Genomic DNA, 72,089 nt, shown 5'->3' with positions numbered 1-72,089 from the left:
TCTGAAGTTGCTGTTAATCTAGAATACTCCTTTCCCTGCCCAAATGCCCTTCTTTTTCCTCTTATTTCCTACTTTTCTCTTGTTCATCCATTCATTTATTGATCTGTTCTAATTTTTTTTTAAAAGAATTATTTGTTGAGCCACTTCTGTGTCCCTATTGCATTTAAAGCTAGGACATACAAGAGGATAACAGTGTCTCCCTATGGTATACCAAGAATTATTTTGAAGGAAACATGCTGTTTTTCTGATGAAAATAGAAGTACTGAGAATGAATGTCATAAAAAATACATGGACACACGCACCCACATACCCACATGCTGAACAGATCACAGCAAACTTTCAGAGTATAAAGTAATTTTTGTTTATTAAAACTCTTTTTTCAGAGTTTATGACACATAGCCACAACATTTCAACCACAAGGAGCAAATGATGTGGTTTTCTAAGTTTGCAACTTAAAAACAAAAACTTGTGGTTAGGCCCAAGAATGAGATTCCTCTAACTTAGGCATCTAGATTTGGAATCCAGACCAAACAAGTAATGTACAAGTAGCAAGGCTCATTCAGAAAGGAACATCATACAAACACGGTTCTGTTCCAAGTGTGGGAAAGTATCAGGAAGCTGGGAGGTTTTCTTTTGCTCTTGAAATCTTTTTTTTTTTTTTTCTCTTGAAATCTTAACTGTGCTTGAGGAGAAGAGCCAATCGACGAATCGTGGTAGAGAAGAGATGGCAGGGACGGATTCTGAGCAAGTTTATTTTTTGCCGTTAAATAACCTTGTTTTTATGTCAAAATATTTTTAAAGATGTTCAAGAGTGCTTTGGCATGTCCTGCAGCCCTTGTCGTACCTGGAGCTGTTCTACCCGTGACCCATCTGGACCTTTATGGAGCTGCCTCAGGAGTGGGCAATAGGAACCCTCCCCTGGGAAGGATTTTTAAACTGAAACTGAAAAAAGTAAACCAGCCTCTGAGTTTCTAGAATTTTTTTTTTTTTTTTTAGTTCCTAGAATTTAGGATATAAGGCTTGTGACATGCCAGCCCTGTTTCCCCACTGGGTTTCAGAAAGGAGGAAGCCACCTGGCTAAGAGAAAGAGAAGAGAGAAGCTGAATGAAGACTGAGGGAGAGAAGCCTGTGGTGTTGGACTTGTCCGCTGTTTACCGAGGGCCACCCCAATACCTCCCTGTGCTGGTGTTTCATGAGATGCAGCCCTTCCCCGAGCTCCTAAGCATACTTTCCATTTAAAAAGTCCAACTTGAGTTGGGTTTCTGTCTCCTACAAATTATTTTAGTTTCATCTAGTTCTCTCTATTTGGATGTTAAGTACAAATTAATATAAAACAAATATTGGATAATAGGAATAGCAATGACTCCTATAATGCTTACACTATGCCAGGTACTATCTTTGCACTTTACCTATATTAATTTGTTTAATCTTCAGAATGGTCTTATGTAGTAGGTGTTGGTATATTGCTATTTTACACAAGAAGCAAGATTAAGTAATTCATCCAAGTTTATATGTATATGGGTTGGTGTCAGCATTAAAACTAAATGGTCTGGCTTTGCCATGCTATAACCATTATGCTTCTCAGCCTTTGATTGGTATGCTTCCTTTCTTCCCTACTATTCTCCCCTTCCATTGTGACTGCAATGCCATCTTGCCATTTTCAAATGAGCAAATGAAATAAAAGTGGCTGGTTTGAAAGCAACAGCTCTGTTTAAAAGTTTATGTGTTTGCGATCACCATTGTACTTACCCTCCTCCTCTGCACTGCATAAGGCTGTCACTCCTCACCTAACAAAGTTCTGATACAGACTGTTCAGTCTGGAAGCTACAAGGATAAATGGGGCGCAAGAATTCACCCTGAAACAGTGCCAAGTAGCTGTGTGAGTATTCTCAGAAAGGTAAACTCATCATCTAGGAATTAAACTTTAGTAGAAGATAATGTTCTCTGACTGTCTGGAACTCATTGGTTACAGATTAGGAAATTTACTGAACTGTTTAAAGATATATTTTTAAAAGATTTTATTTATTTATTCATGAGAGACACACAGAGACAGAGGCAGAGACACAGGCAGAAGGAGAAGCAGGCTCCTCGCAGGGAGCCTGACGCGGGACTCGATCCCAGGACTCCAAGATCACGCCCTGGGCCGACGGCAGGCGCTAAACCACTGAGCCACCCAGCGATCCTTGTTTAAAGATATTTTAACTTCTCAAAAAGTTCATCAATCTCGCAGTCACATGCACGCACGCATGCGTGCACATACACACACACACACACAGAGGGATGTACACACCGTTATCGCCTCCCGTTATCCCCCAACAACTGGGAATTGTCACAATTCATGCATCACCAGAGATTTGCTATCATGCCACTAATGTCTTTCAGTAAAATCTGCATGATCTTGTCTGTATCTTGTGCCCAGATCTTTTGTTGCCTGATCAATTGTATCATTTCATGTGACACTCTCTATATAAATCATTCTTCAATTTTTATAAGGTCATTATTTTAAGGTCATTGTATTATAAAAGATTTGTTTCAAATAATTCTGTTCCTTGAATATCAAAGTGTTTAGATCCCAGGGAGATATTCTGATATTCACAATGTAATTGAAGATGTAAAGGCTGAGAAATTTTCTTTAGAAGTGATCTTCAAGGAGGCATATGTGTCGGTGAGGAGTAGTGGTGGGGATTCACACTTGTTGAATAAATGATTTTATAAACTATTGAGTAAGAGGCCTGATTTGCCTAGGAACTTCTGTTTCTTGGAAGATTTGTCAAATTACTAGTGCCTTCTTGTTCTAAAATGTCATGATCATAGTATACCAAAAGCTTATGTGTGAATACTTTTATAAAGAGTTGCTTTTTTAGGGATGCCTGGGTGGCTTAGCGGTTGCACATCAGCCTTTGGCTCAAGAGTGATCCCAGAGTCCAGGGATCGAATCCCGTATCGGGCTCCCTGCATGGAGTCTGCTGCTTCTTCTGCCTGTGTCTCTGCCTATCTCTCTCTCTGAGTCTCTCACGAATAGATAAATAAAATCTTAAAAAAATAAGCAAAAAAGAGTTGCTTTTTAAAGATTGTCTGTGAAGAAGTATCTGTTAAGACCCTTCTCTTAGTTAAGCCTCATTAGGAAGGCTTAACTGTATGGCTGTGTTGGAATCACTCCCTACAATAAGTAGAGTCAGTGATAGGATTTGTTGTGTAGAAAAGTAAAAAAATAGTAGTTTAGGGAATAAGACGATTCCTAATCAAAGCTGGAAGATATGGGCCTTGCTGAAATTTAATTGAGATAACCAAGGTAAAGCCTGAGGTAGTTAAATGTCATTTACATACAAAAAAATCTGCGATTATGTGGCAATTACATGGCAACCTAATTGAAGAAAGAATTTTTGAATAAAAAGATTGCAAGGGGGAACAAGAAAGTTTTTAGGGGTGGTGGGTATATATTTCATTATCTTGATAGGCCTGGTGGTCTTAGTTGCATGAATGTATTAAAACACACTTATAAATGCACTTAAATGTAAACTTCACACTTCAAATGTATGTAGTTTATTATATGTCAATTATATCCCAATAAATAAAGAAAAAATTATAAGGAGTTGAATCATAGTGGAGCCTTGAGTGAAGTGCTCACCAGTGAGTCCTGACCCAGCAGCCTACCGGCCTTCCCTCCACCATCAGGCCTAGGAAATGAGCCATGCTATCCATTATACAAGGGAGATTTTTATTAGTCCTACAAAGAGGAACATGTGAAATGCAATGGGAGTTCACCAAGAGGGAGATTTTTCAAAACCACTGCAGATGAAGACTTGGTGGGGAGCAGAAATGAGAGATTCTAATTCTCTGGGAGATAGATGTAATTTGTAGTGACTTGTCCGGGAGAGCACAGCTATTAAGTGGAGCAATGAAGAAAGCAACTGCTTTTGGAGAAGGGGTCGGTAAGCTGCTCTTGAAAGCTAGGTGGGTTTGAATACGTGTTGGGTGAATACATATTGGGGAAGGACCTTACAGGCAGAGGAGGTAGGTGACCAGGCATAGAAGCAAAAAGAACAAGAAATGTATGTACAACACATTTAGTGCAAATATAGAGATGGACAACAGCAATGAAGAATAGAGTCGGAAACTTTCACTTAAAGTCAAAGAATAGGGGATCCCTGGGTGGCTCGGCAGTTTGGCGCCTGCCTTTGGCCCAGGGAGCGATCCTGAAGTCCTGGGATCGAGTCCCATGTCGGGCTCCCGGCATGGAGCCTGCTTCTCCCTCCTCCTATGTCTCTGCCACTCTCTCTCTCTATGTCTATCATAAATCAATCAATCAATCAATCAATCTTTAAAAAAAAAGTCAAAGAATAATAAGTGGAGTGAACTTTCTATGACCAGGATTCTATAAAACAGATGATTCTTTGTCTGACACAGATCACTTTCTAACCAAGAGTTCTTGTTACTGAATAACATATGTACTAGGGTGTCTGTATATATGGAGGTTTTTTTTTTTTACTTGAATAAACCAAGCTGCAACACATTATGTAATATTTGCATAAATAGTGCATATAAAAACCTTAAATATATCTCCTTATGCATTCATATGACTTTAAATGTATTTTTATTTTATTTATTTATTTATTTTTTTTAAAAGGCCTAGAAGGATTTGCATCAAACTGGTTACTTCTGAGGAAGATCATGGGATTGGATGGGGCCATATGATCTGTATTCAAAATCTCTTGACACAAAGAATATCTTCATGTGTTAACTGTATATTTAAAGGTAAGTTTCAGGGCACATGGGTGGCTCAGTAGGTTAAGCCTCTGACTCTTGATTTTGGTTCAGGTCATGATCTCAAGGTTGTGTGATCGAGTTCTGAACTGGGCTCCATGCTCAATGTGAAGTCTTCTGGAGATTCTCTCTTTCCATCCCTCCCCTGCTGCCCCTCCCCCTGTGCACAGGCAGTCTCTCTCTCTCTCTCTCTCTCTCTCTCTCTCTCAAATAAATAAATACATCTTAAAAAAAAAAGAAGTTTCAAAAAGTTTCCCCCAAAAAAGTATACAGTAAGAAACCTACTAAATATTTAATGCCTTGAAGCCTAGGAAGGGAAAATTAGATGTGATTACATTAAAATCTATTATAAATTCAATTACTTAATATATTTTCATTTATTACTTTGTATAGCTATATATCATTGTTGTGTATACGTGTGTGTGTATGATACTACTTCACATGGTGGAGGTTAAGTTTACAGAACTCATTTTTCACAGGAGTAACGCAGGCAGAAAATACAAATGAGTTCATAAATAATTTAAATAAATCCATAGGTTTAAGACCTATTCTGGCTTGTAAAGGAGAATAAGAGATTTGGGGTCATCTTCCTAAATCCGAGAGGTTTTATCAAGGAAGATAACATTTTAAAGGCTTTAATACAGAGTGACAAGATATCTGAGTATTTTCCAGAATGAGTGTATCTGTATTCTTCAGGTGTTGAATATCTCAGGTTTTCCCTTGAGCACTTGGTAGTCTATCTCTGCCCTGAAAAAGTAGGAGATTCAGTTTCACCCTTTGGAAATTTTGAGTTTGGCACTTTTGCCTTCCATTCTCGAGATCTTTCCATTGCCTTCTATTATCAGATCACCTGGGAAGGAATCTGCCCTTGCTGTGATTATAGCATATTCTCATTATTCCTATAGCTTTTCAATGTCCTTATGATTTTTTAGTCATTTATATGCTTCTCCCAATTGTTCTAGGAGTTGAGTTGTCTTGCCATCACCTACGACATTTGTCATAGCATGGAAGTCTAACATACTGTGCTTAAAACCTCATTCGGATGTTGTGTGTAATTACTGATAGTGTGTCTGATGTGAAGTATTTCATTCAGTCTTTGCCTGCAACTGGGAACACAACTGTATGCCTGTGGGCTAAGTTTCCTCACAGAACATATTCTTGTGTCCAGTCTCTTCTAGGGCTGGATACATACTGTCTGCTGGGCATCTGACTTCCCTCTGTTTGCCACAGACCCCACCACACCCTGGTATATTGTACCTCACTCAATCCACAGCCTCTGTTAGCTCCCTGGATCCTGTAGTCATCAGAATTTGTGACTTTTTACCTACTATAGTCCCTGGAAAGGAGTATCCATTCTGTCTTTGTTTTAGGATCTTTGTGTAGACGATCCTGTCATCTTGGAGCTCCCAGAATGTTTAAATGATCATCATGGTCCATCTCCATAGAGACTTTCTGGTTTATGTTTTGAAGATCATTCAAAGAGTCTCTAAGAATATGTTTTTATTATTTTTATTCACCAATTCCCTTCTCTTAACCTATAAACTCTTGGTTTGAATTTAGTGCCAGGAAAATTTCTTCTTTAAAGAGTTGACATTTTTTTGAAAGATTTTATTTATTTATTCATGAAAGAGACAGAGAGAGAGGCAGAGACACAGGCAGAGGGAGAAGCCGGCTCCATGCAGGGAGCCCGACGTGGGACTCGATCCCAAGACCCCAGGATCATGCCCTAGGCTGAAGGCGGCGCTAAACCACTGGGCCACCTGGGCTGCCCAACATGTTTTTTTAAATGCAATAATGACATAATGGCAGCCACATAATTTACCATTCTATCTGACATTATTGGACCTTATTATGAAGGTATACAAAACCAAATTTGAATTTTAGTGGCATCATTGTGTTTTCTTGTAGTAAAAATATGTCTTTTTTTTTAGTCCTCTGTCTGGAAATTCTCTACTTTCCTCTGTTGTATCTTGTGTTGTAATCTATTTTTAATTCTTCTGGAAAGAGGAGGGATATAAGTCATTTGACACATAAAAGTAATTTGTGTCAAAATTTTAAAAAGTACACTTATTAATATAAATTTGAGTTTGCCTACTTAGCACATAGAGCTAGCTACAAGAATTATGCATATCTTTAAATGCTAATCAGCTGAACATTTTCTCATGGCATATTTGTTTTTTTTTTTCTTATGGCATATTTGAATATAGTATGGAATTCTACTCATATTTATGAATTATTTAAAATTCCCAAGGCAAATTTTATTCTTTTAACAAAACAAATAGAGCCAACATTTATTATCTGCTTATCTCTGAAAGTATCATTTTCCTTTTTCTTTAGAATAATCTTGGGAAATTGAAAATATCCATAAGAAAACTGAGAGAAAATTGAATAGTGTCTTAGAGTTTAGGGCACCACAGTATGTTGCATTATACTTTAAATGGAGCCAAAATTATTCACTATTTATACCTTTGTGGAGAGACAGAAATTGCTTCCTATCATCATTTGTTCAGAAACAGAAGACATCTGCTAGAAGATTGTGTTGAAATCATTTGGCTGGGGAAAAAAATGATCCATTTTAAAAGCCTGCCAGATGGTTGACAAAGAATGCCTTTACTGATTGGTGAGACAATTTTTCTTAACTATTGAGCTGTTTCTGAGAACAAAATGCTCAAATGAGCAGAGAGCTTCCGAAAAAAATATAGCCATGCCACAATGGCTCAATAGGAACCCCAAACTTTTCAGTCCTCAACAAAGTGGACTTAAGAATACAGGTTTCCTGAGTGAAAGGAGAATAGAGTACTTTAGACTTTAAACTCAAAATCTTGGTATAATACACCTACTAAATTTTAAGCATCAAATAATTACTAGTTCTCACCCTTACCTGAGAGGGAATGTGACCTGAGAATGAATAACCAAGCACATGAGTATCTTTGATCAAAGTTCCTTTCAGAATCTTTTGAGACTAATAGCCTTTCCATGTACAGCTTTGTTTGATGCTATATTTCTATCCAACCTGGATTGATTTAAAAGGGAGAACTGTTTTTACAAATAAGCTGCTGTTTTCCTTTGTCTTCGTGGGAGCTAGAAAGGGGTGTCTTACCCTTCTTTCTGAGAGTCCTGAATCTCGGCATTGTGTGCTCGCTCTCTATCCTCTTAGATTTCAGCTGCTCTGGAAGCTTCGCCAGAAAAACCCAGACCTATCCTGCTACCTTCTCTATGATCAGGACTGGGGTGGGGATTTTGCAGTCAGAGCTAGCTAGGGTCTAGTCTTTGTCCTGAGGTTACTGCTATATACTCTGGGGAAATTACCTAGTTTGTCTTAAGTTCAGTTTTGCATAGAGTTGTTTTGAGGACTAAGTGAGAAAACGTGATGTTAAATATTCAGTCAGTGGTAGCAATAGTAATAAGGATGATCATTACCTGCCTCAATGACAAACCTTCCCTATTTTACCTCCTCTATTAAAATACATAAATATTTCCAAACATTTCTGAATCTCTAAATATGGTTTCTTGCTCCTGTCTGAATGAATCTCTTTTGTGAACACACAGATTTAAGTGCCTGTCCTGTCTGGGTCTGCCTTTGCTTGTGCTGCTGTAACAAGATACTAGGTGGCTTATAAACCAGAAAGTTATTTTCTCATAGTTCTAGAGCTGGAAGTTGAAGTTCATGGTGCAAGCATTGTTGGTTTCTGGTGAGTGTTCTCTCATTGGGTTGCAGACACTTTCTCACTGTGTCCTCACATATGAGATAGAGAGAAAGAGAGAGAGAGAGAGAGAGAGGAGAATAGAAAAGAAGAGAGAGAAGAGAAAGAAGAGAAAAGAGAAGAAGAGAAGAGAAGAAGAAAAGAGAAGAGAAGAGAAAGAAGAGAAGAGAAGAGAAGAGAAGAGAAGAGAAGAGAAGAGAAGAGAAGAGAAGAGAAGAGAAGAGAAAGGGAGAAAGAGAGACTCTCGGGTATCTCTTTTCCTGAGGGCACTAATGCCATCATGAGCATGGCCCCACCCTATGACCTCATCTAAACCTAATTACTCCCAAAGGTCCCACCTCCTAATGCTATCACATTAGGGGTTAGGGCTTCCATGTGTGGATTTGGGGGGACACAAGTCAGCCCACAGCAGTACCTGAGCACAGAGACCAGTCTCGCTGTACCTGTACAAGCTCTTAGTGCTCAGTGTAATGTTTCCCAGGGAACAGGAAATTCAACTTGTACTTTTGCCGAATTAGGTGACCAGTTCACTCTTTGAACTTCTCAGAGTGACCCTGGAGCTCTGCTAGCATGAGCTACAGACACTGTAAGTCTGAAAAATCCTAAGGCCACAGAATCACCTGCAAAGGTAGGGCATAACAACACTTCCTCTGGTGAGACTTCCGGGACCCACCAGAGCAGATGCGACCCACACCTGCTGTCGTCCTGGGTGAATGTCCACTCCAGCAGGCCCTAGAGTATAGCAGTTAAAGGCACAGACCCCAGCCTGCAGATGGCTTGAGTGTAAGTGCTGGCTCTGCCATTTCCAAGCAGTGGACACTTGGGCCCTAATTTTCCCCTCTGTAAAATAAAGATAATCATAGTAGCTTCCTCAGAGGATTTTGTGAAGATTATATGACACACACTCATGGCAAATGGTATGTGTTGCATAAATGTAGCTATTTTTATTATTATGTATTTGGAGAGACAAAACTTTGAATATGTCATCAGCTTTCCTAAATACCTACCGGGGGTCCAGAACCTGGAATGCTAGTGTCGGGCTGACTCTGACTGACCAAGCACATTGCCTTCTTAAGCATCCCTCATTTCCAGTCTCTGGGCAAAATTAAAAGGAGTTAGAAGCCAACTCTAGACTGTAGGATTAAAACAAATGTATGAGGTTTTTTTTTTTTTTTTTTTTTTTTACTTGTCAGTGAATGGATTAGGATATATACACAACTGTGGTATTTATCCAGGGGATAAGCCTTTGGTTTCAATTGATTCTACTTTTATGAGCTTTGTCTTTTCTTTTTTTTCTTCTCTAAGAATCTATACAGGCAGGATTATTCTAGTTACTGGTGAAAATATGCACTGTTATCATTTTATATTGCAAGTCAAGACACGATGGACGCTTACTTCCAAATGGAAAATTTAGAGATGGAGAAAAATAGAGAAAGCTTGATCTAGACCATTACAAAAGTTTGTGTTATACCTGTAACTCTGATTTTTAAATGGATTTGTAGATGGTAAAGGAGATGACAATACATGCTGTTTGCTATCCCATGTGGTTATCCCTGTACCTGATTAAAAATATGCCCAGGAGAATCTGTACGCTGTGTGATGTTTCTAATAGCAAGAGCTACTTTTCATTAAACACGAAAGGTACCTTTCCTCAGTAAATAGTTATGTGCAAGGCATTTGATATATATCATATTTGAAATAGGACATTTTAGCTGTGCCAGGATATCTTCCCAGGATGTAGGAGTGGATTTTACTTCTCTTTTCTGACATCTGTTAACTGTGGTGTTTAGTTACTGCCAGGGGTCATTGGGAGAAACCCTCCATTATGAAATTACCTATAATCATAAGTCTACATAGAAGTAGAGGGGTTTCCTCTAAGGAAAGGGACCACAGTCCCTTCCTTTTGAAATTCAAAGGTCTTACATATTTTTAATTGACTCATGCAAACTTGATTATAGCCTGCGTGTAGGAAAGAGCATTGAGGTGCCTGAGAGTGACTTCACCTTGACCAGAGTGTATGAGGTTCAGCTTCACGGTCTGGAGATTGAAGGGAAGCACTGGTACTGATTGTGAAGTAGCTGACACTGGAGGCACCTAATTCTAGCCAAAACACTTGAACCTGGGAGCAGCGAGTGTGTATTTGTGAGTGTGTATTTTGAGAGAGAGTGCGAGCAGGGAGGCAGAGGGAGAGGGAGAAAGAGAATCAAGAGAATCTTAAGCAGGCTCCATACTCAGCTCGGAGCCTGAGGGGCTGGATCTCACAACCCTGAGGTCATGACCTGAGGTGAAGTCAAGAGTGGGTGCTTAGCCGACTGAGCTACCCTGGCACCCCAGCAGTGCCTGTGTTATTAAATCAAAGACCTTATCACATTTGGCACCCGGGTCAGTTTTGTCATGGAGCACTTTTGTTTGAACCTACCTTTTTAAAAAGGTGCATTTATCGAGCTCTGAGGAATTATAACAACTCAAAGAAGTTGCTGGGAGCTCTACCCTAGCTGTGGTGGAGGCAGTTAGGACCGCGGCTTTCCTGACTGTGGCACCGAAGATGGCAGGAGCTGTTGGTCTGATTGAGTCTATACCTCTGAGGCTTGTTTAATTTGACATATGTGGTGACATCCAGCTTCTGTTTTAGGGACAGGGGAGAGGTAGGCACTTCGAGATCATCTCTGCCAAGAATTACTATGGCAGGTGGCCACCATAGCAAAAGCTATATCATTACATGGTTCTAAGGTCATCTTGGGCCACCAATGACCTTGCTCCTAGATCACTGACCTCACCTGTTGTTCCTCTTGGCCTTCTTTTAGCTGAATGTAACCTAGAGCTATTGCCTTGTACTTTGTGGAAATAATAGTTGGAGTGGAACTGGAGACATGTTAATTCTCAGGTGGGGGGAGAATATGGTTGTCTGTGGAAACCAGATTCCAGAGGAATCAGTATTTGGGCCAGAAGTTTGGAATCCTCCTCTCTGGTGAACACATCCATTCTCTACTCCTCTTGCAACAGGCAGGGACCATCAACACCAACCCTAGACTGTGAATCAGCAATTCTGGACATGTTTAAGCTTAAAGGGAAAGGGGACGCAGAGCCTGGAGAGGTGTGGAGACTTTAAATAACTTTCCCAATGTCTCAGAGTTTGTAATTTTCTGAGCCAGGATTTACTGAAGCAGCCTGACTACAGAGGCTGTGCAACCAAACCACTCAGCTGGCTTCGTATCCAGGCCTGTGTGAGCCTGACACTTTTAACTCTGCATCTTGATTATCTCTTGGCATATGGAAAGGAAGGATGCTTTGGGCCACAGCCTGACTATGGATTCTAGGGACAGTTTCAAGGCTTGGTAATTTTGCTGGAAGCTTATTCTATGTAACTTTTTCTTGCGGAATTAAATAATCAATCTTACAAAAATAATTAAAACTTTTTCCAGCAAGAACTCTGGCCACAACTTTCTGTCATATTAATGAGAAAAGGCCATGATAGAAGTTAATACCAGCTTGAATACACTTTAGACCATTTGTTGTCAGAGTCAGAGGACTAAACTTCATTTGACTGAACTAGTCCATGCTCAGTCCCAAGAGATGGACTCAGCAGGTGGGTGTCCACCAGACATCCTTTTGTAGTAAGAATAAAAAACAGTATTGGCAAAAATTGAGGATTGTCATGATCATTGAATCTCAGAGCTGAAATGGTGCTCAAAGAATAGCTTCGCTCTCATACTATTAGATCATGGCTGATTTAGAAAAGTTAGCTGGCAGGAATTAAATCCATACAAGTTTATGATGAAATGCACATTATTGAGAGCTGACCTTTGAGGCAACTTTTGGTGAAATCCAAATTGCTCCTGTCTATCAGCCACGTGGAAGGAGTGATGGGAGCAGTATGTGAGCTGTAGATCCTATTCTGACAAGTTCTGTCTGTTTCTGGACCTTATAATGTCTGAGGCAGAAACTCTATAATATATATAATATAATGCTGGCTGACCAGGCTCTGGGAAATATTTTTACAGAGTGCTCTGTTATTTCTTATATGCTGAAGAAAGATGCCCTTTTTGAGACATGATTTTAAATGTCATAGTTATATCATTTTCCTTCAAAGATAATTAAAATTCAGTCTATTTTTAAATTGGAGTCCCATTGTAATTCATGTTCACCAATTTTGGCAAGCATTCTCCTACAGTTATGATTTTCCATTTACTTACTTGGTACTTTCCGATACGAGAAACAGAAAAAGATTTGATATTAAGTAAACGTGTTCTTGAGTCACATGTACAGCCATACACAGACACAAATTCAATGGAACATTTAGATAAGTGAAGACTTTGAAATTGGGCTTGATCTATTTATAATGGAAAATGAATGAAACAACATAAGGGCATGCAAATATCAAAAATGAGGCAGATGATTTTTGGCCCATAACAAAGAGCTTTTTGATGTTGATGACTTGAGGAGGGATCCATATGGATTCTTGCCTATTAACTTACAGGCATGATAAAAACTGAGATGATAAACCAGACATTAATTACCAGTGATACTTCCAGATATTAATCACAAGCAACTCTATTTATAGATCATTTGGGATTATTTTTCCATTATTGATTTGGAATTTAGTTAGTGATGATATTTAGTTAAACATTTTTATTTGTTATGTTACTTTACCTATTAAATGCCTCAACATTTTGGCTTAAGATATTCAAAGACTAATTATAATAAATTCCAGGAAGCTGAAATGATAACTGGTTTCCATCTTGATTATGGTCCTTAGTTTTGAATAATTGAAAGAAACTTGAGAAATTAGTTTTATAAAGAGGATGAATAAAAATATTAATCATTTTCTAAATATTTGATTGGAAATCGTAACGAATGTTAATGTTGATGCAGGATCATGGAGCACAATGGCCAAGAAAGGATTCTTGAGATGTCGTATGGTGCAACTTAGTAAGTTTATTTAAGTAGCAGGGTGATAAGACATGTGGGCAGAAAGAGCTGCACTTTTGCTGTATGAAGCTGGTGATTATATACTTAGTGCTCACGGAGGAGAGGACATGCAGAGAATCTCAAATCATAAGTGTCTCCTTTGAATTTCTACTCGTAAAAGTACTTTCACAATATTTCTCTGGTGCTTATCATTCAGTTCAAAATTAAGTATGGGTGAGATGCACAAGCAGTTCCTTCTGGGCTGAGAGTGAACAGTTTTCTGCTTCTATGCCTCATTAATATGAGTGCCTTCCATTAACTAATTAAAATTCTTGTTATTTTTGAGTTATCAGATTTTATATAAGATTAATAAAAAGTATAAGAAAATTGAGCTGTGTTGTGGTTTCAGGATATTATATACCCTAGGTCAAAATGTTCCTTTAAATTCTTAAAACAGCATCAATCTGACTCATCAAGATACAAATGCACTCTTCTGAAAAGGGCACTATTATTAGATTTTTTTTATTATTAGATTTTTAAAAGATAAGGGACTATTTAACTCTTCATCTGGCTTTTGTAATACATTAAAATAGATTTCATGTTTTGATATTCGATTTGCTTTATTTATCTCAGATTGTTAAGTGAAGGAAATAAAAGGTAAATCATGTTCTGGAAAGAATAAAAGGTGAATGAAATCAGTGAACATGGATAATATCTATGAATACAAATGTGTAAGGTATCAATTTTATATTTTATGTAGACAAATAAATGGTTATAGTTGCAAGTGAAGTCACTGCAGCAAGTTTTCTACACATTTTCTATGTTAACTATGGGTAAATAATAACTCTTTACAAAAGTCTCATTGATCTTGTTACCTTTCACATATCTGGCAAACTCAATCACCAAAATAAAGAGACACGTAAAAACAAATAAGACTTTTGGACAACTGAATACAGTAATACAAAATCCACATCGAGCAGATGAACACAGATGAACACTGAAGCTGTCACTCCCAGGCATGTTCCTTCCATTTTACACTCAGAATTACCCTTCTCTTTTTTATCCCTCCCTCAGAAGGTTAGAAATGGGAAATCAAAGCAGAGGGGAATGAGAGGTGAGAGAGGCACATAAAATGCCTTTAGTAAGAAAGCAATACCAAGAGCTAAGCAGGAAAAGAAGGACATGATAGCAATAATAATAAATAATAATAATAATAATAATTATCTACCTTGATGGCATCTCTCTCTCTCTCTCTCTCAATCATCTAATATATCTTTGATAAATTTATGTATCAATTGGCCAGGCCATGGAACTCAGATATTTAATCAAACACTGTGTAGATGTTGCTGTGAAGGTATTATTTAGAAGAGAGAAATCTCTACAATCACATGAGCCTTAAAATAAATCTCAGTCTCTCTCTGTGTATTTAGACACACATCCTATTGGTTCTGTTTTTCTGGAGAACCCTAACAAATCTATTATCTATCTATCTATCTATCTATCTATCTATCTATCTATCTATCATCTATTTCTCTATCCTCTATCTAGTATTTATAGTAGTCATAGAAACCTAAAAAGAGTTTTGGGAAGGTATTATTTTTAAAAGATTTTGTTTATTTATTTGACAGGGAATGAGAGAGAGAGAGAGAGAGCACGAGCACAAGCAGGTGGAGCAGCAGGCAGAGGGAGAGGGAGAAGCAGGTTTCCTGCTGAGCAGAGAGCCAGACTTGGGACTTGCTCCCAGGACCCCGGGATCATGACCTGAGCCAAAGGTAGATGCTTAACTGACTGAGCCACACAGGTGCCCCAAGGAAGGTGTTATTTAACATACATGCTAAAAAATAAGACATTTGAAAGCACTAATTTAAGTATAAAACATCATGCCAATTATTAGCAAATGGTTTTACCTATGTCAGAAGGACCTGATGTTATCAGTGAATTACAGCACAGTTTATTAAGCTAATTGTTATAATAAACATCAAACAAATATCAGTGTACTGTTACTATGTAAGGAACATCATTTTATGAATATGTACTTTATTAGAATTTTTGCTTTTATTAAGAGGAATTTGGCTTTGGGGGGGTGCTAAAAGTATATGAATACAAGCATTTTATTACAGATGAGTTTATTCATTCTTAATTAGTATAATGTGGTTGACTGACTGAATTCTCAGTTAAACTCTGACATTTAGTCCACAATCTGCACTTTATTCCTGGTACTGTTTGATGGAGTTTCATATGCTGAAATATATGTTCATGTGCCCACAATGACCACATCTCCTTTGTTTACGTACACAAGAGTTTGTAAATCTACTTGAGCAGTTAAAGATGAGGAGAATGCTAGTGAAATCAATGTGTTTTGATTAGGAAGCCCAAGAGCAAATTGAAGAAATAAAAGGACAATAGGCAACACTTACCTCCTGAAAAGATAACCTTTGAGCAAAAATAACTCAAAGACTCAACTTGTCAGCAAAATTCAGTGGGGACGGTGATTAAAAAGAAACAAAATGTTATTCTACTAGTCTTGTAAAATTTTTTATATATGATAAGAATTTCAGTTTCCAGTAGAATAAGGTATTGCTAAAGGATTAAGGTCACTTAGTCTTTACATGCTTAATCTTAATCTTTTTTTTTTTTTTTTAATCTTAATCTTTATGTGCTTTTGATCTTGACTTGCTCCAAAGCATATAAAAAAATGCTCAGAAAATACATGCCTCTTGAATAAGTGAAAAGCAGCAATTTAGATACCATCCTCCACCTTTTCTCCCCACCTCACATAAGACCCCACTTTCCAAGAAGCAGTTGCAAACTTTTTTAGATCGTTAACCTGGTTGAAACTTAAAAAAAAAAAGAATTTTGAAATAAGGAATGACTAAAAAGAAATATATTTGCTTTTTTCATGAGGACTTACTTCTAAATTGTCTTAATATTCAGCTGGGCATATGGTTATGGTATTATATTTTTGTGGTCCTAATTGTTGTGCTCATGGTTAGCTTCTTCTTACAGAGGTCATAGAAGGATGGTGGGATTCAATAATTAGATACTCTATTACTTACTTGCTTCATTTGTTGAGAAGATCAGTTTGTTGCAAAATGCTAAAAAATGTAGGGTAGAGGTTACAAATAGTCTTTGTCTTCTATTAGTGTGCTGAATCAAGTGGTGGCAGTTTATTTTTTTTATTTTTTTTTTTTTTAATTTTTATTTATTTATGATAGTCACAGAGAGAGAGAGAGGCAGAGACACAGGCAGAGGGAGAAGCAGGCTCCATGCACCGGGAGCCCGACGTGGGACTCGATCCCGGGTCTCCAGGATCGCGCCCTGGGCCAAAGGCAGGCGCCAAACCGCTGCGCCACCCAGGGATCCCATGTGGTGGCAGTTTAAAGTTTCAAAACTATTTAAAATATAATATTTATCTTTTGTGGAAAAAAAGTCATGCACAATTTTAAGACTATTTACAATTGCTTAAGTTCAAATCATGTTTCAGAGGTTTAATTGGTTCATGAGTCATGTTCTATTTAGATATTTGTTAGAATGGATTCTAAGAATATGTGGAAATTTTAGCATTGATGAAAGTGACAGCCTCAGGGCTCCTAGGGCATAAAAGGCCCTTGTATGTGAATTAGTCCAAGGTGATGCCCCCTGGCTTCTGGAGGCCTGTAAATTCATGGCTTGGGCAATTGGCTCAGGCTGGCTTTCAGCCACCACCCCCCCCCCCATTGGCATTGTCCCTTTGTACAAAGAACAACGGACGGAACCCTTGGAGTAGCCCCGATCAGCTTCATTTAGAGATGGAGAAATTAAAGTCCCATAAATGTTCTCACTATTAGTTGGCTGCTTCATCAGAAGGATGATCATCATTTGAACAAACTGCTTCAACCTTTACCACAATTTTACTTGCACTATTTGCATGTTTGAGATAAATTATGTGACGATTAAATCATTTGCTTTTATACAACTATTATAATAAAGGAAGTGAATGAACAGAAAATGTCAATTTAGTGGTCTAGATTTTGTTTTGCTTTCCTTTTAATAATATATTTCATCAGCTAATGAATTCTATAAAGACTGAGAATTTTGACAATGGTAAAGTTACTCATAAACATCCAACCTGGTGTCACCAGAATATGGTGCCAATGATATTTGGCTTCTTTTGAACTTCATATGAGTGGGTGGACATCATTATTTTTAACAGTCATAGACAGTAAGTACTTACGCCTAGTCAGTTTGTCCAATGAATCTTACATTATAATTCCACCACCAATTTGCTAAGTTACGTTATAATTAATTTGTTACACAAGAATTCGTTATTTTGTTTGCTGTAGATATATAAAAGTTGCTCAACATTCTTTCTATGGCATACATTATAGCATAGGTTGTGCCATAAAACAGTGGATTTTTATTTACAATTGACCCTTGAGCAATTAGAAATTAGGGGTGTCGACTACCTCTGATCTCACCCAGTCAAAAATCCATGTGTAACTTTTGCCTCCCCAGTAGCCTATAGATATATGTATATATAGAAAACCACAACATGAGAGGAAATTAAGTCCTGAATTATTGGCTTCATCACATCCACCTTCTCCACCCCAAAATGGCACAAAAGAAACAGCTATCACGCCCTGCAGACTACTTTTGGTGTAAAAGAGGTGATGGAGTGGGTGGAAACAGGTCATAAAAATCTGTCTAAAAAAAAAAATCTCTTTCAATGAGTTTGTACACACCATCAATGAGCCTCTCCTATATATATATATATATATATATATATATATATATATATATATATATATATAGAGAGAGAGAGAGAGAGAGAGAGAGAGAGGTAGTTCTTGACCTTTTTGGGAAAGAAAGACAAAGATTTACCTCATTTAAGCCTTCACAGTACCTTGTTTGTATCTTTCTTGTGATACAAAATTTGAGTGTCTAGTTGATGGTTTAGATTTTAAATTTTTGAGGAGTGATGCTGTCTGACTCATTTTATTTTTCCTAGTACTGGCCAGTACAGGAGAGACCCTCAATAGATGTGTATTTGATTGAATAAAACCTAATATAATTTAAAGTGATATGTAATAGGTACCATGGCAGAGATGCAAACAAAGAGTAATGAAGATGAGATGAGAAAGGCAACCATTCTGAAGAGGAAACTGAGAAGCATTTCAAGCTAGAGGATATTAGAGTAGCTAAGATTTAAAGATGGAAGTTAAGGACGGAAGCAATCAATGGCGATCGCTGAAAAGATGAAAAGTACTTAGGTAATAGAAAATGTGTAATTAGAGTTGGAATAATGATTAGTCATAGTAGAGACCAGAGAAAAACAGTAGGCTGGGAGCTATAACTGAAAAGTTGTGTTGGGCCACATAGAGAAAGCTCTTGAATACCCATGCCAGATATTTGAATCTTATTTTTTGGATGGTCAGAGACGTGCAAAATTTGGGACGAGTCACGAAAGGGCCAGATCTAAATTTTGGGAAGGTAACTGTGACTCTGTGAGGGATAAAGGGATGGAGAAGATGCCTGGGTTCCTGGTGGGATGAATAGTAGAAAACTTGGTGAAACCAGGCAGGAAGTATTGAGAACTAGGCTAGGAAAGGGAGGGTGGGGACACTGAGGAAATTAATGAAGGTGGCACTGAGGAACCCAAAGCAATGATTAGAAGACACTGATTGGACTGATTCATATTGCCATGGTCCCCCCAAAAACTGGGTATGTGGGCTTGGAGTTAAGGAGAATACACAAAATGAGAGATATAGATTTAGAATTTGACCATGAATGTGGATAATTGGAGATGAAATTGTTCAGAGAGTTAAAGAGAAAAGCATTGAACTTTTAAAATATTTAAAATAGTTAAGTCAGGCAATTGATCAAACTGTGCTGTGTGCATGTGCATGTGTTTATGTGTGTGCATGCATTTGGTGGGTAGTAGTACACATCAGGTAATTAATACAGAAAAGGTTAAAAAGGAGCAATCAATGTATACTTTCAAAGTACTAATTTGTAGCCTAGTCAAACCCATAGTTGAATGTGTGAAAGACAATAGGTCCATCAGATCCATTTTCAGCGTAAAGTGACTAGTCAGCTGTGCTGCATTCTACTGCAATGATAGATAGTTGGTACTAACTAAAATGTACATTTTTAGGTCCAGGAAGCTCTGGAAATCTCTGTGTAAGGCCTAAATTCCATTATGTCGGGTTCATAAAATAAAAATGCAGGTAAAATCCTGTTTCAATCTTATCGATGGATTCAGATTTAAGTTATCATTATTGCTAAAATATACCTAGTGATGGGGGAAGTAGAATTGCTTACAAATGAAAAAACATTGCACATATTTTAAAAAAACATATTAACTAAGAAACTTAAGTCATATCCTTTTGGTTTCTTCCTTGGGCAATGACTATTGCTCTGCAGTTAAAAACTTCCAAATATGAGGGTAACTTCTTTACTATTGAGATAGAAGTTTAAGAGGAGTGTGTGATTTAATAAAGTTCATTATAATCAGACAAACTAAGCTTTTTGTTACTAAAATACTAGCTTATGAAAGACTGTGGAAATGGTCTTGTTTGATGGAACCCACAGAAAAGTCATTATACATAGTATAACAGGTGGGTTTCCCAAAGTGCAATATGACCCTAATCCTCACTCTTCTTTAATGAGGCTCCCTAAACCTCATTAAAAGGGCTTGCCCACCTTAGAAAACACAGATCTAGTCTGATGAGTTTAATTCCCAGGAAACACATCAGCTTTCTGAGTGATTGTTTACTCATTTATAAAATAGAGATTATAATAATGACAGTTTCCTCAAGGAATGACTATAAGGATCATTTTTGTGTATGAGAAAGATGATGTAATGTTACAGAGGATCATGGAGTGTTAGAATTAATGCTATATGACACTAGAATTTAGTGTTTTGAAACTTAAATGAAAATATTTACTATTTTCTTTTTCACTAGAATATCCTGATTTTTTTTTTTTTAAACCCTGTTTTGTGTGTACTCCATGATTACCCCTTTTAGCTAGGGAATCAGTTTTTCTGAGCTTTCTCAATTTGTGTAAAGAGCAATAATTTGGGGACCTGTCGAATGGTTGAAAAGGGATACAATGATTACAAAAGCATATGATGAGACAACTGGAATTACAGAATTTTGAAAATGTAACCATTTACTGGTTTGTAGTGGAATGTTGCTATGACTGCAGGTGTTTATACAGGTCTGATTTAATCTCCCAAATAAGATGGATTTTCTCAATCTATGTTTAGTGTTTCTCTTCGTCCTGGCAAGGATTTCAGAAGATTGTCACTCACTCACTCAATTAAAAAAAGAAAGATATTAGCACTTCATGTTTTAAAATGCCGCAGGACAGAAATCTCTCCAGGTAGAGGAAGTATTTAACTAAAAATAGTATATGTACTCATCCCATGCCAAGTATGCGGATTTTGGCTAAAATCCACTCTCTTGTCTATTAAAAGTTGTATTGTAGTAAATCTGATATGTGACCTCTAGGACACTGCTTTATAAATATTTAGGAAAAAAAAAAACTTGATTAAGTATCCAGTAGGTAAATTTCCACTGCAAAATAAATTTCTCAGTATAAACTTTAGAACAACATTTAATTAGGCTTTACAACAACAACAAAAAGAAAAACCCTGAGGGGCACCTGGTTTGGTTGTTTAAGTCAGTTAAGCCTCCAAGTCGTGATTTTTAGCTCAGGTCATGATCTCAGAGTCATGGGATCGAGCCCCATGTTCAGCTCAGCAATCAGCTCAGAGTCTACTTGTCCCTCTCCCTCTACTTGTGCTCTTTCTCTCAAGTGAATAAATAAAATCTTTAAAAAAAAAAAACCTTGAAAAATTACTACGTAATGATTCCTCTAGGCCTTAGACTAGCAGAATAAACTTTTCTTGGGTAAAAAAAACAGATAGTACAGTTGGTTTTAGCAAAGCATACCGAAAAGATGTCATAGGTTTCATCTGTACGTGAGAAGGCATGTTTCAGTATGTGAATTATAACATTCCCGTTAGAAGTTCAGTTTTCCACTTGAAGCATTTTTAAGGACCTTTAATATCCTTGAATCTATGAAAAGTTAGACTTAAGGTGAATCAAGTTCTATGTAATTTAATTAATATATTTTATATAGCTAAAATCATTTTACATTATTCATTTAAAGTGATACTAACTAACTAAATTGTAGAACTTAATTAGACACGTAAATTGCATATAATGTTAAAATTGATAAAATTGATAAATTTTTTTTTTTTGATAAAATTGATAAATTTTTTTTTTTTGATAAAATTGATAAATTGATTAAAATGTAACCTCCATTTAGATAGAATAACCAACAACATCCCCTGAACACTGTAACGGAAAACATTTAATGCCTAGGAAATGTTTGCCCAATGATAATTTGTTTTCATGTTGATCATTAATCTGGAAGTTATATTTTTCTCCACAGAAAAACATCAGCTCTCCTTCCTTTATAGGGAACTGACTAAATCACTCTTTCCTTTGGCACAGAGTGGTTGCCTCACGCAGAACCCAGAACACCATATAAACAGAGGAAGGGAATAAGTCTTGGTTAGCATGTGAAGCATGCAGCTGGCATTTTGCAAAGCTTCTTTGCAGAGAAACATTCCCTCCTCAGCTGTACCACAAGGTGGTTGAGTGTACAGCTTGGAATTACACAGTTCCACATCTGCATTCCAGTCTACCATTTCCCAGCTGTGTGACGTTAGAATCATACAATAGCCGTAAGCTTCAATTTCCTCAACTACAAAATGATAGTACAAAGACTTACCTTCCACGGTTCTATAAATATGATACAAGATTATAAACGTAACATATTTAACATAGTGATTGGCAAATACTGAATAGTTCATTATGAGTAAATATTATTAGGATACAACGATAGAACTTATAACTGAACTTTCAGTGTGTGAAAAATAAAGATCCTGATGCTCAATAAACTCACATTCTATAACAGACCAGCACGGCCAGAAAAAGAAGATGCAAAAAAGAATAATCCAGACCAGAATGGAGACTAGCCACATTAATTAAAGTGTTTTACCAGTTCCATATAATAAGGGCATGGAGGTTTATTCAAATCCTCATTTTCATCTATTGAATACTTAGAAATGCTTTGTATATGATGGATGCTATTCATTTATTTAATGCATTCCAACATTTATAGTAATATCTCTATACCTATCCATATCCTGTTCTCAATTAAAGTTCTGGTTATCTCATAAAATGCCAGAAAATTTCACACAAATTTTGTGTGGAATGATAATATACAGATAACTGAGTCAGGTGGACTCTACTGACCTCTATAGTCAAGATTCCTTTGTTGAGAGTGAGAAAACTGATGAGCAGCATCAGTAGCTTAAAGACTATACATTTGGAATCCCAAAGCTTCTTTGCAGAGAAACTTGCCTGAGGCATGCCTCAGGTCATGCCTGAGTTTGGGTTCTACATTTTCTACCTAAATATTTAGACAATATTCTAAAATTCTCTGAGATTTCATCTTCTCATCTATAAACTGAATATAACTAACTCCAAATGTGGTTGTAAGAATCAGCAAATGCCATATTATCTAAGAAGGGGTTTTCTTGGAGGAGGAGTATCTGGCTGTGCTGTAACATTGTAAAATGTTTGATCTAAGAATAAAAAAAGGAGATGTAGAATGACTTCAGTTGGAAAAGGTGAGGGGTGAGATAATCAATGGACGTCATTTATATTTACAAAAAGTAGATAATTCTTAAAGATCATAACCCATTATCTCAGTTTGAGAATTCTTTTTGCACTGTTAAAGATACATCCATATAATGTTGCAAAATTTTTCTTATTTGTATTTTAGGGAAAACTGTAAAACCTTCTTTACATATTATAAACTGAATTGAAGTAGGACAACTTTTACATGATTTAACCTACATTTATAATATATGCACAGATATATCACTGCATCTTCACAGCACTTTATTAATCATTAATTTGTTGTAACTCCTGCTATGTTTATTAAGCCTTACTGAAAACAGCCATGGTTCACCTAATGTTGTATTTTGTCAACATTTGCTTTTATGATGTTCTTGATGTGATATGATAGGGGTTATTTTTAGAAACAAGAGAGTTAATTTTTTTTTTTTTTTTTAGCTAGGTGTTCACAAATTACCTGTACCTTTCACCTAATACAAGCAGCTTCATAGGTTGCTATGTAAATGGATTTTTATTAAGAACTCTGTCTTCTATGGGTATTGGTCCTCTAAAAACTGCAGGCCTGCTTATCCTCTGTATTAACCTAGATTAACAATTTTTTAGCCAGCCTACCAACTTGTGATTTCTGTGACTATTTTACAAAATAAATGGCTTTTGTGTATAGTGGTTTAATAGATTACCTCTGTTAACAGGAGTTTACTTAACTTAATGTTGCAGGAAATGTTAGTACCAGAATGTGTTGAATTTTTCTTCTTCAGAGTATAAAGCTTCTCATAGAAGGAAGAGCCTAACTATGGACATAGTGAGTGGGAAATTTCATGGAAGAATGACTTGCACTTAACATTAAGGTAAAGATGGCACAGCAAATTCTTACAGGGCCAGGCAGGTCACATAAATGAGGTAAGTAGAAAGAGTAGGGAACTATAAGATAACCAGAGTTGTGGGGACCAAAGTGATGTGGAAACTGCATCACCAGACCAAGCAAATCACTTATGAGAGCTTCATGTGGTTTTTTAAGGTGCTTATTGTCTTAGAGGATGGGTCATATTTGAGTAGTAGAGTTGAGAAGGTAACTTCTAAGACTGGGGGTTATATAAGCAAAAGTAAAGAAAGAAAACTAGCCTGGTGGCCAGGGATGGCCTTAAGAAGTAAGTCTAGCTTAGAGCAGTAGTGCTCAACTAGGGGTGGTTTTCTCTCTCTGGGACATTTGATGATGTTTGTGGACATTTTTGCTTATCGCAGTTGGAGAAGGGTGCTACTGGCATTTCTTGGGTAGGTGCCAGGTGTGTGCTGAATATCATAAAATGCACATGTCATCCCCTACAACAGAGAATTATCTAGGTCAAAATGTCAGTAGTGACAAGGTTGAAAAACCATGCTCTAGATAAATGTGTGTGTTGGGGAGCAGGGGGAAAGTATATTAGAAACATCCATGCCAGAGGTTGTCTGTCAGTATATGTAAGATTCCATGCAGAGGCCCCAAATTTAGAGCCCCAGGCAGAGAGAGAACTTCACTCTCCTTCTTTCTTTTCTTTTCTTTTCTTTTCTTTTCTTTTCTTTTCTTTTCTTTTCTTTTCTTTTCTTTTCTTTTCTTTTCTTCTTTTCTTCTTTTCTTTTCTTTTCTTTTCTTTTTTTCTTTTCTTTTCTTTTCTTTTCTTTTCTTTTCTTTTCTCTTTTCTTTTCTTTTCCTTTCCTTTCCTTTCCTTTCCTTTCCTTTCCTTTCTTTTCTTTTTTTTTTTTAGGATTTTATTTATTTATTCATGACAGAGAGAGAAAGAGAGAGGGAGGCAAAGACACAAGCAGAGGGAGAAACAGGCTCCATACAAGGATCCTGATGTGGAACTTGATCCCGGGACTCCGGGATCACACCTTGAGCCAAAGGCAGACACTCAACCGCTGAGCCACCCAGGCGCCCCTCCTTATTTCAATAATATCAGTTGCTTTATTAATTAGTATAATGGATAATATAGATTATTTTTTAGTCCATTAAATGAGGATTTAGCAGGCTGGAAATTTTGTATAAGCATGGCAGCTGGTAGATAAAGAAGGCATGAAGACCTAGTGAGTCCAGCAGACCACATGCCTTGGAAAGGCCTTGTAGGCTTAGGATTCTGAACTTGTCCTATGTTCAGTTGTTTAGAAGAAGATGTTGTTGCCTGACTCGGGCAAAAGGTTATTGAGTCTTGCCATTAGAATAGAGTAGAGGGTGGGGAGATGGGAAGATGGTGGTCAAAGGGTACAAACTTCCAATTATAAGATGAATAATTTCTGAGGATCTAATGTATAGGATGGCAATGATAGTTGATCATACCATATTATATACTTGAAAGTTGCAAGGAGAATAGATCTTAAATGTTCTCACCACAAAAAAGAATGGCAATTAGGGGTTGTGACAGAGGTTTTAGTCAGTGCTGTGGTGGTAATAATTTTGCAATATATAAATGTACTAGATCAACACGTTATACACAGACTTATACAATGTTTTATGTCAGTTATGTCTCTATGAGGTCAGGGAAGAAACAGAATAGCATGGAATCTAATTCAGGTAAAATTTCCATATAGAACTTTGCTGGAACATCAGAAAGGAAAGAGAGATGGGCCTTCAATGAACTTACAGAGTAGGTGATATGGTTGTTTCAGGGTCAAATGTCTATTTGCATAGATGTCGAACCAAGTCTTTCTCTCTCTTTTTAAAGATTTTATTTATTTATTCATGAGAGACAGAGATAGAAGCAGAGACACAGGAAGAGGGAGAAGCAGACTCCCTGCAGGGAGCCTGATGTGGGACTCAATCCTGGTACTCCAGGATCATGCCCTGAGCAGAAGGCAGAGACTCAACCACTGAGCCAGGCATCCTAAAATCAACTCTCAATCTTGCTTTCATTTTGAGGTACTTGGATTGCCAAGGCTGTGAGAGAGAAGATCTATAGATTTTGTCTTTCTCTAACCATTGATTGTAACTAAAAACTGCCAAAAAGAATCCACTCACCATGAATTAAGAAAAATCTAGGTTGGTTTAGTAGAATCAGGTTACAGAAAACCTCAAAGCAAGGCACAAGAATGTGTACAAGCCAGGAACTTGATGTAATGGGCATTTGAGGGTAAGAGATGATTAATTACTCATGTCTAAAATGAATGAAAAGGAAAAATTGATAAGAAAATAAATGAGAAACCTGTTAAAAGATTAAGGTGTGAGGTATGAGGTGACAAGAGTCAAGAGTCTGTTGGATTCAGCTGCATTTAAGAAAAGACAAAATTGGAGAGTCATGTTGGAGATATGAATGATAATCACAACGAAAATTTGTAGTTATTTGTTTCCTAATTACTGTGTAACCACTTTTCATGCATTATCTTACTTAAACCTCAGAACAACTCCCAAACTAGATAGTACCCCCATTTTATGGGTGAGAAATGTCAAGCACAAGAATTTGAGCGGCTTACATAGGGTCACAATATTAGTAAGTGACGGACCAGGACATTTGGAGACAGATTAGTGAAGGTTTGCCTGCTGGGCCTGGTGTGATGGCTATTTCCAAAATGGGTATGCTGGAGATGAAGCCAATTTTAGTGGGGGAAGAGAGAAGGGTACAAGCGGGCCTGCCAGATTGGAGAGGACAGAATGTAGTGGGAGTTGTTGGTTCATGGATGATCTGTCCAGAGGATATGTCAAAGCTGAGCCAAATAGAGCCAAAGCAATAATTTCAGGAAGTTAAATTGTCCTATTTTCCTGGATTTGAATTTCTTGGGTAGATTTATTTAACTTTTAGAGCTTCAGTAATTCTCGATTGCAATTGCCAATGAGATTTGCTTTCCTGTATGGACAGTATGGGAATTAAGCCCTTTGGACTCCAAAGACTTCTATCAAGAAAACCACTTAGGGATGATTCTTAAACATGCATGTCTTATATTCAGACCTACTAAGATCCAACATTTATGGAAACCAGGGTATAGTCTTCTATAGATTTTAATCCCAGGCAGTTTGGGTTAACTAGAACTAATAGTTTTTAGATTATAGTATTGATCAAGCTTCTATTCCTTCCTTTTTTTTTTTTAGATTTTATTTATTTATTCATGACACACACACACACACACACACAGAGGCAGAGACACAGGCAGAGGGAGAAGCAGGCTCCATGCAGGGAGCCCAACATGGGACTTGATCCCAGGTCTCCAGGATCACGACCTGGGCGGAAGGCCGCCCCAAACTGCTGAGCTACCCGGGCTGCCCTATTCCTCCCGTTATGCATGTCCTCTCAAACTCAGAAGGTGAGGCAGGGCCTTCCTAGAATTTTGTGAAAGACTGTTGCAATTCTTATCTGGGGGCTTTAAAGTATCTGCGGCAAAATTAAATGAAATAATTTAATCTATAGATTATAGTGATCTACAGTGAGTTGTAGATCACTCCAAAGGCACAATGGAAAAATAAAGTAAACTACCCCATCTTGTCTTTCATGTTTCAAGCCCAGACACTGAAAAGCTAGTGGACATTTTCAGGGATCCTTCTTTAGAGACTTCCTGACAATTTACAAAACGACATTTTCTTATAATGCCCTTATTAATGGATTTGCTCTGATATTTATTTCCCTACAAACTTACACTTCTTCAAAAGATTTGTTCCATGTGATGTCATATTCAAAGCTATTTTTTTAGTAGAGCAGAAGCTTCTTGAAGGCAGGGAATTCATCTTGTTCACAGCTATATTTTCAGTGCCTAAATTAACATCTGACATATTGCAGGAGGTAAGAAATGAAACAAATCCTAGTTTCCTGTGTTATGTAATACTGTGACCAAGCAAAATTTTTGTTTTTTCTTTTGTTCCAGGAAGCTTAAAACCACAAACTAAGACAGTTGACATATAAAAATGAGGACGTCCCGCCTCTGGACTGCTTTGAAAAATAGCTTGCTTACCACACTATTTCAAGAACTCAACTTCCCTGTGACCACCAACCCAAAGTTATGTCATTAACTCTGCCCAATCCCCACTGGTTCTCTGCTTCTCAAGAACTACCTCAAAATCATTCAGGATGCATCTTATAACCCTATAACCTATATAACCTACAATCCTATAAATATCCTTCCCTAATTTTCTACCTTTGGAGATTTTAAGACTGCAAAGGTGGCATTCTTGCTTGCTGCAGAAGTTCAGGAAACTTATCTTTTTTTGATCAATGGGTATTTTTGATTATCTTCATTGGGGCTTTTGACCACGCTAACAAATATTTGTTAAATGAATGAATGGACAAGAGATAACCGAAGGGATTTCTGTTTAATAGATGTGGACACTAAAGCTTCATTAAAGTAAATGGACTATAGATTCAAGCTTATTCAGACTTTCTGCAAAGCACAATTTGCCTGTGGCTCTTTTGAGATTTCTTTCTTTCTTCAAGATTGCCTTAAGGTTTCTTAAGCCTGGATCATCATGTGTTATTTGTGGGGTGGAGAAAGGGAATAAGTATGTGCATTGTCTTGACTACCTTCTTTAGGGAGTAAACCTAGACTTGGGAGGGATATGCCTATTACTATTTCCCCAATTTGTATGGGAAGCATAAGATATAGAGAAGTTCATGTGTCCATATAGAGAAATGAAATATGGAATATGAGAATATGGTAAAGAGGAAATGCAATGAAGACTCAAATGAATGCATTTTCACCAGGAGTGATATTGCTCCCAAGGGGTGAAAATTGGTTCTTGGAGAATCAAAACTTCTCGGCTATTACAATGGCTTGTGGCCCTAATAAAGGGCTATGGTAATAACCAGAAATAACCAGAAATAACCAGATAAGTATCTGAAGTATCAATATTTCATGGGAAGGGGCAATTAGGAAAACAAAAATGTCTAAGAAGGAGCCTTAGGGGGATGACAATAAAAAAAAAGATTGAGAAGCACTGCTCCAGTGACAATTTCTTTTAGATGGCCATGATTAAAAACTCTTCACATTCAGTTCAAAGTTTTCAAATCTAATGCTGGGTCTGGAGCAATTATGCATGGACCCACAAAAGGCATTTGGTTGTTTTAAAAAAAAACTGAACATGTTTTAAAAAAGATATTCTTAAGTATAAAGAAAGAATATACATATGGTAGCTAAGATTTCTTAGTACCTCCCTAGGTTTGGTTATGTATTTTAAGTCATAAACTGCAGTTTGTGTGTGTGTGTGTGTGTGTGTGTGTGTGTGTGTGTGGTTGTGTGTATGTGTATAAGAGACAGAGAGAGAGAGAGAATGACAGATGTCAACTTTTCTAAGACAGAAGGTTCTGAAAAGGCCCTTTATGATGGGTCTGGTAACATTAAATTCACAGAAATTTATTTGGTAAAGAGATTAACCTGGATATACCAACATTTTGGCAGATTGTAGAGAAAGCTACAATGAAGTCATTAGAGACCATGGCTTCCTTGCCCTGGAAAAAATAACAAGCCCCAATATTTACTGTACTCTAACACACTAGCAAGATGTACCAGTCAAAACTAATCAATCACAGCTGCAGGACAGCAAATAATTAACATGTCTCATTATATTATTCACCCTCTCAGCTAGTAGAAAGACTTGATAATGGGATCTCTGTGTACTACTTGACTGTTTGCATTTAATTTAGATTGTAGTCAGAAAATGCTCACATATTCTTAAAACATTAAATGGCAAAAAAAGGCTAGCCTGTACTTATTGACATAGAATCTACTCATTTCTTTCTACATAATTAATTTCCAGGAAATATGAGATACTAAAATAGATACCATCTACATAAGCATATTTTACTAAAATAAAATTATACTGAAAAGTGATCCTTCAAGTACCTTGACTTTGTGTAAGTGTGATACCAGAGAAAAGACTTAGTTTATAATGTGATAAAGATCATAATAATTTGAGGGTTTTTTGAGGTTATTTTCCTTTTTTTTTTTGCAGAATCTCAGATGTAGATTATTATTTTAAACAATGCAAACTAATAGACCTACATTTGTCTCTCTTTCAATGTGTAAACTAACAATTGTTGTGTTTCCTACCTCTTGGATTACAATATTAAATGATTAGGGGATCCCTGGGTTGCTCAGTGGTTTGGTGCCTGACTTTGGCCTGGGGCGTGATCCTGGAGCCCTGGGATCCAGTCCCACATCAGGCTCCTTGCATGGAGGCTGCTTCTCCCTCTGCCTCTCTCTCTCTCTCTCTCTCTCTCTCTCTCTCTGTCTCTCTCTGTGTCTCTCATGAATAAATAAAATCTTAAAAAATCCATTTAACAATACTATTTAAAAAAATGATCACACTCTAGGCAGCCATATTTTTCCTATTTGTATAAAATTTAAAAAATATAGCAATAGAAAAAAACATATTTGTGAACACTTATTGAAGGCCTATAATAGTCAGTTTATTAGATACTTTACATTTATTGTTGAGAATAATATAACCTTCACAGCAACTCTGTGAGATAACTTTTATCTACTGATACTACTTTTTTTTTTTAAAAAGGACCTTACTTTTTGGGGGGCAATTTTAGGTTCACAGCAAATGTAAAGGAAGATTAGATAGATGTGGTGGTGGGCCTCATAGTCCATGTCAAGTATTTTGGATTTTTTTCCCTTGAGAGTAATTGAGATCACTGAAGAACTTTTGAAGAGTGATATAATCCAGCACGTTTTCAAATGAACACTCTGGCTCTGTGTTTGTGTGCGTGTGTGTGTGTGTCTGTATGTGTAGGGGAAAGTGATAAGAATGGAGAAGTAGAAGCTGGAAGGCCAATTAGGAGCCTATTGTAATAGTCTAGGCACAGTATGGAATGGCTTGGAGTAGATCAAAGTTGTGAAGATGATGAGTAGTGATAGACTTCTGGATACTTTTCAGATGATGGGATTGACTGATGCATTACTTGGGGGATGTGACAGAAAGAGCGAGTTCTGGAAGATTCCAGGGTTTGTCCTAAATGTTTGTGATTCATGCATTGCATTGACAACAGTTGCTGTGAACATTCAGAAATGAGAGCGAGATGATGTTCTAACCTGGGGTGATCATGGAGGTCTTTGGGAAAATATGGTAGGATCTGAGCTGGATATTGAGAAGCAGGATTTGTTTTATAGCTAAGAGGAAGGGGTCAGACATTTCAGGCTGGTGAAATGTTAACAGGGAAAATTGCAGAGCATGGAAGAGGTAATGATGGTTCCTGAAATGAAGAAAATTGAGGAGGAATAGACTTTGGAGGAAGATCAAGAATTCATTTTTGGATACATTAGTTTTGGAAGTTCTTATTAGATACCCAAACTATTTAAAGTTCCTCAAACATTTCATGCTCCTTTTATTTGTAAGAGTTGTTTGTCAGAAGCAGAAACCAAGAACAGATAGTACTGTGCTCAAAGTACTTTATAATCTCTTTGTCTTTATTTTCTTTAGTTATGATTCACATGTAAATGATTTCACCAATTCCAGGTCCTATTAAGAGGTTGTTTAAAAAACGCTTTTCTTTCTCACAGTGATTTAGTTGACAACAATTCTTTTACTCCAGATTGTGCTTTTAAATTGCCTAATTGTTTTTCAGGATTATCACTAGCTCTGATATTTAGAAATCCTTGTCTACTATTTGTAAAATATTTAGAAATCCTTGTCTACTATTTATCATTATTTATTGTAGAGTTCTGGTTCATTATGTTTTCTATTCATGTGATTTAGTTTTCTCCCTTGAAAATTTGTATTACTTCATTACAGCCATGAAGCAACTTCAACACCATCCACTTCTTAGTGATGGTGCCTATTTCAGAGTGCTTTCTTGTTGTTCTTAGGGGATAAATACACTTGAAAGGAGATTTGTTACTGATAAGAATACTTTTCCTAAAACAATGACATCAAGAAATATATAATAACATTTTGTATGCCTGCTACTAAATGTGGGTTTCTACAAGCAGAAACTTAGCATAAAGGATAAAAATAATTTCTGGTTTTTCCACTTGTGGTTGTGTGGTTAGAATAAATTATTTAACACCTCTAAAGTCTCAGTTTTACCTGCTGTACAATAAAGGTAGCAATGGAACCAAACTCATAAGATTGTCAGAATTACTGGAGATAATACACATGCAGTGATTGGCACAGCACTTGGCACCTGGTAAATGCTTAATAAATATTACTATTATGTTTATCATCATAACCAAAGGATAAAATACCGTATCAAATGTGTTTTAGTATTTACTCTTTGCAAACCATTGACATGGTTTTTGGTGGAGATAAAGATGGAGAACATAGTCAATTCTCTCCAAAATTTTATAATCTAGTTGCAGAAATAGAGTACTATTGTTGAAAAGAATATAAAAATAAAATATTAAAAAGTAGTTCAAGAGAAAAAATATGACAAAATAGTGCACGATTTATAGCCTATCAATTTCATTGATAATTGTTGCTGTGGACGTTTGGAGAGAGAGATGGTTTTTTAGACCGATGTGATCATGGAAAACTTTGGGAAAATATGGTGAGATTCGAACTGGGTATTGAGGAGGAATAGGAATTATTTAAAGCAAAGAGAAAGGGGGCAGAAATTTCAGGCAGGTAAAATTTAATAGGGAATAGGGTAAAACTGGGAAAAGGCAAGGGTGTGTATAGGCTAGTGTTGGTAAGAATGCTATGACTCCTATTAAGTAAAGCAGATTTTTTGAGGAGTCATTTTCCTAAAATTTTATTAGCAAAATAAAGTATAAATACTAGAAAGGTAAATAAATGAATAGATATAACATACAGGATGTAAACTTGAATAAAACGTTTTCACACTAAAGATAAAAAGTTTCAAAAACTTAAGTAAAGCAGGATTCCAAGCACTCTATATTTGAAATTTTAAAATTTATTTTTCTAATGGCATAACTATTATGCCTGGGTTTTCAAGATAACCATTTGAAAGTAGAGAAAAGTCTGTGCTTGCAAATAAAAAACTGTTAAGATCTTTGTTATTGCTATGAGTTTCAGGTCTTTATTTTATTTTTAATTTTTTAAAGGTTTTATTTATTTATTCATGAGAGACACAGAGAGACAGAGGCAGAGACATAGGCAGAGGGAGAAGCAGGCTCCTCACAGGGAGCTTGATGGGGAACTCGATCCCGGGACTCCAGGATCATGTCCTGAGCCAAAGGCAGACCCTTAACCACTGAGGCACCCAGGCCTCCCTCAGGTCTTTATTTTATTTTATTTTATTTTATTTTATTTTATTTTATTTTATTTTATATTTTATTTTTATTATTATTTTTTTTAGGTCTTTATTTTAAAATTCAAAAGCCAAGACTGACCATTTGCTTTCCGTGGTCTTTCTAAATGCTCCCTTAAGCTACTGTTTGTTGCTCACAAAATAGGGAGAGCCATAGAAATGCATGTAAAACATCTTGGTTAGTATCTTACATTTGTTTTCTTGTTGCCACTAAGGATGGAGGATGAGACTGACTGAAATTTAAAAATAATAACAGATAAGATAACATATTTGGTGATCTTTAATGGAAGCAGAAAGTTTCCATATTTTGAACATATAAAATTAGATGTACATATTTTAATGGTTAGAAGTTCTATGTGAGAAAATGCATGTTAAAAGACTGTGACTTTAAAGGGATGACAACTGATTAACCTTGGTCTTATAATTTGGAATTTATGAGGCAAGTAAATGAGAAAAGTGCATTTCATGTACGGGAAATGACACCATGGGGGAAGGCACGTGGGTTTGAGGGGCTTGTAAGCAGTTTCTAATAGGTGTGTGTTGTGTGTTGTTTGTGTGTGTGGGGGGAGGTGTGTGTGTGAGAGAGAGAGAGAGAGAGAGAGACAGACAGACAGACAGACAGAGCCAGCACAAGAAAGCATGAGAGAGCAAGCAAATGATGAGACTGGACTGGTGAGCTACAGTAAACATTTTGAAGAGACATGAACCATTGTGGAGACAAAACTTGGTTACTGGCCTTGGTGGCCAAAGGAAAGGAAAGAGTCTTGGGTGACTCCCTAGGTTCTGACGAAGGTGGCTGGGGAGCATCATTTATTTAGCAAATATTTACATATTAGGTGTGTATTAAACTCTTTGCTGAGCTGACAGATTCTTGGCACATAAAGGTAAGTGGGAATTTAATGGCAGGGTAGGCAAGTGAACATATAATTATATTACAGGTGATAAGTGGTGCCATCCATTCTGATAAAGAATACAGGAAGGAAAGGAAGCAGAGATAGATTATAAGGAGAATGATGCATTCAGTTCTAGATGCAAAAAATTGAAAGAGCTCTGGAACCACATGCAGGCATTGGGGATTATGCTGAGAGGCACTGAGGGCTAGAGAAAGAATAAACAAGAATCAGGAAGACGACTTGAACTGTTGCCTGTCTCCATCAATTGTTCGATTTGTGATTTCAGGGAAGTAATGATTTATTCATCTCAAAAATGAGATTTGGATCCCCCACCTTTCTGAGTCATTGAGTATGAGTAATGATAAAAGGGTGCACCATAAATGGCCCCCAAATGAGGTAGCATTGCATAAAGAAGATGTGGAGCTCAGGTAAGAGATCTAGGCTGGGGGGATATACATGATCGATGATGCTTCACGGGGAGAGAGGAAACTGTTCTGGACACATCCAGCTCAGCAAGAAGGGCCTCGATGATTTCTCAACATCTTTCTGTTATCAGATTGATTATTCAGTTCAGAATATTCAGATTATTCACTTCAGTTTGTCTGAAGGATTTCCCTGCCTTTGGGAAGACAGGGAATTATGGAAAAGAGTAATCTCTTTTATTTTTTAAAAAGATTTTATTTATTTATTCACGAAAGACACAGAGAGAGGGGCAGAGACATAGGCGGAGGGAGAAGTAGGCTCCCCGTGGGGATCCTGATGTGGGACTTGATCCCAGGACTCCAGGATCATGACCTGAGTGAAAGGCAGATGCTCAACCACTGAGTCACCCAGGTGCCCCAGTAATCTCTTTTAAAATTAGGTCTTCATGATTTTTTTCCCCTTAAAATGCACAAAGGAGTGTACATTGCAATACCTGTTGCTTATTACATAGAAGGGATTTTCAAACTTGTGTATCTCTAGGATGTTGCCCACAGCTGGCATTATGACATTATTTGAATGATGACAATAGCTAATTTGAGATCTGTCAAGAAGATCAGTCATAACTTAGTAACATGAGAGCCCCTCAATGTCAGAGGCTGATATGCAAGCATGTGACTAAAAAAGTTGTACTTTTGGTCTTTAATAAGCAAAACTTCATTTGATTAATGGGAAGAGCATGGATGTGAGTTAGAAAATTCTTAATTTACTGCTGGCTTGGTTTCTTTGTTTCTTGGTTCCTTGAGTGAGCTTAGACAAGTTCTTAATCACTCTGAATTTCAGTTTTCTCAAGTTTAAAATGTAGTTAATAATAACTTCTTTGCACATTTATTGTGAGACTTGAATGAGACAAGAAATGTAAAATGATGATCCCGGTGCCTGGCACTTAGTAGCTTCCAAGTTTTATGCCTGAAAACAGAACCTCAGAATCCCTTTTTTTTTTTTTTTCTCAAAGAATAAGCATTGATGACACTTTCCACCAAAGCTTGAAGTTAATAATAACATTCATTTGTGGCAACGCTAGAAACAAACTGCCAAACTGAAACATAAAAACCTAGCTAGCACATACACTCCAATTTTAGATTTAGTTGCTTGGGATGCAACTTGCGTTTGAATCACCTGGCGTCTGGGGTGCTATCAGATGGTGTTATGGCATGCGAACAGACTATATTTACCTTACACGTCTTCTATCATTCTTCTCACTAGTAGAGGCCCATGAGAAAGAACTCACTTACAAGTGCTTCAGCTTCTCTGTCAGAGAAGCACATCGAAGGGTCCGACACAGCTAAACACATTATTAATTAGAAGCAGCAAGATGAGCTGTAGTCCCATCAAGAAGTCAAAGTATCCAGTAGATTTTCCCACCTCTTTCTGTATGCCTTTCCTTTTAAAGTATAAGTTTCAAACTAAGTATGTTTATAGATCTGGCATATTCCTTTCTTGCATTGAGAACTTTCCTTTCCTTATTAAGAATGGAAGCTGTCTAATGAAGGATGTTTATCATACAAGTGCTGCTTATTTACTATCCTGGTGCTCTCGGTATGGTGCTTCTTTCTTCATTTCACTTTCCCCGGTTCTAGCGTTTGACACCTGTGACTGCTGCCCCTTCGGTTTACACTCCTAGCCCTCTGTTTCCCCGTTACAGATTTTATTTTGTTTTTGTCTTGCATGTGAATTCTTTCATCCTTTTTGATTCTTATAGGCCATTACTTTCTAAAAGCACAATCCCGGTCTTCGTAACTCCCTTTTTAGGATCACGACAATCTGCTGGGTACTGTGGTCTGAACATCTGAATCCATCAGTTCACTTATTTATGCAGCACTCCAGCAGGGAAGTTTCCATTACCTTCCTGCTACTGGATTTTTAGTTGCCTGCCTGAATCTCACCACCCAAGCACTGGCCCATGGAGTAGCCTACACCCTCAATGCCCTGCTCTTTGGGCTCTGCTCCTCTTCCCCTCTATGTATTGAGGCTCCAGTAAAATAGTGAAAATGAATTATTCTAAGTCCTGTGAACTGCTGAAATTTGAAGGTGCCACTGATCAAATCCTTTTTATAAACATACTAGTTTATACTTGGATAAATGATCTAAGCCCTAAGTGGCTGGTTCCACATCTGTAGCAAAACTGTGGGGCAAGGCGACAATGGCAGGCACTAGACGTTGGGTAGTGTCTTTATAAAGTGGCTGTGTGTGTGTGTATGGCTAGCAGATAAAAACTACCTCAGATGAGAAAGGTGTTGTTTATTAAAATTAAATAAAAAGATCTTATGATTTCCTATTTTCTCCAGATTCTTTGGCCATATCTTATAGATTCTTTCAGCATTGTATCTCTTTGACCTTAGTGCTTCTAATGACATTTTTCACTATTTGCCCATACCTGTTCCTTCAGGATCTCAAACTGAAGATGCAGACAGTTAGTACTGACTGCCTATGGCTTTGGCCCTGGTCTTGGATCTCCCGCTCATTTTTCATCCAGGATAACAGCTGTGGGTTGCTGCATGGTGGGGACCATGACCTTCAACCTCTTGGCAGGCTCCTAGTTTGGTTCCTCTACGATCGCCTTCCCTCTATTCGATAATAATAGGTGTGTTTAAATACCTGGTTTAAGCAACATATTTACCAATTAAACAGATGTTTCATCCTACTACTGGAACCTGAGCATCATTACATCAGTTCCCTAGTAATTCTTTTTTCTAGCAGAGACCCAAGCATTGATGGTATTTTAAACCAATTTTCATGAGTTTATTAGCAGTAACTAGAGATAGTTTTAATAGTGATCTTCCATATTAAAATGGTCTGCATAGTAATGGCATTTTAAATTAGAATGAATATTTTTATATATTAGATCATTGTACGTTTGCTGTCCTATTCAGCTTGTTTATGGGAGGCTCAACTTAAAATGATTAAGGTATTAGAGTCAGAAAAATCTTGGTTCTAGTGAGAGATACTGAAAAAGTTATTTCACCTCTCAAAACCTTGGATTCATCCTCGTTTAGAGTTATCAAAAGGGAAGAGTAGGGACGCCTAAGTGGCTCAGCGATTGAGCATCTGCCTTTGGCCCAGGGCGTGATCCTGGAGTCCCAGGATCGAGTCCCAGGATGGAGTCCCACATCGGGCTCCCTGCATGGAGCCTGCTTCTTCCTCTGCCTATGTCTCTGCCTCTCTCTGTGTCTCTGATAAATAAATAAATAAAATCTTAAAAAAAAGCAGGGGGGGGAGGAGCATATGAATTATGTAGGGAGGATTCCTTGCCTATTTTCTCCAGAGCACCCCTATCTCCTACACCGTGCTACTCTTTATCCTATTATTTTGTTTTTTTTGGTTTTATAGCCAATATGATTGATTACTGTTTTATCACATAAAGACGATGTAAGCTCCTTGAAAGCAGACATATTTTCTGCTTGGTTTATTGGTGGCTCCTTTTCTCTAACAACCATTTTGCTATATGGTAGATTCTCTATTTATTGAATGAGTGAATAACATATCCAAAAACTTAGCATAGTATCCACTACATAGTAAAATTCAGTAAATAATCCCTATCATTACTATAAATGATGTGATGAGCTCTCAATGAGAACTTAAGAGTTACTAATATATTATCTTGTTCATTAAGGTATGTTTGGGTCATTTGGGTTTTGCTCTCTGTCCGGCACAGCTGCACTAAAAGATCTCTTCTGATCATTGAGTCAGCCATGCTAACAATTCCCAGATCTACATTTCTACTCTGGAACCCACTTATGGCATCTAGGCACCTCATACTCAACTTGTTTCCCAAACCTGCTCCTCCTTCTGAGCTGGTTTTTTTTTTTTTTAATTTTTTTTAGTTAATAAAATCCTATACTTTGATGCTCAGATTAGAAACTTTGGATCAAACTTGACCATTATTTGCTGAGGAATTTAATACTTGCTCTTTTATTTCTATAGGAATGCTATTATTTTCCACAAAAAATGTATTATTAGCATTTTAGAATACTTGCTTTTTAAGCAAAGCTCCCCTGTCCTTTGGTTTTCTACTTAACAGTATAGGAAGATGTTAATAAGCAGTCTCTTTCCATTTGTGTCCTATTGGTATCTGGTGACTTCTGGTTACCCTAATATCTTTGTTCTCTCAACCTCTTTCCCTGTGCCATCCTATAGGCCCACATTCTATTTTCCTAAGTTTTACTTTCTGCTAGGCAACAGGTAATGTGTCAGCACTAGTGTTTCATTCTTCACTTACAGCTTGAATTTCAACCCCATTTTTCACCTTTTATGACCAGTGATGGGAATTTCAGGTCCTAGATATGGGAGAAGATATTTTTGGGCAGTGGTATCTTATGATTTTCTTCAAATCGCACTCTATTATGTATTTGGAGAAAGCTTTACATATCTCTTTTCTGTAATCATTCTTCCCAAATTGGTAAAAAGTCTTTTGCAGTTGATGAAACTATGGTGTGACTGATGAATTATAAATAGGAAAGTGTTCATCTCTGCCAAGATATTTGAATCTGAACCGTATAAATTTCTGTCACTATCTTCTTTGGAGAAGATAAGATTTTATTTTTATGCAGATACAATGAAGGCTTATCTCATACATCTTCAGAGTTTGAAAATGTATATCTAAAAAAAGAAAAAAAATCATAAATATATCCAGGTTCTGACATCAGAAATCTAACAATACGTTTTTAACTTATTAATCTCAAAGCACTTATGATAAAACAAATACCATGTAAAAATGTGTTGATGTGGGCATACCCTTATAGCCATTTGACAAGTATCATCAATTTTTGAATTGTTTTACTATCCTATGGAAAATGAATAAGATTTAGTATGTTATTAGGTAAAAATGATCTGAAAGCTATTTTAACTGCTACTAACATAAAATGCATGCTGCCATGTAGAATTCTTGAAAAGATGGCAGTTTAAATTCTCTGTTTTGAAGCAAAAAATTTCAGCACTCCCTCAAACAGTGTTAAATGCAAAATAGTATTATCCATTTCCTAACGAAAACATTGATTTTTGGAGGAATTCTAAAATGAATTCAAGCTTGTTACGGAGAAAAAATAATAATTAATTTATTAGTAATGGTATGTAATAAAGCACAGGCTGTGTGTGTGTGGCTCAGTCCAATAAACTCGTCCCATCCTTTTATTTGATAGATGAGGAAAATGAGACCTATTGGTACTATAGGTACAAGGACATCAGGTGAGCGAACAGGCACTAATCCAGTTGCCTTGTACCTCAGTCCAAAGCTTTTTGTTTCATGTTACCATGTGGCACCTTGTTTACCCAACATGAGTGAAGGTGCTGGGATAGCTAAACAGAGGGACTCTATTTGGGAAGTAAAATCAGTGTATAAGCAAAACTGAAAGTTCTAGACTTATCCTGTATTGGAGCACAAATATTCATCCACTGGAGGGGAGAGATAAGTAGTAAAGAATGCTGATTATTCCATTTATTCATTATATCAGTGGCTGATTTAGCACGATTTGAATAGTAAGGGCTCAAGGTTTTCTGAAACTGCTTTAACCATGTGTATTGTGACCATATATGTATAACACTTCCTAAACATATGTCTATAAATATACTCATTCACTGTTAGAGTGATATGAAACTATCTGAAATATGTGGAAACATTTTTTTTTTGTTTATTATGGCTAGGGATCACCATCAACTTCAGATGTCTAAAATGTCAATCTGTATTTTATATTGATGTTTTTGTTTTTAAGAGAAAATAAAATTGGACCTCTGTGGTAATACTTTCTACTTTAACTAGAATCCACATTAATTAATGATATATTTTTTCATGAAAATATCTCAAGTATTTTCTCAGAAATAAACCCTCAAATATTTTTTTCTATGTTATAATATCCCTTTGCTGTTGGAGAAGAATTACAGTTGATATTCATTTTCATGTCATACAGCATAGGTTTATAGGCATTTAAAATAGTAATGCCATTCCAGTCAAATATGAGACCTGAGAAACACTTTTCATAGTAAAACTAAAAGTCTTGGACACAATTTTTCTATAGTTAAATCTTTGGCAAAATGATATTAAATATTTTGTGCATTTTATTCTTCATCAAAAACATAGAATATTTATCCATCTGTATAGAATGTTATATGCCATAGAATATTTATCCATCTGTATAGGATGTTATACGCTATGCTATATGCTAAACAAAACAATGAAATAGATATGAGTCGTTTCCTCTGGAATCTCCTAGCAAACTCTAAGAAGCTGCTATGACAGTACGGATAAAAAACTCTTTTGCTGGAATAGTAACCTCACTTTGTCTTTGAAAAAAAGCATAGATTTGTAAGTTTTTAGTTTACATTTGGATTTATTGATTGTTGGGACCACGATAAATTCACCTTGTGAAGAAACAATACTTAAAATGTATGAACCATTTTCTACCCTTATATCAACATAAGAATAAAAAAGAATTTTATACATTCTTAATAGCTTAGAATCATCAGGAATTTTTCATATGTAGAAGATATTTGTGATATGGAAGTTCAATTGTTAATATAATAGGAGGAAATTTTTACAGATAAAATCTATCTCAAGAACACATCTTTCATTGCTCATGATATTATACCACTGATTGTACTTCAAATACTAAGTCTCTCTACTAATTAAGGTTATTACAAGCACTCCATTTCTAGAATACACTCATGCTAGAGACAACTCGTATAGTCCACTTTTAAAAGAACTGATCTGTGCATTATTACAGCAAAATTTCATTAATAAGAAAATATCCATTAGTTGACTACTCAGTACAAGCCTTATAATATTGGTGTCATGAAGACCTTCCTTTTTCTTATATGTTAACTGAGCTACACAGGCATGCCCATAAATTGTGTTTTTCATGTTATAACTGTTCTAAGGGCCATCCCTTTGGGAATCTGTTTCTCTTTGAGAATTAGAAAAAATTAATTCATAGTTTGATTTCTTCTATTTCATTCCTATTCTATTTCTGATTGTGTGTGTATTTGTGTATTAATTAAAAAAACAAAGCCAGTACTTTCAATACACCATCTTCAATTTAAACTTTTAAGTGGTAGTTAGGAATTGTTGTTGGGCTGGATAGTCTTCAAAAGTTTCTGGTACATTTCTGACTTTAGAAATCTGGGATAGGAATCCCTTTCCATGTGCATATACACTATCTTTTGAGCCTCTTCAAAACACATTTGAGTGGGTTCTTGAATATTCCGGATGATAGTTTCTCTTGTTGAACTGTCAATGTTAATCTGAAAAGTGAAATTACATGTAGAACATAAGTAGGCATAATTGAAGATAGATAATGGAAAGGTTTAATTTATTTCCCCCTCTCCTTTTTCTTTCTTCTTTTTTTTTTTCTTTTAGTGGAAAGGGTAATTTTGTCTGGAATTTCATAGGTATCTAAAAAGATTTATGAGAAACAAACGTGGCTTTTTAAAAACCAAACATCCACCTACATATCTCAGATTAAAAAACAAAACAAAACAAAACAAAACAAAACAAAACGCATAGCCCGAGACCAGGAAAATCTCAGAAACTCTTGCTTATTTAGGCAGATGCAACTGGTTTGTTAGTGGAGTCTACAAACAAGGAAGTTTATGAGGTGAAGGCCTCTTTTAAGGAAAAGGGAAGTTAGTGCTATTTTTAAAGTTTATCTTTCTTAGTAGTCATGAATGTTGATTTCACTGAATATGCCCTGAAATGGGAAGAGAGTGAAAAGAAGTGGAGAAATGAAGGAGAGAAGTGGTTATTTCAATAAACTAAGTATTTTCCAGATAAGAGTTTTGAGGAAAAAGTTAATAATGTAGGACTGTCCTGCATGATAAGAATCTCATATATCATCATCTACCCTTATCCCCTTGACAAGAATTTTCATTACTTATTCTGTTAGGCAGTTGTAAGTAATTGGCAGTAATATCAATATGAATGTTTGCTGTATTTGCTGGTTAGGAAATGAGGTGAGCAGTAAGTTTAGTGAGATGTCACAGACTTTTCCAACACCACTGGTACTGTCAACTTGCCCATGTATGATATCTGTAGTTCCTTCTAGCAAAATCAGTTCTTCTTACAAGGACTTCTTCTTCTTCTTCTTCTTCTTCTTCTTCTTCTTCTTCTTCTTCTTCTTCTTCTTCTTCTTTTTTTAAGAAAATTTTCAAGGAATTAAGATTATTTATTTATTTATTTATTTATTTATTGGACTTAAGATAATTTAATGAGAAGAGGCTCTAGAGCTGGACAGGCCTAACTTTGAATCCTAACTCTCTGACTTGACTGCTATGTGACACTGAAAAAGCTAATTAACTCCTCAGATTCTCAGGTTTCTTATCTGTAAAATAAGTCAACAAGATTGACTTTGTAGCGTAGTAGGAGATCCTGGATATGGAGTGCTGGCACATATGTGTGCTTCACAGATATTGGAGCCCTTCCCGGGATGTACTCATTTCCATTAGCCATCACTGTCACATAGTTACCTCTCTAGGGGACTGTGGCTGGATGTAAGTCTTATAAAGCTTTTTTGCCCTAGAAATTCTGCTCCACCGTGAGGCAATTTTCTTATAGGTTTCACATGCCATCCAGAATTTAATATTCTCGTCACTGTGCTCCATTTTTAAGTATGCAGCATAGACTACTGGACCATCTAAAAGTAATGGAGAAATCAGGTTATTTTTGTGGGTCAATATCATTACAAAATCTGAACAATATTTAATACAGGTTAAAGCCAAAGTCTGAATCAAAGCTTCCAAGTTATTTAACAAGTGAATATTATATAATGAAACATGCGCACACACACACACACACACACACACACACACATTTAGATCTATCCATCTGAAACATCTTTGACAATGCCAGTCAGTGATGTGGTCATCCCTTCATTTCTTTCTTCTGAATCATTCAGAGAAAAATGTCCACTGATGCATATGGGTCTAGGGTAGGAAAGGTCCAAAGGACCCCAAAACAGGACTTAAGTTGTTTCAGTGGACAGAGCTCTGACCATGAAACTGACTTGAAAAATCTAAGGCCTCAACCTTAAACTGGAAGGTCAGAACAAGGTTTAGAATCTAAACAGGCAGGTCAAAAAAAGAAAGAAAAAGAAAAATATCCAAGTCATATAGAAGTAGTACACTGATCAGGTTGTACAGCCTGGAGTGTTTCCTCAATATCCAATCAGAGCAGGAGAACATGAATGGAATACAAATTTAACTTCATATTCACGCTTTATGGTTCAAATTAAAAATGAAGGACCAGGCAAAGAATGAAATTCAGATGGGGTGTTGGAAATTTTTAAAAAATTTTTTTTGGGGGGTGTTGGAAATTATCTCAAAATTGAGAACAGGACAATGAGTATGTGCAGCATGACATCAAATGACACTTGATGCTGACAGATGGTCATCCTTAATTTTGGTCTTAAACTGCATTTTGGGGGTGGGTAGATGAGATATACATATGGAAGGAGCTTTTCTGATTGAGTCACTATTTTTAGAGGAGGGTTAAGCAAGGTCTCACAAATCCAACATATTAATGTGAATCTTTAGGACCAAATATTCTTAGTATCGAAGATGAACAGCCATAGAACTTCATTTGGTGACTAGGAAGTCTCCTGGCATATCTGAGAAATGAAATTGCTAAATGATGAAACAATGTAACTTTTAACTGATAGTAATAGCAATGTGTGTGTAGGCACATTGAATATGCGGCCAAGCATAGGATCACCATCATAAGATATAATGGTAATCGGATGGAATAGAAATGTAAAATTAAATTTTTCTAGATCTTCACATAAGAGATTAGATTGAGTTTTCTAGCACTAGAAAGCTTTGACTCCCTGGCTTCTACTGGCTCTGTCAGCAGTAATATGAAAATAAAGATAACAATTAAGATATTTTTATTCAAGAGAAAAACTCAAATAGAGGTAAATTCCCTCTAAGGAGGATTAGGGCTATGGTGAACTGGCAATTTGCAAGAAACGTGCTATCCTAGGAATACACAAAATTAGAGCATGTCTCATTATTACCAGTAAGTGTAGCTAGCCTTCATGATATTGGGTGAGAAATATTTGAAAGGAACATCACTTGAGTTGAGAGGACCAATGAGTTGGGGATAAAGCATGTATAAAAATATAACATAGAAAATGATATCAATTAGTTATTTCTACCCAATGGTGGAATATATTCGACCATGGATTTCAAGTAAGAAGTTTATTTTCACACCTAAGTAACTTTAAGTTGTACCTTGCCTCATCACAGGCACAGAAAGCTGAGGCCAGAGACAATGTCCATAGCAATTGGAGTTCCTATTAAAGAAGTAGCTGAATGGAGAGGCAAACCAAAAAAAACAAAAAAACAAAAACAAAAAACAAAAAACAAAACAAAACAAAAAACAAACAAAAAAAACCCCAGATTAAAACAAAAAGCCATTTCTGGCTTAAAGAGTAAAGCTGAAAGTCAATAATTTGCAGTGTGTGTTGAAAAAAAATAGAGTTCTGCTTAAGAAAATAAAAAAGAAAAAGCAATTTGATATACTTTGTAGTTAATAGAATTTTGACTGATGCTTCATTAAGAATAGAAAATAAGAGTCCTAAAATAAAGAAATGAGCTATGGAACAGGGAAAAATGAGATACCAGATAAAATCTATAGATCCTGGAGTGAGAGTCAGTCATCAGGCTACTCTCAGATGGCTTTAGCAGATGGGTGGGTGGGTGGTAAGAGGATGACTTGGAAACCAATATTAGATTTTATGTTATAGTATTCTGCATTTGTGTTTATATTTATGTTTAGCTTAATTGTATAGTAAAATATTTAGAGATTTTCATTTCAGAACCTTCCTGCATCTGTATCAACTTTCTCTAGCTTCTCTCCAGATTGAGTGGAGGAAGGATCTTTTAGGGCTGGCCAAATAATCCTCCATATACTCAAGTCCTTTGCTCATGAAGCGATCCATGCATTGCAGTCTATATTTTATATAGATATTAGATAAGGTAGATTGTAGTATTAATATTAGTTACTTCCTACCTTCTTATAGGAGGATTATACTTTCATGTTCCATTTATATCAGCCTTGCCATTGGATTTGTTTTAGCCAGTGAAATACATGCAAAGTGCCATGTACAGGTGCAAGCAGAAGGTTTTAGGTAGGTTTCAGCAGGTGGTCTGCTGTTGCACTTCCAACCTGTCATGTGAAGGTCACATTCTAGAAAAGAACTGCTCCTTTTGTCTGAAGGTCAAAATGAAGATACGGAATAGAGCTGGAGCTGAAACCAGTCATTGTGTGACATGAACAAGAAATGAACATTTCTTGTGTAATAGTGGGAATTTAATGTGGTATTTTCCTGCAGCATAACCTGAGCTGGACCTGAAAGCTGACCTGGGCCACTTGAACTTCTTTGATATTTCAGGTAAGATTCTGGTGCATAGAACAAATAGACTCACATGGCTGGTATATTTTCCAGAATTTTTGTAAGTTAGTCAAGTAAGCAGCTAAAAACGCATTTGTATAAAAATGTTCCAGGAATCTGAGTAGCTATTAAAGTTGAAACTGAATTGCTCAGTTGAGAATTTCTAATGACTCAGACAGCAAGTGAATTTAAAGGTGGAAAAGCCTTTTCCAAATCAGGCAATGTAGCCCAAAGTAGCCCATTTTGAAGTTGTAAATGATACTTCTTCCTGAGTGTTACACTCCAGAGACCATGATTCTGCTTGAGCAGAGTGAATAAGGACAAACAACAGAATTGCTCATTAAATTGAGAAGATGGAAAAAATAGGTTTATGTCATATATAGCGCATGTTTTTTTCTTAAGAATGAGAGTGATGCTTTTGGGACTCTCTAGGATGTTCTCTTTAAGTGAGTCACTGAAATTACTATTTCTATGACACACAAGGTGACACGTGTCAGTATCTTGATGCAGAAGGGAAATGTGACATTCCTCTTGGCTGAGTCAGAACAGTGGCCCATCTGTTCCAGGACTGTTTTCTGCGAGGGAAAAAAGCTTACACCGTAAATTAAATCTGAACGCTTCGCTATGTTGCAGTTTTTCATTAGAAATGTGCCTAAAAAAATTTTAAATTTATTTCATTTTCAATCTCTACCACTTGGGATAACAAATTCCATAACTGTACTAGACTCTACGTGAAGTTTTAAAGTAGATCTGCTTTACCGGGATTCTCTAGTTTGGCTTCTATGATATTAATCACTTAAGATTTTTCTCTTAACTTCTCTTTGCTGTGTTATTTTAAAAGTAACAAAGTACTAGTTGTTTTTAAATACAGAAAACTTCTAACAAAGATAATAATGATTGTTGACAATTGGATATATTTCCCTTTATTCTTTCAATCCTTTGTTAATGTTTGACTTTCTACCTAACTAATATTCATTCATCTACACAAACACAGATACGCATATAAACTCCTGGCATCATACTTGAAAGCAATTTTGTGTCACTCTTTCCCTATTGCAGGACTACCCAATATTTTATTTAGCTATCCTCCCATTATTCAATATTTATATCATTTCCCATTTTTGTGTTATAAATTATCCAACATTGAAAATTCGGTGTATAGATCTTTGTATCTGTAATTATTTCTTTAGAATTAACTTAAAAGAATGGAATTCCTAGTTTGACAGATGTGATGTTTTTGGAGATTCTTGATACCTGTTGTAAAATTGCTTTCAGAAATATTTCCTTATTTTTCATTACTAACAGCATTGTCAAAGTGTCTGCTCACTCCATCTTTTCCAATCTGATGGGGTAAAACCAGTGACTTGTAATTGTTTAATTTAAAAATTTTAAAACGTTAATGCCTAAGCATTTTTTTTTTCTTACCGACCTTATCTTTTCTTTCTGTGAATTGCAATCATTTGTAATGTTTTTTGCATTGTTAGTATTTTCTGGATTTTTTCAGATCTCTTCATATATGAAAGACATTGTTACATTTATTGCATTATATTCTGTTCTCTTCTTACAAATTACTTTTGTTTATAATTTTTGAGAAATATCTGTAAACTATCTCTAATCTGAAAAAGCCTCAGTTCATCTATCTGACCTGCTTTCAATCTTTTTTGCACTTTTAGCAGAGAAGAACTTCTAAGTAAAAATCTGGCCACAACCCATATTTGTAACCTTTCAATCTTTTCCCATTATTGTCCTAAATAAGAAAAGCCAGAGCTTGGCAGTGGCTACAGGGCCCATGAGGATATGGTGCTCTCTACCTCTCTTCCCTTGTCGCTTCTGGAAACATTCTTTGTCTGAGCTGTGCTCCTGGCCAGGCTGTGTGCTATCCCCATGCTGTTGTATATGCAGTTCCTTCTGTGAGGTGGGCTTTGTTACTCGGATCTAAGACTCAGGCCAAGTATCTCAATTCCTGGAAAAATTTTTCTGGGCCCCCCACACCCACACACACTAAATAAGTGTTTCCTGTCAGTTGACAAATAGCACCTGGTTCACCTTATTTTAATTACAGTTCCACCTCACCCTACATCACAGTCTGTTGTATCCATCGCTTTACTTTGATTACTCTCCCACCCATGGGCTCACACTTTGTGAATCAGGACCACAGTTCCACCTTCATATGGAAGGTTCCATTTCACCAGAGCCTACAGTAAGTGCTGACTCAACAAATGTTTGTCAATCAAGGCTTTCAGATTCCTCATGCTTCTGTGTTTGAAAGTGATTCTCCAGAAGTTTTGAGAAGTGAAGAAGCGGGCCCTGATTATTTAGCACCCAGGGAGCACCAAAGACCAGAGATTTTCTCTGGCAGGTTGTTACTTTTTTTTTTTTTTTTTTTTTGACAATGAGACAACAGTACTAATTGAACGGTGATGTGAATAAGAGGCCAGGTTTTGCTGTTGTGCTTTTCTCCCTGCAAGGTGAACAAGTGCATGAGGAGTTGGAGAAGACAGTCCTGGGTGGAGGGGCTATGGGCGATGGTGTAGGGAACATGAGGGCTGCTGAAGGGAACCACAGCACCAGCAGCTGGTTAGCAGAGGGTAGAATGAGTGATAGGAAGCTGCCAATCCACAGCAAGCAGCACGGAATCTCTCACGGCTGAAGGGAGCAGAGGCAATGGCTCTGCCTCTGGCATCAGGCTGCATGTGATGGAACAACAGCATCCATTAGTAACTTCTAATGTCTGGTTTGTGTCAGGATGCGGATGCTCCAGCCAGCGTAAATTGGAGCAGTCTTCGTTGCCTTCAGCAGTGTGACAGTCCTATAGTATCCAACCTGGCATTTCCAAGGCTGTGTGCAGGTAATTGTGAGAACTGAGAAAGGCAGGAAAATAGACAATATGTTGAAGGATGATTTTGACCAAAATCAATGTTGATGCAAACTCTGTGATTCAGAACACCTGCCTACCTAGAATGTCTGCTCTGGAGCAAACTGAAGAGGCCACAGAAAAATAGGTACCTGGCCTTTCTCACTTGAAATCACCCAGCACATCTGAAGCGGGCATGCAACACTGCCCAGTCATCTACCACCCTTCCATAACATCCTGGTTATTTAACTCTCCAGAAACTATTTCATATCTTCTCCTTCCCCCATCTCTCCTCAGCTCTCTGCTGATGACCTTGTCTCAGACTTCACTGAGAACACTGATTTAATCCGGGAGAGATTCCCTTGTCTTCTCGCCACCAAATCAACCATCCCACCTCCACAGGTACCTGTCCTTTCTAATTTGCCTCCTGAAAGGAAAACAATGTCCAAGCACTTCTTTTTTTGGCTTCTGTTTTATTATGCTTTCTCCACGGCTTTTCATTTCTCTGTTGCTCTTAAAATTATCCCCACTCTCTTCTATGTCATCACTTTCTTCTAATGTTTGTCATCATCTCTAGGGAAGCTGCTGTATTTCCCAAATAAAATAAAAAATGGCTATTGACTCTTTAGTCATAGTACTGACCTCATGTCTCCTTCTAGTCTCTTCTGTTTTCCCTGCTGACCTTCGCCCCAAAACTTACGTAAATAATTGCCTACATTCTCTGCCTTGCTTCCTCTTGTCCTATCCATTCCCCATACCCCTGGAACTACTCCGGTCAAGGCACCACTGACTTCCATATTGTCATAGCAAAAGTCACTGTTCTTTCCTCATCTTACCTGACTTCTCAGCAGTCTTTGACACAGTTCACAGCTCCCTTCCTGAAACATGCCCTTCTTTGCCTTTAATGATGATGCATTGTTTTGGTCATCCTTAACTCACCTGATGCTCTTTTTCCATCTCCTTTGCTGATTCCTCCTCTTCTCTGGATTTGGAAATATTAGCATGCACCTAAGCTCCATCTCTGGATCTCTCCTCTCCTCTCTCTGAACTCTCCCTCTAAGTGATCTCCATAGCCCAATGGCTTTGATTAGTCTTTATGCTATATTCTCTTGGCTTTGTCTTCCTTGCTGATTTCTAGTGTTTTCATGGTTTATTGCAATAGCGTTCCAACTGGTCTCTCTGCTTCTTTTTTTCAGAAGAAAACTGGAGGGTACTTTTTTTTTTTTTTTTTGAAAGTGGAGCAGAAGCAAAATGATAGGGAGAGAGAGAATCTTAACCCAGCGTGGAGCCCAACACCGGGCTGGATTTGACCACCCCAAGATCATGACCTGAGTGGAAACCAAGAGTCCCAGGCTTAAATGACCGAAGCACCAGGCACCCCCTGGAGGGTACTTTTAAAAGCACATCTACGGTTAATCTGTAGGCTAAAATTGCTCATGTGGCCAATAAGGCTCTTTACTCCTGTCATGCTGAACTTCTTTGGTTATTGGAAGACACTAACCTCACTCATATCTCAGGGCCTTTTGAACATAGCTTTCCTCTGCTTGGGCCACTCTGCTCCCAGATCCCAGACTGGCTGGCTGCTTCTCATCAATCAGCTCTCAGGTCAAATTTTACCCCTTCTGATGATTGTTCTCCAATCACCCAGTTGATCTGCCCTCTTATACCTGCCTTTCTTTGCTATATTACCTGGTTTTATTTTCTTCAAAGCACTTAACCACTTTCTGGAATTAATATATTCGTCAATGTATTTGCTTGTTTGGCTATCTCCTCCCTCTAGAGGGAGCAGATGAGTTGAGCACAAGTGACCTTGTGGATCTGTGTCACCTCTGTCCTGGGGCTGGGAAGGTATACCAGACACATGCAGGGACTGAATGAATCATCCAGGCAAGTTAGTTGGAGTTTAATTTCTTTCTATTTATATTAAGCATACTTTACTCAAATATCAGTGAGAGACGTCTATCTTCATCTTTTGAGATTTAGGGCATACATATACTTACATATATATTTTTTCTGGCATCATTTGCTGTCATTTTAATTAAAATTAAAAATAAAACTGATTAGTTAAAATTTTGATTTGATTATTTTTCATGCAATCTTTCCATTTTGTAGAGATGTAAAGTTTGTCAAACCTGAGAGGGTATAAGGCAATTGTTGGTCCCCTTGTCATTTCAAATGCATGTCTAGTTCTACTCAATTTAGTCATCAGAACTATAGATTTCTACTAGGTTTTTCATCTTGGTGATGCTTAACATTTTGATGATATTTCGAAGTGCAGTGTTGTATTCTGGGCCAGCAACACTTAAGGAAATATTTTTGGTAATTCTCAGATATTTTTATGAGTTAATAACTAATAGTTCTGACAATTTTTTTCTGATCCATTAAAAAACTTATTACTGCATTTATGCCCATTTACAAATAATGTAACTCTTTCCTAAACACTTGGGTGTTTCGAAACTTGGAGGACTTTCTATTATCTGCAGATTTGCAAATTTTGCAGGGTACTTTCTGCTTAATTCATTATGGAGATTTCTTAATGAGACCAATTTTTACACTAAATCCTGAGGGATCCTACAGAGTATATCTCTTCTTCAAAGAAGCATTTATTTCTGCTGGGCTTCTAAAACAGTTGAGTATCTTTAAAATACTGCCAGTCAGACTTCCTTACCATTTTACACTAGTCTGAATCAAGTTCCAGCTGAGATTTGCCTCTTGTAAGCTTTCCCAGGAGACCTGCCATCTTTCCCCAATTATCTTCGCCCCTTAGCATGTACATACTAGGTTTTTAGAAGGTTATCTGCTATTTCCAGTCTCCCTTCTTTGTAGTTCACAAACTGCTTATGGTACACCTATATTTTATTTATCTTTAATTGTGGATACCTTCAAGAAAGCACTTCCTCTGTCCCTATGTCATACATAGCTGGAACTCAATAGATACTTCACTGCTCAGGGATCACACTTCACAGTGTACGCTAAAACTCAAAGCAGTTTGTTCCTAGCAGTTCTTGGAGCAATCTGTGCAGCCCTCAGATTCTCAATATTTACATAGGGCAGTTCATAACCACACAGTTTCCTCCAGTCACAAGCCACACTTTGCTGATATATTTTGGGTGCTGATCTTGTATAAGGCTGTCCTAACTAGACCTCACAAGTAATTTTATGTCAAAGAAATATGTGTCTGTGTTTTTCTTTCTATATCTAGAGCTTCCTTCTGCCTGTCGAATTTAACAATAGGCTCTTCACGGGAAAGGCATAGATAGCTTCATAAAACCATCTTTATCTGGAAGCAAAAAACCAAACCAAACCAAACCAAATCTTGCTAGTCAGCCCTTAAGACAGCCTTTGGTGGAAATGTTGTCAAAGTCTATTTTTAAAAAGTGTTGTGTTTGCCTTGCCTTTGAAATTCCATCAATCACCATTCTCCACTTCACCCTAATGTGCTATCAATAGCAGGCTTCCTTGTTCTCTTCTGGGAGATTTTTCAGGTTTTGAAAAATGTTATGTTATTTCATGTGGTACATGGACACATGGAATTTTTTTTCAAGCACATTGGCTGCTATCCAAGTGTTTAAGATTTAGTGAATTGATATTGAGCACACAGACTGTTTTTGAAAAGTTAACTTGTCAATAATGTATCATTAAAAAGCATCTAGATTACTAGCATTCTTAGTTTCTAGCAAAGGTCTTAATTTTGCTGGGATTCTGTTCTTAAACTGATGATTTTCTTGGATCCCTTCTTCCCATGAGGAAGTTGAATTTAACTGTATTGTGATAGCTAGCACTTAATGGCTATTCAGCAAACATCTCTTAAACCAATTCCTGTTCATCCATTGAGACCATGCTTAATACATTTCCTTCCTAAATGGGTTTTTAGACTACATGTTCTTAGAAACAGTCTTTTAATCTATGTAGAAAGAGACATCTACATATCTTAGCTAGAGAATGCATTTTACTAGTTTCCTTGGTTAGCGTAAACACACTGTATTCTCTGGCACATTTAATGCTTTTTGTTTTTGTTTTTTTTTAGTTTGGATGGTCCAGAGAATGAATTGTTTTTATCACCTGTTTTCATTATGTGATTATTAAATTTTTACATGAATTTCACAGTAACTAAATTTCTCAAGAGATTCTTATGCTGCTTTTTCGATGTTTATGAAGAGCGGTATGCTCTCTTCCTGTCCTCATCTTTTCTGTAAACTTTGCTTATTCTCATGACACTCGATCTCTAAATAGCTAACTCTAGCTAAGCTCTAACTTGAGATCATTACCAAACAAATTAACTTTATTCACTTTGTTTATGAGGCCTTCAGGACCGGCACAGAAAGTTTTACATAATATGGCTTGGTATTTTGATCTTTTCTTACCAATATTTGTCTTGTATATATTCACTGAACATTTATTGCATGCCCATTAGATACAAAGCACATTCTGAGTCCCTGGGTCGGGAGATGAAAAGTGAACGCACAACGATCTGTGTTCTCAGGGAATTTAAGATCTACTGAGAAACCGCCTGTGGAAAAAACCCAGCACACTAAATAACTGTACTTAGAAGCAGAATAAATAATGATACTAACAGAAGAGAGAGCACAAGTATTTCCAAGAGGTTTCAGGGAAAAGGTGAAAGCTAAATTTTACTAGCCACAATGGGCAGATAACAGAGTAGACAGAGGACTTTGTGTAGAAGCCTGGAGCAGGTGCGTCACAGGTGTAGCAAATGGATCAAGGGTCACCCCAGCGGAAGGGTGCGTCATGTGAAGGCGTGGAGCTGCAGTAAATCATGGAAAATGCATTAGAGCTTTGGTACAGTCTTGAAGGCCAAGTTAGAGATTTTGAACTTTTTGGTAAGCGGCAAAGAAAAAGGAATGATATTCAGAGACATGCACTTTGTTACTAATTAAAATAACTACCAATTATTGTGTGCCTAATTTGCATTTATGGCTAACCTGAACAGTAATGCTGAAAAGATGGGTGGTATTCCCATGCTACAGATGGAGAATTTGAAACTTCCAGAGGGAGATTAACCTGCAATGTTGCAAAACATGGATTGCAGAGCGTTGGGACTGAAATTAAAATTATTTAGCAGAGGATCAGTCAATCCAGCTGACTGAACATATGCTTTTGTCTCTTCTTCTCATTCCAGTGTCCTAAAATTGACCCAAAAATATTTTTAAAAATTCACAATCACTCTGGTAAACTGGATCACAAACTATGAGGAATGCTTGAGAATAAAATCCAGGGGAGATTCACAAGAAAACCATAGCCTCAGATGCTTACTAGAAAGACTTTTATGATCAATGGGAATTCAGGTAGTGACCCAAGTCTGGAGGTGTGGGTCCCAGGACTAAGAAGGGCCATGAAGTTACTCCCAGAATAGCTGATGAAGGTTTTCCTATAGGAGAAGCCAGGGGTCCACATCTCTGGCCATTATCCTCTGAGTTAGACAGACATAGCTGTCTCCATACCAGGAGGGGCCCTTGGGTCAGAGAGCAGGAAGTGTCCCAGAAGCCTGGCCACCTCTAGAAGTAACAAGAAGTACTCTATCCAGTTACCACTGGCACATCCCATCAATCAAACCATCAATCAAGTAGCACAGCTAACTCCCTTTCCATAGTCAATAGGTGTAAACAGAGGAAATGTTAACAGAAAGTCTAATAGGGAATCTCAAATAAAAAGAAGTCATGGGGGCCTCCTAACTGGGAAACGAACAAGGGGTAGTGAAAGGGGAGGTGGGCAGAGGGATGGGGTGACTGGGTGACAGGCACTGAAGGGGGCACTTGACAGGATGAGCACTGGGTGTTATACTATATGTTGGCAATCGAACTTCAATAAAAAAAAAGTCTATAGGCAAAAATTAAGAAACATTTGGTGGGAGCAAACTCCATTAAAAAAAAAATACGAAATTCAGCAACCAAGAGTTTTCTTTGAGTACCTACTACATTTTTTTGTGTGTGTATCTGTCTTCTGGTGTTTATCAACTTCCCAGTTTTCTAACCAAACACAACTGACTGCTCCCATGAATGCACATACTTCTTCATGTTGCTTGCATTGAGCCTATGACTCTATCTCTTAATACGCATTTTTGTTAACTTTCATTTATTACCATGTGAATGTTGATACTTATATACAACTATATGCAGTCTTCTATAACATTCCACTTAAATCAGACACTGATAAAGTTGAAAACTATAACGTTCCACTTAAATCAGACACTGAAAAAGTTGAAAACTAACTCTGCGGAGTTTTAGAACATTAAGACTCAAATTTATTCTTACTTTTGAAAGCACTAAGAGCAGCAAATTGTTGAGTTTTCTAAAATGCTAACTTTAGAAGGCCATGCTAAGGCAGTATATTTCTGTATGTGTTACGATTTAAGCATATTTTCCAAGGGATTTTACACATATACTTGTGAAAACTAAATATTCGCAGTGACTAATCTTGTTTTAATTAACACCAAAGATAATAATAGTGGTTGACATGACAAACTATTTTCAGGTTTTCTTTTTTTAACAGGGGGCAGTTGCCATTTAGAAGGCTGTGAGAAGAGAGCACGCATTCATCATCTAGTGCCACCTTTTCCTGTTAGGAGTAAAACTGACTATTCAAAGATGAAATATACATAATACTCACATTTTGTAGCCATCAGCTTTTCAAAAGACTGGCCCCACTGTAGTACTTCCTCCAAAGTAATGCTTTGAAAAGAAACAAAAAGTGCTTATTGCACCAAAATATTCTCAAGGTTTTGCTCAGCTACATAGAAATCTATGATCTTGAAAATAATGCCAAAATGTTGTACTCTATTTGTGTGATTTTTTTAAGAAAAAATTTTATTTATTTATTCATGAGAGACACCGAGACATAGGCAGAGGGAGAAGTAGTTTCCTCGCAGGGAATCTGATGTGGAACTTGATCCCTGAACTCTGGAATCACGCCGTGAGCTGAGTGAGGGCAGACACTCAACCACTGAGCCACTATTTGTGTGGTTTTGGATGGAAACTTATCTTTCTGTGATCTTCTACATTTTATTTTTACTTTCTAAATGGTTAAAAATTTAAAAAATCATGTCAGTAGTATAAACTTGATAATATGATGAAATAAATTTTTAAAAGATAAATATCCATAGTCCTGTAATTTCCCTATTCCCAAATTACTACTGTTAATATTTTGTTATGTATGTTTGTGTGTTTTTAACCAAGAAGTATCCATACTCTGCAAGTTTGTTTGTGTGCGTACACACTTTGTGTGTATACACATATATATGTATATGTTCACTTCTAATAAGCTTTTTATATGTCATCACAATTGTCTTAAAGTCCACTTATAGTGTTATGACAATTATAAATTTGATAGTCATTGATAGTCACTGTGGAGTATTCTACAAGGGGCCATTCTTTTTTTTTAAGGATTTATTTATTTGAGGGAGAGGTAGAAAGAGAGGGAGAGTCCTCGAAAGCTAGTGAGGTACAGAAGGAGAGAATCTTCAGACTTCCCTCTAAGCAGAGAGCATGTGGGGCTGGATCTCATGATCCTGAGATCGTGACCTGAGCCGAAATCAAGAGTGGGATGCTTAATCAACTGAGTCATCCAGGTGCCTTTACAAGAGGGCATTGTTTAGTTAACATAATTATTCTCAAGGAGAATTTTGATTATTTTTCAGCTTTTAACATAAAAATTTGTGATTAAGGATTGCTAATTGCTTATGGGATTCGTAGAAGTAGAATTAAAGCGGGTCAAGAAATGTACGTTTTTAAGATTCTTGGTTCAAATTGTCAAACCGCATTTGGGTTTGCATTGTGTGCTGCTAACACCAAATGTGTTTTCCCATTTAACTATTAACATCTTAGAGTTCATCCACAAACTCTATTTGTATGCATTCACATAATAAAGTTAGTAACTCCATATCTACTATATGTAGATATTTTCTCTATTAGTTGCTATAATTATTTTTTTTACATGCTGAGGGTTTGAATGTCTGTTACTGTGAATAATATGTGAACAAATGGTATAAAAAAACGTTTACAATTTCAAAAATATCTATGAAAGATACTGCTTTTGAGGCTTCATTTCTGTTCATTTTTCAGGGCTTTGTGAGGTGAATTGGCAAGTGACTATGTATTCTTACATAGAAATCATTTTACTTTCTCGCCTTTAAAATACTCCATGTGTTTATTGCCATTCTGTTTGTGATTGTTTCAGTTTATGTTTGGTTCACTCTTAATTTTCCTGTTTTCCATAATGTCAAATAATCAGATAGCTATAGATACAAACTAGCATCGTCCATTGGCTACACCTGGTATGGCGGTAGCTCCATAATTGGTGTTGAGGGAACAGCCATCAGCATTAGGAGGTACTTCATACAATGAAGGAAGATTAGTTAAAGAGGTTAAAAAATAACCTAGAACATGGAAACATATCAGGAGTCTTTAAAAGGTCAAATATCTTTTGTTTTCTACAAATTCAGATGGCCCTTGCCAGTTTTAGGTAGACTATGTGCATCAGTCCTGAGGCTTAACAGTATACTGCTGTCAGGGTTGCTTGCAAAAAACATTTCCATGAAATGGTATCTGACTCACTGTTCTTTTCTCTTATTAGAACTTTAAAAACAGTAACCTAAAGTAACCTTTTCCATCCAGTGAATTGGTAAGTCCTAGGCAAGGTATGTGGCATGTCTCTCTGGTTCACCTGTTCCCATTATATAGGAAAAAATAAAATCTACTACATGAGCAAAGATGCTATCATTGTCTTGTTTTACCTTAAAATAAAGCATTGGTACTTTGTTGGTGAGAGAATTCTTCTTTTTCTAAAATTCATGAGATTTGTGAAGATAGATCATGATTGGAGTGATTACGGTCGGAGTTAAAGTTGTGAAATGAAATTTGGTTTTGGTTTAACCCCATTTTGCTTGTAACATTTTTCTCAAGTTCATCTTGTCCCATGGCTAGTCAGGTGCCCGTATGAGAGTAGTTCTAAACGTCTCTGTCTCCTCACCCACCCAGATTTCCTAATAAAAGCAGTGGATACCAGATAGGGGAGCATTCTGAGACCCTCATGTCATTGTGGAAATAAGACTGTAGGGTGCTCAGAGTCTGATAGTCCTGAGTTTGAATTCTAGTGCTGCATTTAATAGCTTTTGGTTTTACCTAAAATCTTTGAGCCCTAGTTGTATTATACATAAAATGGGAATAAGACCCATCTCTCAAAATTATCTTGAAAATTAGAGAAGGTCATGAATGTAAAGCACCTATAAAATGACCAGATTTCCATGAATGTGAATTCTCTTTTTCCTTGGCTTCCCCTTTCCCTGATGGTGGGTCTGCAAGGCAAGTAGAAAGAAATGCAAGCCCCAGTGGTGATTCTCCTTGGGAGTCATCAGCAGAAGAGATAGAAGCTATTCCCAAATTATTCTGTTTCATCTCCCTTCCTGCACATACCCGTTCAGTACAGCAGCTTCCCCTGTTTAGAATGGTGAACTTTGGGTCTTACTGTCTCTTCTACCACCATTGCAGCCACCTCCCCACCTCGCACAAATGCTTGTAAGTATTTTTGGACATTTTAGTACTGCTGGCATCCAGCTCTGACCAGAGCAAGGGAGATGTGGCCAGGATTGAGCACTCCGACATGGACCTGGTTAATCCAGGTCTGGTTAAGCCAACAGACAGCGATCCCCAGTGGGGGAATCCTTGAGGTGGAAAAACCAATCAAATGGTTTATTACCCTTCTTAGGCATTACGCTTTCCATTTTAGCAGTCACTGTTCCCATCCAAATGGCTACGTTTTTAGTTTGGCAAAATATCCAAGAAACTCGGGAGCTTGGTAAGCATTTAGTGACCCTACCAATCTCCCTTCTTCCAACTAGACATGAAGTATCTGGCACTTTGTAGACAGAGGGTTTGAATCACGAAAATATTTTGGATAGGGAATCTCATTTTAGCATAAAAATATAAAACCACAAAAAAAATTTAACAGTAGTTATTCAGAATAGACCCTGTACGAGCATTAAACTTGTTTAATTCTCAAGTGTAAACCATAAATAATGAAAATGAAACCTTAGCATAATACATGATTGCTCTTCTGGTGGAATTACTCATGTGTAAATGCAAATTTTACTCTCTGAACAAAATATATTAAATTAACAGTTGAATAAATGTACACCTATTTATCATGTGATAAATATGCATGAGAATGGCTATAGAATGTAAATGCTACTTACTTTGAAGGAAGCCTCTTAGATTCATCTCCGCACATCTTGCAAATCCAACAATTTTGCCTGCTCATTTTTCTAAAGCAATACAGAATAATCTTAGTATAATTTAATAATTTAAAATAATTATGTGGTAGAGCAATGTCTCAGGAACACACAAAATTATAAGTCATGAAAAAATAAGCTTGGGTTTTTGAAATTAATGGAATATTATCACTCATGGGGGTGGGGGAGGAGAGAGAAAAATAAAATAACTCATCTTGTAAAGATTTTCTGGAAATATAAGTACGTAGAGCTATGACTTTAGAACCCATCTGGGCCACTTATCCATGGCATTTAAGTGGTATTTAAAAAAATACAGCTTACTGAGAAAGACCTTCCTCTTTAAGGCCTACTGACAATGAATTCAACTCCTGAGTCTTCTCTTTTTTGGGTAACTCTTAGTTTTAGAAAGATCTCTCAATATATCGAACAAGAATTTACTTCTTTGTAATTAGTCACAATGGCCTAAGTAGCTATATAAAGAATAAGATTCCGTAAAGGTGAGCTCTGAGAAGGGTGTTGTTTACCGGTTTTCTCCACTCTTGGCAGTATAACCGTGGCTTAAAATTCAGGTACAGTTTACTCAGCCCAGGCTTTATATAACAATATACATTACAGAGGTTTTAATTTCAGGATTTTGAGAAAATGACTCAAAAATGTATTAATAATTAAATCTTCAATTTATAATGAGAGCTGGAAATATTTTGCTAAACATATATGCACACTTACACATAATGAACTATTAAGGATAACTGAGTTTTTATATCAGTCTTTATTGATTCAATCAAAACATCTGTTGAACATTTGTTATGTGTCAAGTTCTGGCTGCCAGTGATCTATGTAGATCCTGTCTTTTTCCTCTTCCTGTCCTCATTAGCAAGCAGTTAAAATCCATGTGATGGGGACTTTGAGACAGGAAGTTCAGTGGCCCATAAGTACACACAGGAGGAGAACCTAGCCAGACTTGGGGGTGGCTAAAGATGTCATCCCAGTACAGTAATAGCTGAGTTGGAACCTATAGGACATGCAGGAATGTGCTGAGCAAAGGGGATGAAGGGCAGCTTGGGCAATGGGTCATGTCCTAATTGAGGAAATGAAAGGAATGTAGTCATCACAAGAATCTAGAATATGGCAGGGAAAAAACTGAGAGAATAGGCTAGAAAGTTAAGACAGGACCAGTAATCATGTTAAAAAATGCTTACGGCAGCAAGAAAGCGATGAAAAATGAAGTTGGAAGATAGCAAAAGCTGAACATGTTAGGCCATACACATCATCAATTTCATAGTTAGGAGTTGGAAAATCATCGAGGGTTTTAAAATATGGAATAGACATGCTAACATTTGAGATTGGTTTTGTGAGTAGAATTGATTGTAATGATGCAAGGATGGATTTCAGAAGAGTAATTAGGAGACAGCCTCCAGGATACCTCCAGGAGTGCAGGTGAGGGTGTTACAGGTTTAGATTAGGAAGGTGGCACGAGAGATGGAGGGAACAGGACAGACTGCAGATGTGGGGGAGAGCTTGATGTACTGGATATGAAAGGTGGGAGAAAAGAAGGAAACGAGTTCGGATGAAAGATTTGACCTCAAGATAAAGGTGGCAGTTTTTATAAAACACATAGGAGAAACCAAAAGAAAAGATAAGATGGTCCAGGAAGAGGATATGAACTGAGAAAAGCAGATGGCCCAAGACAGATGACTCAGAGACACACTGAAAAAGTGGAGCCTGCAGGAGGACAATCAGAGTGATGTGGTATCACAGAAACCAAGGAATGAGTTCTCCAAAAGCAAAGACTAGTCAATTGAGTGTTAAGAGCCAGGAAGAGATGGGGGCACCTGGGTGGCTCAGTGGTTGAGCATCTGCCTTTGGCTCAGGGCATGGTCCCGGAGTACTGGGATCGAGTCCTGCATTGGGCTCCCTGCATGGAGCCTGCTTCTCCCTCTGCCTCTCTCGCTGTGTCCCTCATGAATAAATAAATAAAATCTTAAAACCAAAACAAAACAAAACCCAAAAATTCTGGGAAGAGATGAAGGGAAAAAAGGATGGGGGAGGCAGTGGGGGGAGGCATTTGAGTGGATCAGTAGGCTAAGCTTCCTACTTTTGATTTCAGTTTGTCATGATCTCAGGTCATGAGATCGAATCCCGTGCTGGGCAATGAAGCCTGCTTAAGGTTCTCTCTCTCTCTCTCTCTCTCTCTCTCTCTCTTTCCTTTTCCCTTTGCCCCTCTCCCTACCCTCATGCCCACTCCATGCACATGCACGCACTCTCCCTCTCAAAAGAAAGAGACAGAGACAGAGAGAGAGAGAACAAAGGACTGAAAAATATCTGTCATATTTGCTAACAAGAAGGCCATTCAAGAACAGTGAGAGGGGTTTTGGTGGAACAGGTTGGGCAGAAGCAAGAGGGAAGGAAACAAGAGGAAATGGAGACCTGGACAAATGTAGGGCTACCTGCACTTTCTCTACTTTTCCCTCCCTTCATCCCTGCCTTCTTCCCTTCTGATGAAAGCCATGAACCAAACAGTGTAACAGAGAGACAGGACTATGCTCTCTGGCCATTCTGACCTGCACATCTCTAAGTGTATGGTTCATAAAGTCTACAGTGTGAGTGTCCTTGGGAGGATGTTACAGAAATAGGAGAAAGGAGGAAAATCGATAGATTCTCAGGTTTTTGAAAAAAAAATTTTTTTTAAAGGAACTAGAATTCAGATTATGGGGGATAGAATGTTGGAGAAGTGTAAATAGAGGAAGAAATGGATGTTTCCTTGTGACTGGAATGGGTGTAGATATAAGTACATTTGCAGGTTTGGGTATAAGAATTTATGGGTGTTGTGGTCTGATGGACTTCATTTTCTGTATGAGTCTTTACTATAAGGAGGAACAAAGGACAGAGTAGTTAAGTCTATCTATCTACAGGAAAAAAAAGTTAGGACACTTGTGATTACGAATATAGATTCAAACTAATTTAAGCAAAAAAGAGAGTTGATTATAAGAATAACTATGTGAGCAGTTAGAATCTGGATGGTTTTAAATGTTGGATTCTATTCTGTTGTAGTAATAATAATTCACTGTGGTCTTTAAATAATAGTGTGATGAAAATCATATATTTTGTTAGAAAGATAAATCTGACCAAAGATGATTAACACTGAAATAATTGAAGCTAAGAAACCTCTTATGTTGACTAGCTCTTCATAACTGATCTTGTGCATAATTAGACCCTGATTTAAAATGTAAGATTCTTTATGCCTATAATCACTTCTAAGATGCAGTTACCCAATGGCTCCCTTCTCTTCTAAGTAGGAGGCTGGTAAAGAAGTCCCTTTCATCATGTGTCAGTTTAGTCATCCCTGTCTTCCACTGTAGCTTGACTTTTTCCCCTCCCTACTATATTTAACACTATATTTTTTTTTATATCTCATTACCTACTCTCTTAATATATTAGAGCTACATGCACACATGAATGATTTCTGTAACTACAATCCATGTCTATTGACAAGGTATCATAAATACTTTTAAACAATTCTGATGGAATTCTTTGGCAAAGGCAGGACAGTCTTAGTATGCAACACCCACTGAGGTCAGAAGCATGACAAAGGTAAAGTAATTTCCAGATGCACTAACGTCTAGGGGGTTCCCGTAGCTCTTGACAGGTGACCGAGTATTTTATAATCATTCTAGGCTCTGAAGCCAAACAAACAGGGCCGTGAGTACAGGGTCTTATTAGCTGCGTGACCTTGGGCATAGTCAATATATTCTTAGATTCTTAATTACCTTGTCTCTCAAATGGAATTGTAAGGATTAGAAAAATGCTTGTATGTAAAACCTTTCTGTTCTAGTTATAATCTGATCTTCCTTCAGCTTCTTGCACTCTGTCACTCAGGAAATATTTCCTAAACTCTTTTGTATGCACAGGAAACACACATTCTGTCAGACTGCATTCCTTCCTCTTTTTAAATTTCAACTCAGACGTCAGAAGCCTTCCAATTCACCTTATCCATTCTTCAGTGTGTTCTCATGCTCTCCTGCAAATCTTCCTTCTTTTCATTTGTACTGTGTGTTCCTACATTTCTATTGTTCACACATTATATTAATAGCTGAGTTGCCAACTTTAGAAGTAGCTGGATCTCCTATAGCAAGTCAGACACTTTTGGATGTGTGTATCATTTTGAAGGGACAAGGCTGCCAGCAAAGATTTGTTTGACCAGAAGAGCTCTGAGAGGACAGCCCAGCCAGAGCTACTCCTTAGAGTATGCAGGCTGTCTCCTCTATGGACACATCTGGTCTGGAGGAGAGAAGGGGCTTAGATCTACCCACAATGCCCTTGCCAAGCTGTCAGCCTCCAAGTGGGGCTTCATCCATGTGGTGGAAAGGCTATCTTTTAGAATTCCAGCAAAGGCTCTGTATAGACCAACAGCAGCCCTGTGTCCAGCTACATGACTGGTTTTGAGGGAGGTTCTCTAGCCCGAGTGGCTCTTTAGTTGAGTGAGATTGGAAAAAGAGGATAATATAAATATAAATGTCTGAAAATAATGTTATTTATATTTCTGACTTCTATAATCCTAGTAGATAATAAATTCCTTGAAGTGTTATGTTCCAATGCTATTTGATAATCATGTGTAAATTGTTGTTTACTATTCTAAGTCAAACATTTACAAATTGATTAAATTGTAGAATGCCAATAGATTGTGATGACATAAAATATGAAATAAAGTATTTAGTGATAGAATTATGTAAAGGATGTATTATGCAGAAACCAGATCACAGAGCAGTCTTGTTTCACAAAGTTTTTTGGTTTTCTAGTCCATTAAAGAAAAGGAACTTGTTGGGGGGCTGTCCCAGTGCTGGAGATCTGATCCATGTCCCTGCGCACTGGCTGGAGCCCTATTACCCATCTTCTAATATTTTAGAAACCGAGTGTCCACTGCACCTCTCTTCTCTGTTTACTCCAGGATTCTTTATCACCATACACCACCTCTTTGTTAAAATACCACAGAACACTCTCCATGTCCTCATAATGCTTCCTTCTACATTGAAACCAAGAGATAAATTCACAAATATTTAACTTAGCTCCTAATAAACCAGATTGGCCCCTTGAGCTTATGACTTCTAGCCAAAACACTTCTGAAAATTATAGTTAAGGCTTAAACATGAAGAAAAAAAGGAAATTAAACAAGGAGACAAAACCCAACAAAATCTTTTAAACTAATTTTGGAATATGGAAAGTAGATGAAGGAATAGAAATTAAAATTCTTATGCCTCTAAAATGAAAAGAGAAAAGATAGCCTTTGGAATTTTGTCTGGCAAAATGGAGAAAATAAACTTAAGTCTGAGGACAAAGAGTTTCCAAAAATAACTAGTGGTTTGAAAAGAAATATCTGCAATCTTTCATTCAACAGAATATATCATTAAGTAATAGATCTGCATCAAAATACCAAAATTTAGAGTGGCAGAATGAATTATTTTCACATTTATAATTGAGAAGTTTTAAGAAATGTTTTTGGTAATTCCAAAAAAAAAAAGTAAATTAACAAATTTACTTGGAATTAGATCATGTGTGGTCATTTACTGGCAAAAATAAAAATTAGCCCAAAATATTCCACAGAATTAAAATTCTGTTTTGGCAAAAAGAGAGTTCTCTGGGGAAGAATGATATAGATTTGATATAGAATTGATTTAAATTGGAGAAACTCACCAAGTTTCAAATCAATAGTAATCATTTTTTTCTCATGTTAGTGGTATGATTATGGAAAAATTCCATTGACCTAAAAAGAAAATAATAACAAAGCCAAAAATATTACTGTGTACTTCCCAGAGAATGCATATTTGGCAAAATATGTCTATAAATACTTTGTCTTATATACTAAGTAAATAATTTTTTCACTTTGTAAGTGCTGGATTACGATTATCCTTATTTTTAGTTTAACTTCCTAACTAAATTTTATTAATTTCATGGGTTGATATTGTAAAAATTCCTGTTTCTTATTTGTATTTTCCATTGGTTTTTCTTTAAATATTTTTTATCTTATGTTAGTATTATGCATTAATTTGCCTACCTTTTAAATTTTCTCCATATCCTCTTGATAAAACTAGAATGCACCTTTATACTCTAAGCTTAGAGTATTTAGAACAGTTAGGTCTCCAAAATGATTTTGCCTCCAATGTTTTCTTGATTATTTTAAAGAAACCATAATTTCATCTATACTAATTTTTAGAGTGATTATAAATACTTTAGTGACGAATTGAGTTAGATACGTATTGTGCCAGAATAGATCCACATTTTCTGTAGCATTTAAATGAAATCTTTCTCAAAGCAATGTGAAAATAAATGGATTTTCTTAAATTTCATCTTTCCACATATTTAAACGTTTTTATTTTCTTACAAGAGTTGATAAATTCATTCTGTTCAATATAACATCTGCATTTAAATGTATTTATTATATAGAATGGCACATAAAATTTAGAAAAACCTAGAGCAATTTACATTTTAGTGAGGTTTTGTTTGCCAAAACACGTAAAATTCTTACCTTTTAAAAAGCAAGTAATTTGTGTGTAGTTGTGCTTAGGCATAACATTAAGGAATGAAGAAATTCTGTAAAATCAAAATTCACATTGCTTCATGTAAGCCTTGCAACAATCCATACCCGGAATCAGTACAGCTAATTAAATGATGGAACTAATTATTTGAAAATGCATGATTTTGAAGCAAACAATTCTGAGACATCTGATTTTATAATATATCCTTATCTAAACATATACATCCATTTTCATACACACACACACACACCAAAAACCACATAAAATGAAAGACCATACTCTAAATCTGTAATATTTCTTTTGCTGCACAATTTAGAAGTTTCATTTATGCATGTATGACTGTAGTATTTTTAAAGTATAGAGAGGTTAGGCCAGGCAAACATGTGTTTAGTAGTTTGTTTTCCTTAGTAGAAATCTAACACTTCTAGCAGCCCCTCTCTTAAAGTAAACATCCCCTAGTCATTTATATCAAGTCAACATTATTGTTATTCATCCACTCTTCTATAGAATCTCATACTTACAAATATATTCTGTAGAACGGTCCAGCATGCTAAATTTTATTTTCTATCTGTATGATCCTTTTTGATATCAGGTTCTGAAACTCCATTAGACACCCAGTATTTTATTTTTCCTGGCATAAAAGAACTTTACTGTCCCTATAATCACCTTTGATGGCACCCTGCCCTCTCTATGAATGTTCTGTTTTTACACACGTATCTATGCAAAGAGAGGTTTTGTTGAATATGTAAAGTAGTGCTGTGAGACTCCAACACATTGCTGATATAGAGGTTTTATCTAACACTATCAGCCCATCTAAAGTGATCAGATGATTGGAAGCAGTAGCTCCATGAAATTTTCAATGTAATATTACATTTTTTTCCAAAATAATCAATTTTCCTGGTTCTAGAAAAATTTTTTCTAGTTTAGCTTAAAGTAAAATCTGCCTTTTACAAAACAGAGAACTGAAAATCAAGGAGCAAGCTAAGCCTGCAAGTACTTGTTATTAAATTCTTGAGAACTATTAAAATCAATCTGTTTAGATTAGTCAAATTCCTAAGTCTTGTAATAACTGAAGGTTCTAAAGAGGTGTCCTTTCTAGTTAAACCTTTCTAGTTCCTTTAGTTGATCCTCATAGGATGATTGCTGGATTCACCACTCTTCTTCAGTTAATATACCTGTTCAAATCTGAACTGAACACAGAGCTCCAGATGAGGATTAATGAATGCAGAGTATGGTGAGATTAATACCCTTGTCCTATGTTTAATCTAACTTCTGTGTGTGTGTGTGTGTGTGTGTGAGAGAGAGAGAGAGAGAGAGACACACACACACAAACACACACACACACATACAGAGACAGAGAGAGAAACAGAGTGGTGGGAATTAAGAAAAGCTAGAATAAAACAGCAAGAAAGGGGATCAGAATATGGTTGGTAGAGTATTTCTGAAAGTATTTAAGAGCCTAATAAGGTAGATTATTTTTACTTGTATTTCATGATTTTGAGATCCAAACCCAGAGAAATTGAATCTATCAAATCTAGAGGCCAAGTCTAGGATGAGAAAAGGCAGACAAGCTTCAGAAAATCAGAAGCTAAGTAGATACAGGAAGTGGAGGGCGAGGTTTGGAGTAGTTGTGAAAGATCTAGGTTGGTTGGTTGCTGATAGAAGTCATTTTCATTGACTTCTAGTTCTCCAATTCCTTTCCTATGTCGAGACATTTGGGAGTTTCTCCGGGCATTGTGTGCATTGTGCCTGAGATTCAGGGATGTTTCCTCTTTCTCTTGGTTTGGGTACAAGGAGCTGGAGGGATGATTCTGAAAGTCACCCCCGGTAAGCGTGCCAGTGGAAAGATTGCTGAACAGAATAAAACATGAGCATCTTTTACGGAGTGAAAATTGGGTATCAACAGGGCTGAAGAGCAAAAAAGCCACAGAGTGAAGAGTCACACAATAGTTGGGCAAAAGGCAGTCCTAGAAGAATTCCAGAACAAGATGTTTGTGGCAGATATCTAAGCTTTTTTGGCTTCTCTGGGAAAAGGCAGGCTAGGAATTAATGGGGTCAGAGTAATGTAATCCTCAGTACGTAGGTGGACCCGACAGATTCAGAGATGTCAGGGAAGGGCTGGTAACAGGATCACGGAGCTTTCATTGGTGCAGTGTGGGAAAGCCCTTTCCTGTAAAAGGTGGTCTTTGATAAACTGTGATCTATTTATTTACTCTTGTGCGTTTTTACTCTGTTTCAGCCCAACTAAGACCAAAGTAACACAAGTTCAAATGTGCAAAGTTAAAAATATATTTACTCATTTTGTATGGTTAAAATTCTCCATGAACTTCTTTACATGAATGAACTGTTAGAAATTCATTATTGGTGGTGGTTTAAGAAATCAGATATTCACAGTGCATCCTGTTAGCTTCTATAGTTGTTGCCATTTGTTCACAGTATCCTATGAACTTGTTAATATATTCTATATATTTTAATAATACAGTACTTAAAATATATAACTAACACTAACACATAACACTTTAACATCATAATAAAATATTTAATATATAATTATTATATAATACTTTAAAATATATTCTAGAAGCAAAATAAACCACTGGTAAATTCACTCATAGACACTGGTGAGTTCTTCAGTTAAATGTATCCAATAGGCAGCAGGTTGTGCCAATGTTCTTCATTCCCACATAGGAGAGACAATCTGATGTGTCCATAAGTACAAATATCTGCACTGAGACCAATAGCTACTACTTTAACTCCTGTGGAGAGTTTTCTATTTAGATGGAAGCACAGACTTTATAGTTTTACTTTCTACCCACTTGCAGAAGTGAATTTCCTTTCAAATTAGATTTTATAATGGTATTCAGGAACTATTTCTGGCTCTGTACATCTGATACTTAAGTGAACTAATTCAGAATAAATTTTTGTATCCTTTAAATAAACTGACAATTACTCAGATAACAAATTATGAAAACATTTACTATAGTGCTTCAGACTGAAGTACAGTATGAAAATGTTAGTTTCTGCTTACAAATTTAAGAGGAGAAAAAAAGCCAAGAAATATATACTGGAACAATCTGTTAAAGACCACGTGTGCTGTGAATATGTCAGATGTTGCCTCCTTAGTCTTTAACAGAAGGTTTTTTAAAAAAGCAATTATTCTAGCTCTACATTCCTTAAAGCATTTTTAAAAAATATGTTATTCGAGTTTTTATTTACAACGATACAGAGTTTTTAATAAAAAGTTAAGGAACATTTGAGTTCTGTGCGATTTGTAGATACTACCTTGCTTCAAGAAACCACTCAAAGTACTAGTTTTGCATTTTTTTTTAAACCAGACTCCTTGTTTTAGCATCAAGTAAGAGATATCACCCTTCTCCTGGAGGGAGCAGATAGGCATGATCTGTCTTTTGTGGGGGCCCAATTGCCTTTCCCAGATCCTGAGATATCCATCTAGTGCGCTTCCCCATGTTCCACATGCATCCTTTGCATCAAATAATGGAAGTCGCCCCTGCTTTTCTTGAACTCTGGATCTGACCCTCCTTAGCCTTTCCACTCTGTCCCTTCAGCTTGCATTTCCTTCCCGTGTCGTATCTTTGCAAAGCAACCTCTTTTGGACTCAAGGTCCATATCTTAGAGTGTGATCGAACATTCTGCAACCCAGACTTGACTCATCCCTTCCTTTTGTCTTCTTGGGCTTGCTGCCAACTAAAAACAATCTAACTTTGGCTTTTGCCTTGTGTAAACCAGAAACATAGTGACAACATAAATTAGAAACAGATTACTGAGCACCCCACACTGCTGCCAGCACAAAAATGCACTTAAATAACTGTTAAAACTAGCTACCAATTTTGTCTGCATTTGTTCAAATGAATTGCTCTAAAGATGCTTTTGTTACAGTTGTGGTTCCTCCAGTCTATAAAGTCCAGTCACTAATTCCCAATCATTATAGCTTCTCCACTTGGTGGTGAGTGGCTCTAAATCCATTCTCTTGGCTTTCCCAGGAAATCAGTAATGCTTTTAGGTTTCTGATCTCTTGTGTGTAATTGAAAAGGAACAGCAGCCCTACTTGGTTTCCATTTTCTCCTGAGCACTTAGTGGTTGGTCGTATTCTGTCTTAACCAAATAGATTCTAGGGGAATAGTTAAAATCTCATTTTCACTTCCCCACATCCTTGTAAGTGTATTTAAGGCAACATTGGTAAGTAGAAAAGTGATGTTCTTTTCCTGGAAAAGAGGAGACAGCTCAAGTTGTTTAATTTGAACTGGGACATGTCTTTCAGCTTTATTGTACATTCATGTTGTTTATCTGTGGAACCCTCTGAGAACAAGGTTGAGGGTACACTCCTTAGAAGAAGATGTGCATTGGCTTTGTCAGGCAACGCAACCACTTCAACCCAGTACTACTTTATTATTTTCTTGGCTTATTGGCATGGGGAAGGAGGGGGAGGGTGGTTCCTGGACCACACAGATAGAATAAATTTAAATTATTGCTACCTAGTACAGCCCAAGAGCTCTTTTTCTGACTTGGAAAGAACTAAAAACCAGCACTCTGATATTTGCTAACTGATATTAGCAAATGCTGAGCCCAACTATATGTTAAATCCTCTGGTTTAGGATTCTCTGTTTTTCCTTGACCATTTTCTTTCCTTTCTTTTTTTGATCTTAAGTGTACATTTAAATTGGATGGGGAGGTATTCGTTGTACATTTTTCCTAGCATTTCCAGGTTTCTGGTAGTGAGAGGATATTTCAAGAAATGTCTTATCTACCATAATCTATACTTTCTTTTATATGAAATAATATGCTATATTCATTTTTTTAAGAAGACCAAATGTAATAAAGTATCAAGGAAACTGGAACTTCAGTATTTCTTTATTATCACAGATGTAAAGCACCATTATTTGTTCCTTTAAGGCACTGTGTTTGCCTTAAATATACTGGGCCTCCTGGCATGTGGTTGCAAATCTGAGGTCTGTCTGGTTTCTCATCATCCAAACAAGTCACTGCCCCATTCTTTATATGAGAGTGTTACTTTCTGCAAGATATCTGAATTTCCTGCTGTGGAAGGATAGAACAAACATACCTGTGTCGTGGTAATGTTTCCTGTTTTGTCTTGTTTCTTCTTTCACAGAGATTAAAATGGCTCTGCTGCAGATCATTATTTAAAAACCTGTTAACAAGGGCACCTGGGTGGCTCCTGAGTTTGCCTTTGGCTCAGGTCATGATCCTGGGATCCTGGGATCCTGGGATACATCCCCATATGAGGGTCCCCATGGGGAGCCTGCTTCTCCCTCTGCCTATGTTTCTGCTTCTCTTTGTGTGTCTCTCATGAGTAAATAAATAGAATCTTAATATCTAAAAAAAATTAAATTTAAAAAATTAAAAAATAAAAACTTGTTAACAATCTTGAAATAAATCTGTCCCCAGGCCAATTGTGATGTATAGTCCCATCTGACCCATTCATGGTGGAGGTCTAAGTGATATCCAGGGACTCAGGGAATTGGATGGCTAGGTAGTGGCTCCAATGCAAGGCAGTTTAAGAGTAGATCCTTCTGTCAGTTGGTAGGTGGTATAAGAAAGGGTAGAGAACTTAGGGTTGGCTTCCACGGTCATGGCTTCTCCCTCCTTTACCAAGGGAATCTCCCATTTTTCTCATGCATGCTTCAAGCATATGGGCGGGGGGGAGCATAATACTGAGACTGGCATAGTGGATGCTCAATAAATATTTAAACAATTAATGAATATATCCTCTTTATAACAAGATTCATCCAAAATAAAAAGAACTCTCAGTGTCCCTTTAACCAATTTTCATTAATACAAAAATCATTCAGTGGAGCTTGGAGGAGGGAGCATATTGTATAAGTTTTCCCACATTGCAAAATTAGAGATAGTTCTGTGTCTCTGCTTTTTTATAATCCCTAATTAGTATAGTAATTAATGAGATATATCTGGAAATGCCATGCTTTGTAAGTATAATTTGCAGAAATACATATTTTTATGAAGCATGCAAATTTGAACAATGGAGTCCTTGTGTTTCTATTGAATAAGGAACTGGAATAAAACAAAGCAAACGTTTGTCTTTAGGATCTGAGAATAACATAATAGAACTATACTGTAGAACCTTTGGAAGGACATGATATGTAAATAAGACTAGTTAAAACACGTTAAATTTTAGGAAAGGCAAAGAATTTTAAAAAATGTAATCCTAGAGCTTTAGAAATACACTTTAATATTGTTTCCAACATAAAACACACACACACACACACACACACACACACACACATTTCCCCCTCAGGTTTGAGTACCTGGTGGTCACCTTCATATCTGTAAAACTAGTACAACAAATAATTTTTTTCAGAAATTGAAAACGTATATTGAAAACATTTTTTACATAGAGGAAAAGTAGTTTGGCTCAAAGAAAATTAAAAGGGAAATGAAAGTAATTGCCATTATGAGAGTTATAATTTTGGGGGCCTA

The 72,089-nt window shown here is 36.8% G+C and overlaps 1 protein-coding gene across 3 annotated transcripts; it reads right to left on the bottom strand.

Moving 5' to 3' along the window:
* Positions 1 to 40,948: 40,948 nt before the first annotated feature.
* RGS13 (regulator of G protein signaling 13) lies at positions 40,949 to 66,273 on the bottom strand. Of its 3 annotated transcripts, none has more exons than XM_041722689.1 (6): positions 66,137 to 66,273; positions 64,774 to 64,843; positions 59,050 to 59,118; positions 55,470 to 55,531; positions 43,065 to 43,231; positions 40,949 to 41,843 (listed from the first exon to the last, which is right to left on the bottom strand). In XM_041722689.1, the coding sequence occupies exons 3-6, from the start codon at positions 59,112 to 59,114 to the stop codon at positions 41,658 to 41,660; spliced, it is 480 nt and encodes a 159-aa protein (XP_041578623.1). In that variant the 5' UTR covers positions 59,115 to 59,118; positions 64,774 to 64,843; positions 66,137 to 66,273; the 3' UTR covers positions 40,949 to 41,657. The 3 variants fall into 3 exon arrangements, with proteins under 3 accessions (XP_041578623.1, XP_041578624.1, XP_041578625.1); XM_041722690.1 differs by lacking the exon at positions 64,774 to 64,843 and adding an exon at positions 65,606 to 65,670 and having other exon boundaries at positions 66,137 to 66,271; XM_041722691.1 differs by lacking the exon at positions 64,774 to 64,843 and having other exon boundaries at positions 66,137 to 66,261.
* Positions 66,274 to 72,089: the final 5,816 nt, after the last annotated feature.

The sequence above is a fragment of the Vulpes lagopus genome, chromosome 11 (genome assembly GCF_018345385.1).
Source record: "Vulpes lagopus strain Blue_001 chromosome 11, ASM1834538v1, whole genome shotgun sequence".
Classification (NCBI taxonomy): domain Eukaryota; kingdom Metazoa; phylum Chordata; class Mammalia; order Carnivora; family Canidae; genus Vulpes; species Vulpes lagopus.
Note: the sequence above shows the minus strand (reverse complement) of the source record. Positions and strands in the feature narration are given on the sequence as shown.

Bases quoted from the DNA above. Each gene is read 5' to 3' on its own strand.
- RGS13 (XM_041722689.1), bottom strand. From the start codon at position 59,114: ATGAGCAGGCAAAATTGTTGGATTTGCAAGATGTGCGGAGATGAATCT. The intron at 43,232-55,469 runs GTGAGTATTATG...CATTACTTTTAG, and splicing joins AAAGCTGATGGCTACAAAAT to ATGGTCCAGTAGTCTATGCT. The intron at 41,844-43,064 runs GTAACTATGTGA...TTCACTTTTCAG, and splicing joins AGCCACAGTCCCCTAGAGAG to ATTAACATTGACAGTTCAAC.